At 42.2% G+C, this 72,089-nt stretch overlaps 2 protein-coding genes across 3 annotated transcripts; both read right to left on the bottom strand.

Moving 5' to 3' along the window:
• Positions 1-4,104: 4,104 nt before the first annotated feature.
• On the bottom strand, positions 4,105-8,446 carry lum (lumican). 2 transcript variants are annotated; one of them, XM_080420748.1, is made up of 3 exons: positions 8,294-8,446; positions 6,354-7,232; positions 4,105-5,718 (listed from the first exon to the last, which is right to left on the bottom strand). In XM_080420748.1, the coding sequence occupies exons 2-3, from the start codon at positions 7,228-7,230 to the stop codon at positions 5,564-5,566; spliced, it is 1,032 nt and encodes a 343-aa protein (XP_080276874.1). In that variant the 5' UTR covers positions 7,231-7,232; positions 8,294-8,446; the 3' UTR covers positions 4,105-5,563. The 2 variants fall into 2 exon arrangements, with proteins under 2 accessions (XP_080276874.1, XP_080276873.1); XM_080420747.1 differs by having other exon boundaries at positions 6,354-7,235; positions 8,294-8,435.
• Positions 8,447-25,812: 17,366 nt separating this feature from the next.
• Positions 25,813-57,146, bottom strand: dcn (decorin). Its single transcript, XM_080421713.1, has 8 exons — positions 56,950-57,146; positions 44,299-44,552; positions 36,219-36,331; positions 34,232-34,445; positions 31,878-31,991; positions 30,986-31,079; positions 28,496-28,634; positions 25,813-27,447 (listed from the first exon to the last, which is right to left on the bottom strand). Exons 2-8 carry the CDS (start codon positions 44,531-44,533, stop codon positions 27,247-27,249), a joined length of 1,110 nt encoding a protein of 369 aa, XP_080277839.1. The 5' UTR covers positions 44,534-44,552; positions 56,950-57,146; the 3' UTR covers positions 25,813-27,246.
• Positions 57,147-72,089: the final 14,943 nt, after the last annotated feature.

The raw sequence follows: 72,089 nt of genomic DNA, 5'->3' as shown, positions 1-72,089 counted from the left end.
GTTGATTTCTTAATTGTATCAGGCAGTACACATGAATGGAAGCATCTGCTGTCGTTATATTCCTCATCTCAGTTATTCAGTTTTTTTCCTTTAATTAACCCATCTATATTAGTACATGGAGCTGTTCAGACCTATCGACCCATACAGTGTACAGTTTCACCCAGGGAGTGGGACCCTGGCTCATTGAATCACAATAGTCTCTCTGACATACAGTACTGTAAAAAATGAATAGGGCCACGGCCCTGTTTAGGTTCCAACCCACAGTTCAAAAACGTTTGACCGTAGGTCGTGACCAAGAGAAGCAGTAGAGTCATATCGCTTGTAACTGATCTGAGTTCGTTACCCACAGGCATTACAACCTCACATACCAAATTATAGGCTATAGCTGAAACTCCTCAGCACAGCTCTAGGAGAAGGGTTAGAAGGTATTCGTTTTTGACACCGTGGAACTTGGAACTGTAGCATACATTAGAGCAGTGGTTCCCAAACTTTTTAGCTCGAGACCCAAAAGAGAAATTAGACCTTTTGCCCGGTACGCAATCGGCTTTGTGCCACATTTTGAGATTGTAGATCTGCTATTTTCACTACTTCTTAATTTATTTATTTTTTATTAATGGAAATTATTTGATTTTTATTTATGAAATGCCTTGGAAACATTTTGAAAATGTTTTTAATGTTTTTAAATCTTTTGAAATAAAATATATATATATTTTTAAGTATAGGAAACCCCCCAAAAAAGGGGATATTTACTCGCGACCCACAAAAATCGGTCCCACAAATAGGTCCCAACCCACTGTGTGGGAGACAGTGCATTAGAGAATGTAGGCTACTGTGTAAGTGTGGATCTGCATGGAAAACATATCCTAAAGCTATGGTATTAAGCCAAACCATACATCCCCTGCTTCCCTCCAGGACCAGCCGTCTCGTTCTGCAGACTATGGCTGTATGAAACAGAGGGACCTCATGAAGCTGTATGTCACAGAATAGAAAAACACAAAGGAAGAGAGGAACCGTGTACAGACTAGGCCTGTCCCCGACTAAGGATTTCTATAGTCGAATCTGATTGGCCAATAGTTGCCTATAGTCGACTAATGCAACACCCCAAAAAAAAAAATACAAATAAAAATAATTTACTTTTTTTTTTCATGATTCAACTGAGATTGGCAGTCGAATCAGTCTGATTCGACTGCCAATCTCTCAGTCAAATCATGCAAAAAATATGGTAGGCCTATGCAATATAGAGGAACATTCCATTTGGGCTGTAGGGTTGCTTAATGTCTGATTTAACATATACTTGCTTGGTTTCTCCCAATAAATCATGATGTATATCCTATTTTTGGCAAACTATTAGTTAATTAATATAACAAACTAGGCCAATCTCACAGTCAAATAATAAATAAGAAAAAATACACCCCTCGACTGATTAGTCGACTATTCGAATAATCGAGGTCAGGCCTAGTGCAGACACATGGGTAATGGTCTGACATTGCAAACACACAGACAGGCCTTATGGAATGGAGAATGAGAGCTACCCTCTGAAGATCAATGTAACACTCCGGTCGCTTGACGGCGTAGCTTGCCGAAAAAGCTCGTGTCTTGATGCGTTTTTACCAGTGGTGGAAAAAGTACTCAAATTCTTTACTTAAGTAAAAGCATCAATACTGCACTATAGAAATACTCTGTTACAAGTAAAAGTCCGGAATTCAAAATGTGCTTTAGTAAAAGTACAAGAGTATTGGCATCAAAATGTACTTAAAGTACCAAAAGTAAAAGTACTCATAATGCATTTGAAAACTATTTCAAGTTTTCAATTGTATAAAAATCTTTTTAAAATAGCAGATCTACAAGCTCACAATGCATCGCGATGCGAGGCATTGTGAGCTTGTAGATCGGCTATTTTCAAATGGCCGAAATGTATATAGGGTTGAAGTGGTTAATGTATGTTTTGTAAAAAATTATAGAAATCTACAAAGTAACTAGTAACTCAAGTTTTCAAATAATTATAGTGGAGTAAAAGTACAATATTTGCCTCTGAGATGTCACGCTGGGCAAGACCTGGGATGTTGGTTGTCTAGGAAGTTGACAACCGGAAATGGTTGAATTTGGCAGAAGTACCGCCCAAGGAAATGACGTTGATGCTTTACAAATCTGTTAACATTCTCCGTGAATGAAACTAGTGTTGTGATTGGTCGAAAAATATAGTTTCCAGGGGAAACGGAAATCCTGTCCACTCAGGACTTCCTAGACACTCGCTGCTTTAAGTCGTGACCAGGCTCTTCTCTTCGCAGATGAGTGAGGCCGGGACCGAGGCTACTGAGATGTATTGGAGTAGAAGTAAAAATACTGAAAATTGGAAATACTCCAGTAAAGTAAAAGTATATCTTATCTCTGGATTATAAATTGGCCATTGTTCCACCTCTCTTTTATTGTCTTCCAAATCAAAGCAAATTACTGTACTTGACCACTTAACCCCTACTGTATATACAACACACGTATGACGAATAGCAAAAACAGCCAATCTACAAGCTCACAACGTGTGCCGTTGCGATGTGGATGCCTGCAGTCTCCAGTCTCCAGTCCCCCAGAGCAGGGAGGAGACATGGTCATGGATTTGGTGTTTTCGAAACACCAACACACACTCCAGTGAGAGCCACATGCCACTGTGTGTAATCATAATAATATACTGAACCATGGTAAACAGTCTTAGTGGCTGGTTGAAGTAAAGGCTGATTAAACCCAGATAAACAGAGGATGGTTTCTGCAGACCAAAACATGGCAATAGGACACAGTCATTTGGTTGGCTAGCTCAGTGGTTCCCAAACAGTGGGTTGGGGACCCATTTGCGGCTTGTGTAGTCCCTGAAAATCCTTTTTTGTTTTTGTTATACCTTTCCTACAATTATTTTAAATGATTAGTTCAATAGATTTGTGGGGGTGCTGCTGAAAATGTGCAAAATACCTTTCTGCAGGGAGAGACATACCACTTAAAGGTAGGGTAAGTGATTTACTTTGGTTAAAATAAGTGTTAAATAGCTCCATATTCTGATAGTACTCATTGCTATAGAGTGTTTGTTCAGTAAGAGGAGTCTTCCATGTCTCTCCAGCTATTTATTAAACAGAAAATTCATTTTCAGTGCTCTCTCCTGATTGGCTGAAAATGTACTATTTTCTGTTTACTAAAGAGTTGGAGAGACCCCTGTGACCGAACAAACGCTCTGTAGCAATGATTACAATCAGAATATAGTACTTTAAGTACTTTTAAAAAATATATCACAAACCCTACCTTTAACTTACGGATTGTAGCTTTAAGAAGTTTACAAAACATTATGATGGAATCCTGGGGGCATCAGGTAGCTATTAAACCAGTTTGATGCAGTTTTGATTCCGGAGACCTGTGTTGGATGTCGTTCTCTGCCCTCAGCTTCATCTCTTGCTACGCTCTCAACCACATATTTCATTGACCGGAGGTCTATACTAGGCCCCCACCTTTCATCCCTCTACAACAAATCTCTTCAAGCTCACAGCACGTCGCATTGTGACACATGGTGACTCATTGTGAGGTTGTAGATCTGCTATTTTGGCCTTGCGATGTTCATTCTAGAATAGGGACTCTAGGGCTCCTGTGGTTAAATAAATACATTAATTAAGTAAAATAAACCTGCCTTAAACCTGCCATGTAACGGTTGCCTGGTAACGATAAATGAAAACTAAAAGTTCTGAACTTCAAGGTATGCGTTTAAATAAAAGTATAAGATAGAGAGAGAGATGCCTGTGAAACAATTAAGCCAAATTTGTTGTTAATGTGATGAGTCCAATTTAAACAGATTTTATCTAACAAATTTCATTTTTAGAGTAGGCTTAAAAAGCGATGTCGCACAAGAATGTTGGAAATGTAGTTTATTCAACTGTATTTTATGTCCTCACAGTAAATTCACCAGCAATTACTGAGTCATAGGTGAAAAGAGAAATCACGATATACTGAAAAATGGAACCAAACATAATGTGATTTTGTAATAACAGCCTTAAAGCACGATGACAGAGTCTGTATTATTGTGGAAAAAGACATACATCAAATATGGCAAACAAGGTAACCATGAACGCACCATAACTGCAAAAGCTGTAGTTTATTATCATACATTGTTGCCATTGGATGCATGCAAGTAATGCAACTGTTGTATACAATTGAGCAGTGTGCATAACAGTGAATAGCTATATGTATTACATAATATACAAAAAACAATAACAAAACTCAATTCTGTTTTCAAATTATTCAGCTCAGCAGAGATATTCAGTGTGAGAAGCATTTAAATTGAAACGAGGAAAATACCAGTTTCTTTTCTTCTTTTTTTTTGCATGACTTTTTATTTTACATAATCCACAGCTTGTTTACCATTGCAGGCTTTTGTTTTGGTGATTTTTAGGTACCTACTGATCAGCCAAGTGGTCACAAAGCAACAACAGTACAAGAGTTTACAAACACTTTTTTTTTTTTTTAAACAGTAAGTGCAGTAAAACCATGTCTGTGTTGTACTAAAGCCTGAGTTACAAGCTCAGCGCATCACAGTGCAACAGGTTGTGAGCTTGTAGATCAGCTATTTTCAGTGCGTGACACGGCACACAACTAAGTATAAATCAGGCATCCACCATCAATGAGCACTAAACTGGATGGGATCATCTAAGCAATAGACATTGGTGTGAATTGAGTGACATGAGAAAAACTCAAAGAATTACTGGTATTTTCCTTTAAAACATCGTTAAAGAGTTCAAAACATGATTGTTCTATATTGTTGTATAAAATATTTCCATTGATGGCTTGATCCAAAAAGTACTAAAGTTATAATTCCTCCCATTGAAATCTATACATCGAAAGCAGAGGACAGCTTCTCCTTACCTGCAGGTCTTTTGCACAGCAACTGAAGTTTTAGTGTAAACTCATTAAAAAAGATGCAAAACATTGGAACATAAAACAAAGACAGCTATAGCTTAAACACAAGTAGATGATACCTTTACTGTATACTCTATTTGGTCAATATTCAACATGATTTAAAGCAAATCATTTTGGAATGTTTAAAGTGTGTGTTTACTTTTTACTAAAAAAGCATTTGAGTATTTTTCATATTTTGTGGTTTTCGTCTGACTAAAAACAGCCCTTATGTTTCTCAAACACTACTTGAAATATACTGTATGGGTATCGTACACATAAAATTAACTAAAATTGTAACATTTGATGAGTTTAACACAGGTTGGAAATTCTTGAAAATATTTATAAATATATTTTCCATGTGCCTTTTAATTATTGGTTAGCTTGATGATTGTCAAGCAGTTTATTATTTATGCCTCTGATCAGGTATATTAATGTGACAATGTGGGCTTCAAATTCTCACAGGCCCTCACAATACCGGCAACAAATACCCTAACATTTCATACTACTTTGCATGCCAACAAATAAGGACATGAAAGTAATATGGAATAAAGTGTATTGGGGCATTTAAAGTCCCCAGCGTTGGACTGTGCTATGTGACAGAAGACTGAGGACCATGTTGACGTAGGGCTGAAGGATGTCCTCATTCAAACATGATGTCCGAAGCTTGGCGCAGGCAGTTGGCTGTGTCAGAAGGCATGTTGCTCGCTGTGACGTTGTTAGCATCCAGACGTAAGTGCTTGAGACGGGAATAGTTGACAGGTCCGCTGAACTTGCAGAAACTGGTCAGGTCAAACTCTGCAATGAGCAAAAAATAGTTATTGGCAAGGAGTTTGATTCAACAATAGAAGCAAATCTGTTACTTATCAGCACTTATCAGCACATTTGTTTTCTTTCCATTTCCATTTCTTCCCCAATTTATTCATTGCCAATTCCATCCATGAATGGTATATACCTAGTCCCTGGCACTTCCAACCCTTACAGTTGCTCATGGGGGAGACAATCACGTGTCTCCTCCGATACACATGGAGTCACCAGCTACTTTTCACCTGACAGGATGGAGTTTCACCAGGAGGGCATGCAGAGGAACATGCTATTCCTCCCAGGCGATCAACCTGTTGGAGTCAGTAGTGTAGCGACACAGAACGCCCTTCCCTGCTGGCTTCCCATAACCAAACTGTGTTCATTAGAGCTTCCGGCCAATAAGCCAGAAGCACCGTGGAGTCTCCAGTCTCCACATTAGCAGTTAAGTGTCTTGCTAGGGACATTCAACACATTGCCGGGGCTCGAACCTGTGGCAGCCTCTCTACCTACTCATGTATTATACATTGTACAGAAAATATGAACAAAGAAATGCATTTGGTCATAGCAGGCTCTTGATCGATTCATCTGCAGGTATTGTGTAAACAAAGATGGACACAATGGCTGCTTACTGTTGATCTCGTTGGCCTGGAGGTAGTACTGCTCCAACTGCTCGTTGATCTCAGGGATGGTCTGCAGCTTGTTGAAGCTCAGGTCCAGTTCAATCAGCGTCGACACGTTGAAGACACCGGCAGGGATGCCTCCGTCCGTCAACTTGTTATGGGAGACCCTCAGGTACAGCAGGGCAGGCAGTTTGTTCAGGTAACCCGCTCCGATGCTGTCGATGTCATTGTAGTCGGCGTAGAGGATCTCCAGTGAACTGGGAACGCCGGCGGGAAGCTTCTTCAGCTTGTTATGGCTCACGTCCAAAGACAGAAGCTTCTTGAGCCCCTTGAATGCCCCCCCGATGGCGTCTGACGTCAGCTCGTTGAACTGGAGGTTAACAGCGGTCAGGTTCTCTTTGTCACTCAGGAGACCAGAGGGGAATTTTTTTAGCTGGTTGTGCATAATCTTCAGCTCATCGAGGGCCTTCGAGGGAGGGATGACCGGCTCTGTGAGCTTGTTGTTGCTGAAGAACAGCTTCTCCAGGCCGCTTAGCTTGTCAATGGTGCCCTTGGCAATTTTCGCGTTGGTGATCTGGTTGTTGTCCAGCACCAACCAGCGGAGGTCGGCGGTGACGTTGTCGAACACTCCTGCTTTGATCTCTTCGATCAGGTTGTTCTGCAGGTAGAGGTACTTGATCCCCGTAGGAACAATGGGAACGAACGTGAGCTTACGGCTGTCACAGTACATGGCAGTGGGGAAGTTGTATGGACAGTCACACTCCGGATTACAATTGGGACTCGAGGGCACTTGTTGCGAGGCCGGTTGGTAGTCGTAGCCGTAATCATACTGGCACAACGCCAGGCCGACTAATGCAGCCAGCAAGGAGACACGGAGGGGATACATGTCTGCTGGGAAGAAAGGAGACAGACAGTGATCAAGGGTTCTTTTTTAAATTCAACAGAAATTAGACGGTATCAAATATTTCAGATGGAAGTATTGAATCTTTTTTGTGTCAGTCACGTAGCCAAACCCACAGGAATGTACTGCACAATGTTGATGTTAAGAGCATGTTGCACGTCTGCCAATAATTCAGACACTTTATGCACAACTCCTTCCCACCTCTGCATGTTTAAGAAAAAGTTGAGAAGTAAAGTTATGCATAAGGCTGAGAGTCATCAGTGAGTTCATGTCAGGTAACAGGCGACCTGCTGGCAAACTCTTGTGTGTAGTTCGACAGCATCTATCCACACACTTAAAAACAACATGCACACTGAATACTGTAGTCCCTCACAGCGCAACTATATTGTCTCATAAACTCTCTGCACATGAAGCTGTATAGATGAACAGTAATCCATTGCAGATGTTTAAACCGTATGCATAATATGCACCCCAGTCTCAACTGATCATTCCTTGGTTCAGTGTCTTAAAAATGCAGCCAAGTCAAAGTGATACAAAAAGTTTAACTGTTTAACACCATACAGTGTGCAGGATAAACGCTGTAGACAATGCATATATACCAATATGAAATAACTGTTTAACACCACAGAGTATGCAAGAAGATAAAATCTATAGACGATGTCACTAGACTCACTACAGTATGAAATAACTTACAATAATGACACAATTAAACACACTCAGACTTTTGAGCCACCTGGCATATCAGATCAGTGTATTCGATATCTTAAATTCCATGATGAGCAGAGTGAACTAGAGATAACTCAATGCAGACACAAGAAGTACATTTAATCTGCATTTCCCTACATCAGCATGCAAATCGTCAGACGTTTAAAGTAATGCAGCATCACTCTCTTTTGCTTCTATTTCCACTGAAAGCTCTCTCTAGCCCTGTCTCCCAGCCACTGCCCCGGAGCCTAGCGGTGCTAATCTCGACCGGAAAAAGCCAAAATAAAGCTGGGTGATCGTACAGGAAATTACAGATCCACTGCTGCATAATATGCAAACTTACCTGTGGCTCTCTCTCTTCAGGTGGAACACTGTGGTGCACAAAACCCAGTAGTCTCTGGAGAAAAAGAGGGAGAGGGAGAGAGAGGGAGTGGAAGTGAGAGAGAATAGGAAAAAGAAAAGGGGGGGGTGTGAGGAAGGGGTGGTGGTGGTGGTGGTGAGAGTAAACGGGTGGGAGGAGGTTACTTCAACAACAGCAGAAGTGAGGCAGGCCGTCGTATAAACAGTAGATGTCATCAAAACGAGCGACCGAGGAGCATCGTCCACAGACTTATGACGCAGGTGCAGTAGGGTGACAATGCATGCTGGGAACCTACTTTAACCCGTGGTTCAACACACGCATGCATACCTGTTGGTGGTACTCTCCCACAACCCCCTTCTCTCTTTTTTCACAAAGAATCCCCTTCCTTTATTTGACCCTTCTGCTCACGCTAACAGGTAAACATGGTGCATCCTACTAACATCCCCTGCCAACACAACCGAAGTTGTGCAGACGGTTGAAGTATTATGTCTGCTGAATGAATTCAGCAGCAGTAAACAAGGCCTCGGAAAATGTGACAGAAAGGTTATGAGATGGCCAGAAAATACTTACATAACACTTTGACGCAACCACTCAGCCACTCTTTCCCCTGTCCTCAAAGGCAGGCGAGAGTCTTCATCCACTGGCATCCATATTTTGGCCATGTCATAATTTTTTTTTTCATGAAATGTCAAAAAAGTAATAAATACCTTATAGATCCCCTATTTTGTCTATTCATCTTACACCATAGTATATAGGGTTGGGTGTAGAAAGGTAGGGCAAGACAGATGCATCCCGTATGTCTGGACGGTAAATCATCCGACTCCGGTTAGACTGTCTGTCTCCCTCATCATCTTCATCCCCTTTTTCTAATTCAGAGTTCGAAACCTTGCAGTCAGTCTCTGTACTGTATATCCACGCTGAACTGTGTTGTGTACACTAAGTGACTTGTGCAGTGTGTTTGTAATCTCGGAGGAGTGGGTGCAGCCAGGGGTTAGTCGACTGCCAAAATGGTTCTCCTATTTGTTTATGTGCGTCCATCACTTGTGTCGGAGCGTGTCGGGAATTGACGTCTGGATTCAATTGGTCGCAGTCCAGTCTGCTGCTCCGCTCACACATACCATTCTTAGAAGCCATCTTGGATGCACTTCTTAAGTGTGCAGAGCCTTTGTGCTTCGCATTCAAACTCCAGATGTCTTTTTCAAAATGGTCTAAAAAATGTCTGCACAATTTTTCTTCCCTCCCTCCGTCCGCTATTATGTATTTATCAAATATTGAGAAATCAGTGTATCCTTCGAACTGCTTTTTCAGAAAAGTTATGTCACCTTAAATTCCCCTGTATACAGTATAGAGGATCTTCCTAATTGTCTCCGCCAGGCCGAAGGCATGGCGAGAGAGTATGTTTTACCCCCTGTCCGTCCGTCCGTCCGTGTGTGTGTGCGTGTGTGTGTGTGTCCGTCTGTCACCAGCTAATCTCCGGCACCGTTGGCCCGGTCGCTCCGAAACTGTGAACACACACTCCCTGGATGCCAATTCAGAACTTCTGCCCCAAATCTTTCACATGGGCCTGTTATAGCGCCACCAGGAGGCCGATTTGTGCAAAACCCATTTTTTAATATTACTCCTACAAATCTTATCCAAACTTCATGCAAATCAGTACACAGTATCTCTATAGTCATGTGATCAACACGGATCTGTCCGATTTCCCATATTCCATCCTCATTGCCTAAGGTTGGCTTCCAAAGTTTGCAGGATTGGTCCGTTTTGAACAAAAAGCCTCAAAGTATACACACAGCTTGCGATTTCCGTGAAATTTCACACGCACATTTAGTCCGTGAGCCAGGGGGGTTGGTCATTACCATCTGAGGGGATTAATGCTCATAGTGATTTTTGTCAAGGTATGCATGTCTAGAGTTAGAAAATATGTGATAGCCTTGCACCAATGGTAGCTTTATGGGTGCTATCATGCATTTTATGTTATAACACTAGGCGAAAATTACATGGGTCAATATATGAAAACATACTATTAACCCACCCCAAAAAAATATACAAAAGGTTTTTCAATTGGTTCTGGTACGTCTAGGCATGCTTAAGAACATACAAAAAAATCTAGGAAATTATATTTCTCGTAAAGCCATCATTTTCAAGATGGCGTCCAATATGACTGCCAGGAGCTTAAATGGCTTTATGATACTGTTCAACCTAGAAAGGTGGTTTTGGTGTCTAAAACTAGGTCTTAGGGTTCAAGAAATATGGCTGAATCAGTGAAATTACCATCAGTTAATTTTGTATTGCCAAATCAAAGATGGTGTCCATCCCATGGTGATGTTCCATTGTACTAAATTATGTTAAAAACAACAAAATATTGCAGTTGTGTGAGGGAATCTGTGAACTTCGTGAACGTGATTCATATGGGGACCTGGGGGGGGGGGCATTCATAGGTGTAGAATCTATTTCTAATGTTATATTTTGACTTGCTGGTCAGTCTTTGGCCTATGTGCTAAAGGTCAGGTCAAGGTCTCTCTCGCACCTTATCGTCCAACCAGGTGTCCAAGCAGGCAGCAGATATGGTCACTGGTTGACATGTACAGCAGGCCCTATTCACCTCACAATTGACATGGAGCCGTTTGTTGACACCTTGCAGGTATATAAGCATCTTATATTCTTCAGCTGCATTGCAAAACTGATGCAAGGTTCAGCACTGGAAGTGGAAATGCATGTGGTTGCAGAACATGACAGGCAAGTTCAGTGGTCAGTCCTGAGTGTATCAGCAGCACTCTGAAGTGGTTTCTATCAACTTGGCCAAAGACATTTGAACAGATACAGCAGTAGCCTACCTGGACACTGCACATCTCCATCCTACTGGCTGACAGTGGGTAGACAACTTCTTCCTACACTTCACATCCACCAGTTTGAATGCACAGGGAGACACATTGACATTAACTTCACCTTTTCTCTCATGAAGCACATGACTGAAGCACTTCTTCCATGCTGGCCATGTGCAGTGTGCTTGATATCTAACCCAGTGCCTGCTGAAGATGCATGTGCTCCATGCCATAGCATAGAGGCTAAGCTAGACCTTGTCTGTCGGCACCATGATGGATTCTGGATCACTGTCTCTGCTGACCAGTCTGGGGAGCAGACTGCCATAACGATCAGGAAAGATGCTGTCATGATGCATGTGAGTGGAGTGGACTGAAGCCTTCCCCAAAATGTGCAGAAACAGAGGGAGAGTTGAAGCACTGGTGTGTCTTGGTCATAAAATATTGGGGTGTAGGATTCCTCACACACAGGAAGATCATCTCTTCAATCCCATCCTTGGCTAATTTGCCCCCATGCTGTTGTGAATAGTAATGTCCTTTACCCACATGAGATGTCATCATGAAGAGTAAGAACATTAAGCAGAAGCCGTTGAGCATGTTGTACACCTTCAGTGCTGACGATAGATACTGCATTTAGTCATGATGAGGCAGACATCACCATGAGTTCCTATATCCCTGATGCAGCCATCTCTGGAAAGGGTGTGATACACATGCTCAGTGATTACACTGATGTTCTTGTCCTGTTGTATGCTGTGTATTGGGGTGTATCAGGTGGACCTACAGTGTAAAGTATAGATGGAGCATTGGGATGGGACAGTCTTATATGTATGACAAAGGCAAGATCAGAGCACACTACACTTTGCTGGCAGGGAACTTCCCAGGCTACCCTGATGTGCTGGGTGAGGTGGGTGCCACAAGTCAATGGCCCTTCCTCCAACACCGACCAACCTGTTGCACCACATGTGGGCTCATTTATTTACAAGTGATGTTGTGGAAAGTGGCAGACCACCAAGCCCCACCTGACAAGTCGTTTGATGTCACAAAATTTGGATAGGAGATCTAGGATATTCTTGTTCCTGTCATTGCTAAGGGTGACCCCACCGTCAGAGCTATGTGACATGGTGCAATATCAATTTAGGGCACAGAGAGTGAGAAGTACATCACTGATGTACTGTAACTGCTCTGGTGAAGATGGTTACTGATGATATGTTCAAGCTACAGATGAGGAGTGATGTTAATAAGGAGGATGCTTGTAAGGATGAGGTAGAACAGGATGTGGGTTGGAGAATACAGATGTAGTTGCAAAAGATACATATTTGACATTAGATTATATCATTTTACATTCATGTTATTATGAATACTAATTATTGTGACATGTTAATGACACTTTTCACAAAACAAAATCATGAATAGTGAACCATGAATGTTCATCAAGTTGTTTCCATTTGTTGTTCTCCCAGAGGTCAATTTTAACCTTGACCTGACCTTTGACATGATTGACCTGATATTAAAAAAATAACATCAGGAATGGATTCTACATATGAAAACCCTAAAAAAGAGGTATTAAACAGAGGTATTCTAAGACAAGCGGATTAAAAGTAAAAAATTGCCAGGCGTGTGTTTAGTGGCCATTTTGGATATTTTCTTACCCATTGCACTATATTCTGTTTATTGAATTTCATAATACATTTCCTTAGAATCTATGTATGTAAACATGGTTTTAAATCTATAGGTAATTTACAAAGGAACCCTTTGTGTTCCATCTTTCATTAAAACCAAAGTACATCTTATGTCACATATAGTCACTATGTTGTCACTGCCTGTAATAGAAAAATATTCTAGATATGCACATTTTAACAACATTTCTGGACAATATATAGTCTGAGCTTTATCCCAACCATTTTTCAGAGAGAGAGAGGGTCAATAATAAGAGAGAACCATCAGTTTGAAGTAGAATGCTTCATTCGGATTTTGAAAACTGTGTTTTGGCTTGTGGTTATAAAAGGAGTGATAACACACAGATAGCTACCACCGATGCAAGGCTATCACATTTTTCCTAGCTCTAGGGGTGTATACCTACCCAAAAATCACTATGAGAATTAATCCCCCCAGATGGTAATGATGACCCCATTTTTGGGGTCCTGGCTCACGGACTAATTCCCACTAGGCCGAGGAAGAAATGCCGACCTTCTCACATTGGCCTGTTATAGCGCCACCAGCAGGTCTAATTTAGCAAAACAAATTTTTGGAACAAAATGCCTCAAATCATGAATGCAGTGTCAATGCAAGAATAAATGGCACGGTTGGCACCCTTTTCACATTGGCCTATTATAGCACCACCAGGAGGCCAGAATAACGTACCTGACCTGGCGGAGACCTGTTCTCCGAGGAGCACTTTTTCTAGTTTAACTGTGCATTTCCCAGGTTCCCCTGTAGCTATTCTAAAGCTGCAACCCAGAACTTATTTTATTGAATACAGTTTATGTTAACAGAGATGTGTGTGTGTGTGTGTGTGTGTGTGTGTGTGTGTGTGTGTGTGCGTGTGCGTGCGCGTGCGTGCGTGCTCCGCGCAGGGTCCCACAGCAGACCAGTAGTCCAAATGTCTCCAAACTTTTTGCCAAAAATAAACGAATCATCCGGGCGTTTCTGTCAGGGGGGCGGCTCTGCATCGTTTATGATATTCATTCATATTTGAAGAGAACATTTGATCAATTCTGCCTTCAATTTCTTAAAAACTACACTTCCGTGTCTGAAATCACTGTATACAGCAGCCACGTTCATGGGAAATGTAGTCTTTTTTCTACCTTCAGTCGATGCTTCATATCCATATAAGTAAAATAGCGTGTTTATTTTTGGAACACAGTTCTTAGATGATGCGATCTAAGATTCCCCTATGGGGATTTCAACACAAAAAATAACTCTGTGACCCAGGGGGATAGCGCCTTCTAGCATCAATGACGTCAGGACAAAAACATTGTCTTTATTTTAGAAATAGTTCATCTTTTTTTTAGGGGAACAACAGCGGTCGCAAGTTGATGATGTCATTTGTCCATGTGTGGTCCAGCAATAAACAATCGTATTAAACCTAAACATAACTAAAGAGTACTTTCTAAGGTTAATATGAGCATCAAAACAATATTTTAAATATGTTTTTTATTAGTATATGCATTCCATACATTCCATAGGGCTGGGCCACACATGGACAAATGACATCAACTTGCGACCGGCATTGGCCCAGTTGAGTAAAAGATGAAAATAAAGAAAATATTTAAGGGTTTTTTCATTCTTAATTTTTGTTATTTGTTAGCCCTAATACCCTAACCCTAACCCTTAAAGGAGCACTTCACCCATTTTGAACCTTATATATATACTTGTGGACAGTTCAGACACCGACAGTACCTACCAGTGATATCAATGGGGATTCCAAGCTGATAGAAACTAATCTTTCTCTTTTTGAAAAGTTAGCAAGCTGAAATAGAAGCCATCGTTGTTGCCTTAATAAAAAGTAAAACAAGAAAAGAAGAAAGAACAAAAGTTTGAAATGTTGTTTAAAATCACCAACCCTGCCTACCGATGATTTGACTGAGCTGTCCTCAGCACCAAGTGCCACGCTTTGAGCTTGTGACACAATGACACAGAGTGAGTCTGCAGTTCTGACTGCAAAGAGGAGTTTATTCCACAGCTTTGGAAGCCAGGAGGGAGGAGAGTCTAGGATGTGTCGAGTGTTGGCCAGGGTGTTTTATATTCCTTTAACCTGATGTCTTTAATATGGTAGTTTTATTTAGATTTTATATACTTGCTGTATGTTTTTTGTGTTCCTTTTATGAAGTATATTGGGGACCTTGTCACAAGTGTTGATTCTACACTTTAAATACATGAAATGGACTGATTATATAGGTCAGAGGTAATCAGATCATTTACGAGCACCAAGGTTAAAAGGACAGTAGGTTACTTTTCAAGCTACACAATCTCTGTGGGAGATTGTAGACAATGTAGGAGATAAATATTAATTCACCAATGCTTAATGGGGAGAGAAAAGTTCAATTTATATTTGGCTTAGGGAACATAAACTTAATTATTAGTAAGGCAATGGTATAAAAACAATCTAAGAATACGTATGGTAAACACACCAGTATGTCTCAGTTACACAGGGGCAAATACTATGTATGATTTTGCATACTGTATCATCATATTCAAAAACAGTTTTTATTAGCTTCTAAGTATTTTTTGAAGGATTCTCTGAGGAAAATAATGCCAGACTGAAACACTGGCCCAGTCCTTGTTGGTGTACCTCATCGGCGATCTGTCCAAAATGTTTATTTCTTTGCGGTTGAAGTGTTTTCAAGTCTATTACTGGCAGTGTTTTCGTGTGAATCCAGAGCGTGCCTATTCAAAACTGTTCCTAGTCTGGAGGCTGGAAAACAGACATTTTGCTTAGTCACTGTTTCCTGTCTTATGCTGTCACATCCTTTCCATGAAACCAAACTGCAGACATTGGCTTTCAACATTGTTTTCCCCTTTTCCTCTTTTTTACTATTACTGTAACACCATTCAATACCTCATGAAACCGGAGCACTGGAACATTGTGTCATGAGTTGGGGCCCGCTAATAAAAGAGTACACACATTCTGTTTATGTCTTTGCCCCCATGAACTTGAAATGTAATTCTATTGTTTCAAAGTACACAATAACCAATTCATCCCTCTATACTTAGTATATATATAGTGTGTGTGTGTGTGTGTGTGTGTGTGTGTGTGTGTGTGTGTGTGTGTGTGTGTGTGTGTGTGTGTGTGTGTGTGTGTGTGTGTGTGTGTGTGTGTGTGTGTGTGTGTGTGTGTGTGTGGGGGGGGGTGTGTGGGGGGGTGTGTGTGTGTGTGGGGGGGGTGTGTGTGTGTGTGTGCTGTTTTTTTGGTTTGTTTTTTAGTTTTTCACTTAAGCCCTATTTTATACTTCTGTACAACATGTCACAAAGTGAAAATAGCTGATCTACAAGATCATAAGAAGCTTGTGAGCTTGTTAATATAATGACAAAATGGGAACGGCAGGTTGAAATAGCTTAAACCCCCCCCCCCCATTTGCCAATGGAATGGTCCCTGAAAATGATCCGCCAAACCATGCCCTGTTAATGAAATCATGTTTTTTTTGTTTGTTGTTGTTGTTCTTTTGGTTAAAGAAGCTTACATCAGGGGGGCACGGTGGCACAGTCGGTAGTGCTGTCGCCTCACAGCTAGAAGGTCCTGGGTTCGATTCCCGCAGGGGATGCTGTGGGCGCTGGGGGTGTGTTCTCTCCTCCGCGTCATCAGTGCCCATACCCTAGGTGGGGTTGGCGAAAGGGCCTTTCTGTGTGGAGTTTGCATGTTCTCCCCGTGTCTCCTAGGGTAGATACCCTCACAAAAACATGCAGTAATCCTGGTCACTATACTGCCTCCTCCTGGCCAGCCGGGGCGCCTGATGGAGGGGAAGGGAACTGGTTGGAATAACGTGTTCCTTCCACGCGCTACGTCCAACCAGGGAAACTCTCCCCTGTCAGGTGACAAGAAGCTCTCATGCATTGAAGGAGGCATGAGCTCGGCCCTGGCCTCCCTAGGTTGGCAGAGGGAAGGTAGTGCCCAGGATTACATAGACAATTGGCACTGGGTGTAAAAAATAGGGTTACAAAATTGTGGGATAAAAAAAAAAAAAAAAAAAAAGCTTACATCATCAGCTGATATTCACAGACATGGGATTCTGTGGGTTTCCTTGAGTGTCATGATATCAATATAATATTTGTATGGAATATTTGACCTGAGTTTGATTTGTTCAGTTCAAGTGAAATATTTTAAGTCTCACCTTTCAAAATATATGAATGACTGAATATATGGATATGGACTCTGTCTCTCTCGCACACAACACTGATGGTGTGTCCAAGTTTTTGCATCAGTTGATGTTTTATTAACTGAAAAATCTGGGAGTGGGAGTACCAGTGACAACCAGGAACAGACCGGGTGACGACCACGAAGAGTGTGGTGACATCTGGAGAGACAGGACGGCCGGAGAGACGGCGACCCGGGGTGGAGAGGGTTGGCAGCCCAAACCACTTCTTCCGTGAGGAAGAACCCAAAAGCTACAGACTTGCGGTCTGGGGACAAACATGCATATGCACACAATAATAAAAACACCATGCTCTGACTGGGGCAAAGGTGATGTTCACGTTGTAAGGGGGCTTGTATACTTCAAAATGGTCCCAACTACTTTACAAACTTTTTTCGGCTCGCCTATCCGAGGCAAGTTTGGAAAGGACGAAAGTAATAGTGGGCGGGGCCCACTCAGTAATCTGCGCATTGAACCTGCCTAGCAACACCGTGGCTCACTCCGTGGGTCGCTTGAGTCCCTGAAGCTTCAGGAAGCGATGGTTTTAACCCATTAAGACCTGAGGCTGATTCTACAAATGCCTTCTGAATCAGTAGTTCTCACACTTTCAAGATTTTCTTTTTTTTCTCAAAAATAGCAGATGTGCAAGCTCGCACCGCGGCACAAAGTGACGCGCTGTGAGTTTGTATATCTGATTTTTGTATATCTTTTTGTATATCTTCTTTGTATATATTTTGTATATCTATTTTCGAATAGCCAACGCTAAAATCTAAAATGGCACAGATGCTTTCCTGGTTTTTAATTGGTTAACCCCCGTATCACCCTCTGACACACTGTGGGAAATCTGTCATGGAGGTACGGAGGTTTTGCAATTTCCTTGCAACAGGTTGGGTTTATGCATGGTCACTAGAGAGGGATTTTTCAGAGGTGTTTGTATCTCCTGGAGGCTGGCTCGTGAGACTACTACCTCTCCTATCAGCCAAAACCTCTCTTTAAAACTATCACTGCTTTCACTGTAGGCAGAATGAAGCCTTGGGCTGAATGAGGAAACAAAAATAAATATATCACACCCACCGTGAATGTCGACTGACCAACTTCTGACCAATCACACCAGCCGAACTTTCTTTTTAACGATTAGAACATCTCATTTTGTAGTTATTGCCTCCCCAGCAAAACAAAGTCTGAATGTTCAGACGGAGTATGTACCGGGCTTTAACCACTAAAACCTTACAGTATAGTATATTTAGTTCACCTGGGGGGCTCTATACTAGGTCCTATTACCAGTGGTGGAAAGTAACTAAGTACATTTACTTAAGTAGCCTACTGTACTTAAGTAACATTTTGAGGTATTTGTACTTTACTTGAGTATTTCCAATACTTTTACTTCTACTCCACTACATCTCAGAAGCAAAAATTGTACTTTTACTCAACTACAATTATTTGACAACTTTGGTTACTAGTTACTTTGCAGATATACATTATTATGTTCACAACGCTCACAACGCGTCGCGATGCGACACGTTGTGAGCTTGTAGATCTGATTTTCAAACATTTTAGTACTTTTACTTTTGGTACTTAAGTATATTTTGATGCCGATACTTTCGTACTTTTACTCAAGTAACATTTTTAACACAGGCCTTTTACTTGTAACAGAGTATTTCTATATTGTGGTATTGCTGCTTTTACTGAAGTAAAATATCTGAGTACTTCTTCCACCATTGCCTACTACTCCTTTAGTGTCCTATACACTAAATCGCTTCACCGAAAATAGCCGATCTACAAGCTCACAATGCAACGCGTTGTGAGCTTGTAGATCGGCTATTTTCGTTTGTTGATTGGCTATTTTGGCCCTGGAATAGTAAAGTGTTAAGAATCAAATGAACTGTTGCAGAACCACATTTAATCAGAATGGTTAGATGACATTCTGTGGCATTTGGACTATAATGACATGTAGGTTTATTGAAAATGGGCGGATGCTCATTATTTCACTAACTCTGAGCTAATTAAAACTCAGCTTGTGAGTCATTATTTGGTTCAGGCTTGAATCTTGCTGACTTAGGGTTCCATTTCATTGGTACATGCGGAGCAACAGACATATTAGACGCATAAGAGATATTTTTGGCCTTGTTGGCACAGACACACAGAGACTTGTAATAAAACCTCAGACACACTACCTAACCCAAGACAGAACCTTCTGTTCTGACCATGTGGACATGTGCTAAGCACAGTGCTTAAAACACAGGCTCATCCTGGACCCTGTGCAGGCCAGCACTTTCCCTGCACACACACACACATACACACACACACACACACACACACACACACACACACACACCCACACACACACACACACACACACACACACACACACACACACACACACACACACACACACACACACACACACACACACACACACACACACAGAGGTACATATGCAAGCAGGTGTACAGCGCCCCGCCCCCACAGAGTACAGTAAAAAAAAAAGCAAATGTTAACATGTGAATGATAAACATTTTGAAGGGGAGTGTCTGTGGTTGATTGTTATTATTAATACAATTTATGAAGTTTACAGCATTATGATGATGTTGAATTTTAGCTTGATGCTGTCGGCAGAGCGCCATGTACCGCTCTGCCTTTACGACATGCCGAGAGCTCAGGTTACCATGGTTACATAAGTGCCACAAGAGCAGAAACTTCAAGCATATGCGACTAAACACAGCTCACATGCAGACACACAGAGCACATGTGCACGCGCACATGTACATACGCACGCACGCACGCACGCACGCAGCACGCACGCACGCACGCACGCACGCACGCACGCATGCACGCACGCACACATACACACACACACGCACACGCACACGCACACATACCACACAACTATTGGCTATAAGCCTATAGCAAAATAAGGTTAATGTCCAAAGGATGGACTGATTTTCAGGGGATCAACTTGCAACTTGCAGAGAGAGAGAGAGAGAGAGAGAGGGAGAGAGGGGGGGAGAGGGAGCGCTGGAGAAGGTCTGTACTGTAGTTGGATGTTAGTTGGAGAGAGAAAGGTGCCCTTCCATTAACGACCACATGGGGGCAATACATGTAAGTAGACTGGTCTTCTCATTGCAGAGCTGAGGTGGGTAGAGACGCTGGGATGTGTGCCAGTGCTCAAACACTGATGTGCTTCATTCTGCACCCCCCCCCCCCCCTTACACACCAGACCCCAATCACATTAGAGGGTCTGGACTTCAAGCCAAAAAAAAAAATCATAATCATAACTTCGCTCAGGTTAACCATTTGCGTCACTTACAGTATATCCAATGCTGAAAATAGGTTGATCAACTGAGAACTATACTTTATCAGTGCAGCAAAGTACATTTGCTCAAGTACTGTACTGTACTGTACTACAATTTTGACGGAGGCACGTTTACTTTACCTGAGCATTTCCTTTTTGATACATCTCAGAGACAAATATTGTACTTTTTACTCCACAAATAGTTTTTGCCCTGAAATCGGGAAGTCGGGGTTCAATTTCCCGGCCGTGGAAATGGTATAAGAAGTACTCTTATACCACTGTACTTTCTAATGAGTGGAAGGTGTGATCCCTATCTCTGTGTACCTTAAAGGGGGACTTTGCCTATTTTGCACCCAAATCCTGTTTTAGTGAAGTTGAGGACATAATAAAGCTGATGTTGGAGTGTGTTTTGTGTTTTTTTTCCCCGTGTTTTTTGATTAACATCAGCCGGAGGGGCCAGTCTGACTGGAACTACAGGAAACATGGGCTGTAGTCCATTGCAGTGGAAGAATGGACCATGGTCCAGGAAGTGATGTCCAAGGGGAACGTCATGGCAGAAATAATGTTCCAAATAACGTAATAAACATAACCATGTTTATTATGTCCTCAACTTCATTAAAACGGGATTTGGGTGCAAAATCGTCAAAGTGCCCCCTTACGAACTGATGCTGGACCAACAGTATAAGTATCTTGTACTGTACCTCTGTTTATCTCCGAAACTGATTCTGGACCAGCAGTAGACTTGTCTCATACCGCTTGTGTATCTTCAGAGCTGATTCTGGACCGGCAGGGGTCCCTTCTCTATGAGATCTCAGTTTCTCTCTTCCAGCCAAATGTTCCCATGACAACTCATATAAATAAATGAGAAAACTATAAATCAGTGGTGACTCAGGTGCCAAAATGGTCCATATGTTTTTTTTCCCTCCCTCTCCAATATCCTTCCATATGAATGAAACGTGAACTGCATTCCAAATGAGTGATTTATTATCTTACCCCAGAACCCATGCTCCTTCAGTTACAGTATATCACCACCTGAGAACCCTTGAGATACAGTCGTGACTACATTTTTATGCTAAAGGTAATTAAAAAAAAAAAAAGATTCCAACTGAAAGGTGATAATGAATTAATGGACACCCCTAGCGTCTTAGTATTCCAGTATGACACCCACTCATTTGAGCAGTTTGTAGTCTCTAAAGGTGTTTCAGAAAAGACCATTTAAGCACTTTTCGTTTATAACGTCTGTCTGTTGATTGATATCAGATGTAAGAAACCTTTACTCTGTTCAAAGAGGTGTCCGAACTCTGAAGTAACTGACATTGATCCAAAGAAATCACTTCATATGTTAGCCCATACATACAGTATGTTGTGAAATATGTGACATATGTTTTAAAACATACTTTTATATAGTATGCTCATTCTAATGTGAACACATGCTGTGCAACATGACCTCATATGAAATGGCTAACAGAAATTGTAGATTTGTAATGGCTGCAGGAAATAGTGTGATCTTTGAAAATGTTTAAATTTTTATTTAAATGACAGATTTTTACAAGATTAAGTCTGCCTCTTTCTCTCTCTCTCTCTCTCTCTCTCTCTCTCTCTTTTGGAAACTGAGAACTAAACCTAGGACTAGGAAATGATGACTTTTTTACTACACAAATAGTTCCGATTTAATTATGTTTTTGGCATTGAACATTGGAACATGGTAATGCAATTATATTTCTTTTTGGTTTTTAGGCATTGTAAACAAAGGTTGCACAGGGCAGATATGACAATAAATCAGGCGATTATGTAATAATTGTGACCGGCCTAGCACCCGCTCGGGTAGCACCTTGCTCGGGGGCTCCTCACAGGGCCTCACGTGAAATGTATGGAAAATTATTTGAAAATTATAACAAAATCAAATCAAATCTGTTTTGATTTTGTTATAATTTTCAATAAATGTCACCATTAAATGGTCAAATTGATTGAAAATGTATTGAAAATCTAATTTAAACCCTACTTCGTTGACCGGTGTCCCCTAAGGGTCTATACTGTAGATCTGCTGTTTTCGCCAAATGTTTGCCCCAGAATAGGGACGCTAGGGTTCAGGTGGTTAATGGTGTTGACTACCACTACCCTGAATGTTGAAAAGCGATGTTAGGGGGTACCCAGTGCGCTGACCCCATGAAGAAATGGGGTCCTTCTGACCAAGTATCAGTATGTGACCAGTTGGGAGTGAGAATATAAGCACTTGAAGATTCTAAATCAGCACAATTTTTGATCAAAATCTGATCAGACAAAGTTTGTGAACTCTCTGAAATGCACGGCCCTGTGGTGACCCCTTTATTTTTCCCACTAGTGGGTCACATATACATAAAAAGTAACCAAATCAGTGGTCTTATTTTACCACAAAAACCAAGCCATAGACTTGAAGAGCTGTAAACTTCCATCCTATCCAGTGACTGTGTGCTGTAATTAAGAAAGGGATTATGGTCAGCTTGATAGCCTCATAAAAAAACTACTTAATTGCAAGTTACAGTAACTTTCAAAATGTGATCCTAGCAACACTCTCCAAAGACACATAACACTGTGACCTCGAACAAAAACTAATTTGGCACCCACACAGTAAATTCCTATGTTTTAATTTATCCATTTACCCTAACGGGTCCATGTGGTTACATGTGTACACTCTCTAAATTAACACAGAGTATTTAACTGTTTAGATTGTATGAGATTCTCTGCTGTTCCTGCCCCCTACTTGTCATGTATCCTGAAGACGACAGTTCATCTTTTCACCAGTGTATGTATTTATTAACCTGAAACCATCATAACCCATACAGTTATAATAGAGAGGTAACCGGAAATCCCCGCCCATTCACTTGTATGGAGTTGCTCACCCAGCGCATACTCCCTTTTCCCCTTCTTCCGGGTTGGGAAAGTTTGACGGGCGGGGACTATCTGAGGCCTCTGCACGTCGTCTTGCATGCGCAGTAGTGTCACCTCCGTGCGCAACTCTGTGCGCAACTCTGTGCGCAACTCTGTGCGCAACTCTGTGCGCAACTTTGTGCGCAAGCTCGTGAGTCGAGCCCATTGGTCGAAACAGTTTTCGCTCGTTCATGTGTCTTCACTTCTCCCTCTCGGTTCTGGGGACTTGTCATAAGCCCAGCAGGTGGTTGTCTCTGTGGGCGCACTGTGATGATGTCGTCTCGCCCATAGCCAATAGTTTATATCGTTATGTCTGGCAGAAACCAGCAACCAACTCAATTTTTCCGCTTTTGCATTTTTTCCATAAATCAGTGCTATGGAACACCCTTTACTGTCTGTTTTGTTGATTAAAAAAATATTGTGCCAATGAAAAGTATCAAAAAGCGCTTCTGACAAAACCAGCTAACTCCATTGGATCCTCAAACTTTCTGCTAAACCAGCTAAGTCCACCAAAGGAGGGTGGAGTTAGCTGGTTTTGCTGACTCCAGGCTCCACCCCCTTTTGACCTCCAACCTCATTGTGAGCTTAGAGGTCCATTCAGCTGTTCTTATCAATGATGAACAAAACCTCCTAACTTTTTTTTTGTCATTTCCTGAAAAATGAACATTTTGGAGTTAGCTGGTTTCTGCCGGACAGCAGATACATTGAACCTGCAATAGCCCTGGCCACTATAGGCGCGCTGGTGGTTTATGATGCTAGAATTGTTTATTACAAAAGAGCTAAAATATTCCCACATGAATTAGAATCCATTATTAATTGGCATCCACCTAATTTAAACTATAACTGCCTCGTGTGAACGTGACTTCAAATGTGACAGCAGTAGTATAACATTTAATTGATTGCATTACATAACATTTAACTGATGCTGTCTTCCTTACAACCTACCCGACTGACCATTGCGCCACCATCCCATGGCCGGTCCATATGGGCTATATGGGCTCTCCACTCTATCTCCGTCAACTTCAATAAATATGCCGGCTGGAGACCACAAACAATAGAACAGCAATTATTTATATGAATTATAATAAAAATCACTCCCAGTATGAAGTGGGCGGTGTGGTCATCACAGTGGTCATCATAGTGATGGAAGCTCACTTCCAAAAAATGGACTTTTTGGAAGTGCATAATCCTATTTATAGGTTATTAATGTCATCATGTGTCTCGCTAGACAATCACAGTGCTGAGTAGAGTCAGCCAATAGAGTCAGCCAATCACAGTACAGCTAGGGGTGTACTAATGAGCCAATCACAATACAGCTAATGAGGTGTCCCAACCCCACTTATAGGGGCGGCTACACCGCCCAAAAAAACTAGCCTATTCTTTCCAGTGTAAATGGATGTTTTGGAGGTTATTCTCCATAGAGTCCAAGTCATTATGCTCAGCTGGACAAGTCATTTGCCTTCTCTATAGAAGTGCCTTGGTATATCTCACCTGTTCCTCCTCTTGACCTTGTTGGCCTGTAATAGACCAGACCGGCAACACGTCACCCCCAACGCCGTGCCCAACGCCGTGCCCCTTCTCCGGGGCAACGCCGTGCCCCTTCCCCCTTCTCCCCCCAACGCCGTGCCCCTGCACGTCTTGTTGACATCTATTCCTCTGGATTTATTGATTGATAGACAAACACACACACAGTAATCAGACATGATGCCAGCAAGTCAAAGCATATACCCTACCCTGTAGATAACACTTTAAAATGATCCAATTACAAAAAATACGTACAAAATATTGTCGGCTTGTCGGAAATACAAGTATAGGTTACTAACGTAACCCCAGGTATAATCGACACAAATATCGGATAGCATCGTCAAATTATATGAGCTAATTAAGGTCAAATAGCATGTACGGTTACAGTGGAGAGCATGCCCCCGAGAAGGGGCACAGCTTTGGTGGTGAAGCATTTTCCGGTCTGGTCTATCCCCCCGTTCCTTACATTGTGCTGTGACTCTTACAGAACCAGCTCTAGTGACTAGAGCAGGGGTGGGCAACTTTGATGATGGAGAGGGCCACTCTATTTCCACACTCACTCCAGAGGGCCACGTTGCATATACCGACGTGCCATTCTATGTCACACAAAAGTAGAAAAAATAGCAGAACTACAAGCTCAAGCTACAAGCTCAAAACGCGTGCGACGCGTTTTGAGCTTGTAGATCTGCTATTTTTGAATTAGAAATCCTGACATTTGTTTTGCTATTTTTGAATTGGAATCCTGAAAAGTAAAATTTATATTTAATTTCAAATGCATTTAGTTATACTTATGTTAACTTTGTGAACTTAAATACAAATACATTGGACATAATAAAGACAATAGAATGTTAATACTAGTCATTAAGCTACTAATATAGACTGTATAAGTAATTAAAGCGGGTCATGTTTGCAATTGTAACAGCTGAAATCAATTATATATCAGTATTCCGATATTAACCTGCGGGCCGCATTAAGTGAAGGTGGGGGCCGCATGTGGCCCCCAGGCCGCCAGTTGCCCATGTATGGACTATTAGGAGCACGTAACTCTCCACACACACCGTGGGTAGAATGTGAGTTGTGGTTGTTGTTACATCCACCAGAAACGGCTCCTCTTTTTCATTAGTATTTTTATTTTGTTCAGGACACCATAGTGGGAGCCCCTGCTCCAGGAAAAAAAAAGAGAGGAACACCTTTATTGCTGATATATTAAGTCTGAGCTGTGGTAAGTGCTTGTGCTTTTAAGCAATTGAGAAGGTTTTATACAGCGTTTTATATACAGCGTCTATACATACAAACATTCACACTAACATGGGTGGGTGCTGCGGGCATGCCAGTCCGCATTCACTCTGAAATTCTTTTCAGACTCTTAAAAAAAAAAAAAATTAATCAAAAAGTAAGGAAACAAAAGGATGGATACAAACACTCGTTAACAAGAAAGTCCAGAAACCACCTGCTTCAAGTTGAAAAGTAAAAAAACTAACAAATCAAAAAGCATGCATACTTATAGATCTTTGGGAATGGCTTCTGTTCAAAACATATATGGTTTATTCTACATCTTGATAAGCTATTTTCTTGTTTTTCTTTATTTTTTCTGTTTTTCTTTTGTTTTTAGCAATATTACATACCACAGGGAGCAGGGGATGGAATGTGATGAAGAAAATCACTGTTGTGCCATTGAACTATTATAGAAATACCCAAACTAAGTCAACACTGAAGCAAGCAGAAGACGTCAAAATGTGACAGAAGATACAGTTGCTTTTCTTTTCTTTTGTTTTCTTTTCTTTATCTGTACTTGAGTTGAGTACAATGCAAATAGAAATTCAGAATTCTTTCAAAGAGCACTGCATGACAATCGTAGACTCTGAATGCTATTCCTACTACACAGGTAAATATCTAGTACATTCTAATATACCAATGGTTGTTAAAAGGTATAGTAAAACACAAGTTTAAACCCCTCGCTGCCTGCTCTACAGGACAGCCCTCTCATAGTTCATGTGATGGCTTGAGGTTCAAAAAGCCTACAATTAATCCAACTGGGATTTCCTAAGATGTCCTACCGACTGAATTTAAAAACCCTTCAGAGTGGTTATCGTTTACAATTTTATCTGGTCCTCTGAACGAACGGCAGTGATGTTATGAAGGTGTAGAGATTATTTGCAGTGTTCCTGATGCATAGTATGGCGATATGATGGTGATTGGTATTGATATGATAATGACAGCCTTTAATAACCTGGTGTAAGTGAGAGCGTTTGCCATAGCGTTAATGCTGGTGATTTCTGTTAAGCCGGAGGCGCTATCAATGCGTTCTGCGAGAATACAATGTACAGTATCTGAGGTCAATGTCCACTGTCAGAGTTTTCTAACATTTCCGAGTCATTGGAATGGTGGTGAAATTAGATGACATCATTTAAGGGGAGGCCGGGCGGGGGGGGATGGGGTTACAGATCAGTGTTGTTGGGGCCGTGGTTCAAACACACACTCTTACAAATCTCTCGCGCGCACATTCACAATTCATTCTTTCTCTTAGAAGGGTCTGGGGACTCTCTACTTCTTCCTGTAGTTGCCGAGCTGGATGGCAGAGCGGTCAAAGACACAGCGGAACGTGATTGGCTGAACCTCCCAGTAAGGGACGGGGTTGCTGAACAGGCTGATGCCAGAGTACATGGCCTTCTTGGTGTTGAAACCAGGGGGGCAGAAGTCCTCTGTTCCCACCACGGAGATCTTGTTGGCATGGAGATAGACCACCTGGAAGAGTGGTATTAAAAAAAAAAAAGATTCAACACCAGGGTCTAAATGTCTCACTGGAAGAGTAACGAGACGACCTCCAACCACTGCTGATGTACTTTTCTATTTCATCTCATTGTATAAACATGTATTCATTATTCATCCAAATAAGTCCCGAATTGTAGCTATAAGGCAAAATGCAAAGAAAAGAATGACTCCAAAATAAATTAGATGTGAATCGGTGAATAAAATAAGTTAGATAATGCACAGTGGAACTCAGCCATTAACCATATATTTACATATAAATATATGTTGGGACCAAAATAGTTGGAACAACCACCTGTCTGCAATAATGAAATGTATTCAAACCCTTAATTACCTACCCTAACCCAATGACACTGAAAGTCAGATACTGTATAACGACACCCTGCATAGTAAACCTTACTTTACTCAATAGGATTTAATTAGATACCCACCTGTTAGTCTCGCCATGCCAGATAATCAGAGACCTCCACCTACTGATCATTAGCAGACGTCTAAAGGTAGTTGATAGAACAGAGGCGAGAATGGGCGCTAACTTATGCCTACTGCTTTGAAAACCAATCCTGTCACCGCCCCAATATGAAGGACCGCCCCCTAAAGACTTTGGATTGGTTACATTGAAGCCTGTTAGACCCAATCCTGTTTTAACCCATTCAATCCCGGAACGCATCTCGTAATGTCTTCTAAATCCTAACAGGTTTCTGAAAAAACATACGTTGCTATAATACCAGTGGTGCTCAAGCTTTTTCATGTCAAGGACCCCAAAATTATATGCGTTTGGCCACAGCCCCCCATCTCAACATTTAGTTCCCAGAAGCAAAGATTTGAGTTCAAAATGTTCGCTTTAAAAATATCTGCTATTTGTGAATAGTCAAAGTACAAAATAATGGTTATAGCTAAAATCAAAAAATACACAGATGCGTTCCCGGATTGAATGGGTTCAACTCTCAAATAGTCATCACCCGGTTTTAACAAGGAAAGCTGTGAGATTGTCCTTGAGCGAAGCGTTTTTAGAGAGTCTACTCACCTGTATGTACTTATGCTCAGGCAGACCGGGAGGTACGGTGGTCAAGGCGTTGTTGTCCATGTGCAGCTCTCTGAGGTGAGGAACGTTGGCCAGTGAGCTGTTGTCCACAGAGCTGATCTCATTGTAGCTCAGACCCAGCCTGCAGATGAGAAAATGAACAATACATGCAAAAGAAACTGTGAGCGTAGGTTGTGCTGTATGAGACAATAGGTGAGCAACCTTTTGTGCGTGAACATCTAACCCTAACCCTAGATCGAATGTTAATTTAACTCTGGCCTTATGGCCCTTTATGGGTCCATTTACCCTTAACTTACCCATTATGCCTACAAAGTTATCTGTATGGTCTGTAAGGGTCAAGGAACATGGACCCGTAAGAGTCGACTTTTAGCCGCAACCTCGTATAAAGACGGCGGCGTACTCCAGCCGAACATGAACTTTTTTCTGGCTTCGACAGGGCAATAAGAACAAAAATGACGTCATAAGAACTCTGGTAGTGCCTTGCTGATATTAATTTTGGTTTGGCAGTTCTTACACCTTCATACGCCGCTCGCCGACACTCAATGCTCTTATGATTTATATCGTTTTATTTCCACAATCTGCCGGCAACGTACCATGGATAGTTATACAAAATATTGTCTGACGAGGTTAGGAGGTATAGTAGGGACAAACCTCTATGAGTACACTGTAATACAGTTGGTTGGTCTGTTGGATCAAAGATGTCAAGCGCTTGCTGATAGCAGGTCGCAGTTTATCACAAATTACATGTTACCCTTTCAGTAACACTCGTGATTTTACTGTGTACTTCCAAGGCTAGATAGATCTTCAGCCTGATCTTATCATCACCAGCCAAGCACACAGTGAGAACCACAGCTGTCTTAGAATAAAGTGGAAATTAATTTAGACTGTTTCCTTGTTAATTCCATTTTCACGGCTGATTGCATTCAAAATGTTATACAAATCAAATGTCTCTATTCATGATAGAGTATGGCCTGTGCATGAATGAAACGAGTGAAATTGCGTAAATGGAGTGGGATAAATGCATATTACAGATGGAGAATTTGAAAACTATTCCACACCAGCTGTCAATGAGTAACTACAGTATGAGTAAATGGAAAATAAAAGAATCGCAGGCCTTCATCTTCTCCCTCTTCCTCTCCAACATAAACTATCTGTGCTGTACAACTGTGCTCTTTGTTCTCGTGTGGAATATCTTCCTCCCTCAGCCATCTGAGCGGTGATCTTATAAATATAGTGTATCCACTTTTATAAGGCAAACAGTTATTTTGATTATCCAGAAAATACTGTTTACGGCTGACTTTTGTTTGTAATCCAGATTATACCGGTAATGTGCTTTTGGTCCATGGGTAAAGCTAATGCTGTTAACGGTGTTGGGCAGTAGCTAAGAAAATAGCTTAACCATATTTCCCAATTGCTTGTGGGTAGCTTCACTACTTTCAGCTTTCAAGTAATTAAGCTATTGTTTTCAACATGTAGCAAGCGCTTTTCAGTTGGCACATCAACATAAAAGAGCACAACCGATGCGTTTTGAGTGTAGTTTGTCCATCACATCAAAGAGAGAATTCTCTATGTTCATCATTTTACACGTGTTCCTTTCAATCAGTGTATATGTATGTAATAACATGTCATCAGCCACATTACCAAACCCATTAAGTGCAAAGTATCTTCAATATTGCTCATTACTTAGCTATAGACACAATTGTTTTTAAAGTAGCTTGCCCAACACTGGCTGTGTTTTTTTTTTTTTTTTTTTGTATCCCTCGATTTTTTCACCCGGTGCCAATTCTCTAAGTGATCCTGGGCACTACACTCCCCCCACCAGCCTAGGGAGCCCAGGGCCGAGCTCATGCCTCCTTCAATGCATGAGAGCCAACTGACCTTCTTGTCACCCGACAGGGGGAAGTTTCCCTGGCTGGACGTAGCTAGCGCGTGGAAGGAACACGTTATTCCAACCAGTTCCTTTCCCCTCCATCAGGCGCCCCGGCTGACCAGAGGGAGGCAGTATAGTGACCAGGATTACTACATGTTTTTGTGAGGGTATTAACTACCCTGGGAGACACGGGGAGAACATGCAAACTCCACACAGAGTAGGCCCTATCGCCAACCCCACCTAGGGTATGGGCGCTGGTGACGCGGAGGAGAAGACACACCCCCAGCGTCCCCGGCGGGAATCTAACCCAGGACCTTATAGCTGTGTGGCGACAGCGCTACCGACTGCGCCACCGTGCCCCCTGTTTAAGTGAGGATTGAGTGAGGGAACATTTAAATGGCAGAAAAAGAGTGAGACATGCATCAAGGTGAGCTTAATGCAATCCAAGCTACTGTATACATTGCTGAGCAGGAGATGTACGGCATGGTAGAATGGCAGTGGATGGCTAAGATATGGAATGCAATCATCAGGGAAAGAATTTGATGGGTGCATGTACATAATGGGAAGAGCAAGTCAATCAGATACATCAGACGAATCATTACTTAGCCAGGTTCTTCAGGCCCTTGAGATTGTCAGCCGTGATCTTGGTGATCTTGTTTCCATCCAGGTGAAGCTCGGAGAGAGAGCTGGGCAGCCCTGGAGACCATCACAACAGGATTACTAGCTTGGCATGAGCAAAGGGGCAACTGGCGTTACAGTTTAACCACTTAAACCCTATATACTTCATTGACTCTACTTGGCCCTCTACTTTTTGCCCCTCTACACCAAATCTCTTTGTCGAAAATAGCTGATCTACAAGCTTTTGTGAGCTTGTAGATCTGCTATTTTCGACAAATGTTCGCTCCATAATCGAGACTGTAGGGTTCATGTAGTTACCAAACCAAGGAAAAACTGTAAGGCTAACTAAAACATATTTTTTTCTGGACTAGTTCATTATTGGAACATTAAAAACCAGCGGCCAACACATGGCTGGTTTTATAGATGACCTTTTAGAGTTTTCCTGCAGCTACTAAAGAGCACCTTCTGGTTCACTATTTGTCTGGTATATGGAAGTCTTTTGAAAATAAGCAAATATTCAACATAGATAAAGAAACATACAATGTTTTATATTGAAAGGACACAGCATACAGTAAGAGTATACTTTTTAATAGTAGTGGTGGTGTACTGGCTCCCAGCTATGCTGCAGAAATTCAAATTCTTTGTGCAAAAAGATCCAGGCTACAGTAGCCATGTGCCAACATTTCAGGATCTGGCAAAAAATGTTCCCATATTAAGAGAAGGCCGTTTTGAATTTCTTTGTGGTTAATTTTTCTCCGTACTTTCACAATCCAAGTCTGCATTCTTGTGAAGGGTGTTTTTGGATGACTGAAAAAAACTCTGATTAAATCCCTCCATTCCCTCCTCCAAGTATCCAACCATACATCAGAACTGTACCTTTGGGGATTTCGCTGATGTTCGTGTCTGCGATGCGAACGTAGGAGACCTTTTTCAGATCAGCAAAAGCGCTAGCGTCAATCCCGGCACCCTTAATAGGGTTGGACCCCAGTTCTGAACATGGGATAGAGTAAAAAGCCACAGAGTACAGAAAATAAGATGGTGGGAGAGACAGAAAAAGAAAACAGTCATGAATCAGAAACAGCTTCATGCTTCTTGCAGCGTGTTACAGGAACATACGTTTGAATCAGTGGTGTAAAGTAACTATGTACATTTATTCAAGTACTGTACTTAAGTACAATTTTAGGTACTTTTACTTCACTGGAGTATTTCCAATTGTCTACACTTTTACTTCTACTCCACTACATCTTAGAGGCAAATACTGTACTTTTATTCCACAAAAATTATTAGAAAACTTAAGTTACTAGTTACTTTGCAGATATAAATTATTACATTATAAAGCATAAATTAACCACTTCAGCCCGATTTTATACCTAGGCTATTTGAAAATAGCAGATCTACAAGCTCACAGCGTGTCGCATCGCGACGCGTTGTGAGCTTGTAGATCTGCTATTTTCAAGCATTTTAGTACTCTTACTTTTGGCACTTTAAGTACACTTTGATACCAATACTTTTGTACTTTTTGAATTCCGGACTTTAACTTGTAACAGAGTATTTCTACATTGCAGCATTGATACTTTTACTTAAGTAAAAAAAAAAATCCAGTACTTTTTCCACCACTGGTTTGAATCATACATAAACTGGTATATAAATACAGATCCATTCTACTACAGAGAGGGGAGCTGTGAAACAGACCAAAGAGGGAAATGGGCAGTTGCAGTGAGATTCCATTGTGAATGAACTACAGCACAGATGCTCTGGAACCAAAGTATGAAGGGATATGCATACTATCATCACTGTCGGGTGGAAACCTTGCCTTTTGCTCCAATGGATCCAATGTAGTTATTTAGTCACAAGCTTGTGTTAATAATTTTCTTTGGTTAAATATAAAATCCACAAACCTGGCGTCCCTATTTTTTGTCATTATTAGGCCAATATTTTTCAAAATGTCACATTGCGATGTGTTGAGATCTTGTAGACTCAGACTGGCTGTTTTCGCTACTTTTGCAAAACACTGTCTATTGTGATTAAGTATAAACTAGGGCATTTATGAGAAAATACATTTTAAAAAAACATAAAAAGATGAAATATGGAGATGCAAGGTTTCTAAGTCCAGCCGTGACACTGAAACAACATTATACAAACTTTCCTGACTCTGTAATTCTCTCCTGGCATATTAAACATTGACACTGCATGTCTTCAGTCCAACTCTCTCTAATTCTGAGTCTTAGAAATCCAAAGTAGGTCATTATTAGTAGCAAAGGTTTCCTTTCTTCTTTTGCATGGTTTTAAACTCCATGAACTCTGTCGTTCTAGAGACAATATAACCTATCCTCGGCTGTGGAAAAGGATTGAGGTATTTGCAGTAGCACAGAACCGGATTAAATCGGATTTGCAAACATGGGTGGGGTGTTCCAACGTAATACAATGAGTAGCAGAAAATGTAATTATGGGAACACATTCGAAAGCCAGTTTTGTACCGTTCTGTTATTCAGATTAACCTGACACTAAAACAATAGCAGCTTTGATTTAAAAACAAATAGTATTTGACTGATGTCTGCTAATGTCGGCTACCTTTTTGCTTGTCTGAAGTTAATATAGTTTCTGCAGCTTGATTTAATTTCCTGCAGAGAAATATCTATTTGAATAAGAGATCCAATGTGTAACAATCAGCCCTTCCATTCCAACCGTTATCAACACAAATCAAGCCTTTTATTCCAAGGCTCCAAATCTTTGTTTTACGAAATAAAATGTTACATTTTCATCTGTCAATATACAGTAAGTAGAGCAGCAGAGTAGCTCTGCCAGCTCATACATCTCCCCTGGCCAACAGGGGATTCCTCTTTGGCTGAGTAGTGGTACATGCTTGGTTTCCCATGTGGGAGACCATGGGTTCCAATTGCACTTCAGCAATTTCATCAACCAGGGAGGTAGTATTTATTATCACCAGACTGCATGTAGCCTACCACTCAGTTGTGTAAGAGTAATTGTGACTTTTCTGAAATGAATATCATTGTTTGAATAAAACCCTTTTAACCACTTAAACCCTATACTGTACATGTACTTTGGTTATCAGAGTATTTAGCCGATCTACAATCTCACACATGTCGCAATGCGATGCATTGTGAGCTTGTAGATTTCACTGAATGTTTGCCCCCAGAATAGGGTCGCTAGGGTTCATGTGGTTAATATAACAATCCTTAAAACAACCAGGAAGTATCTGATGTCCGTACCCATGACGATCATATTGACCATGCCCTGGAAGGAGGTCTTCTTGATCTTGGTAATCTCGTTCTCGTGGATGCGCAGCTCCTGTAGGCTCTTGGGCATGTTGGCAGGGATGTCCTTCAGCTGGTTCTTGGACAGGTAGAGACGCTGAAGCTTTGCCAAAGGAGTGAAGGCCTTGGCATGGATGGTGGTGATTTTGTTGTTGACCAGGATCAGGGCCTACATGGGAGAACAAGGAGACACACTTTACCTGTGATGCTAGCTCCAATAATGCTAATATTAATGATAATTTGTTTTTAAAAAAAAATATTTATATATTCTGATTAACCAATGTATTAGTGTTCGCTTTTAATTTTTTTCTGCAATGGCAGGTGAAGATTAGCCCTTGTTTTGGTTCACTGAACCTCCTGTGAATGGTTTTTCAACAAATGCATTACTTTTAAATTACTTTAACACAAGGGAGATATCGTTCAGAGTTTGCATAGCAACTTCCCTGTTTGTGAAGGCAGTCTGGGGCTACTTTCTTGTCAAAACTATTCTTGTAGTGAGATTTTGAAATTAAACAGGGTTTTAATTTCGATATGTGCAGACATATGTGTCTGTCCGTCCGTCCGTCTGTCCGTCTGTCTGTCTGTCTGTCTGTCTGTCTGTCTGTCTGTCTGTCTGTCTGTCTGTCTGTCTGTCTGTCTGTCTGTCTGTGACCAATGTGTTATTGCCAGAACGTTACTCTCTACATTCATGCACATTCATGCTTGTGGTGATCCCATCACCATTCTTCTAGGACCACCACAATGAACTGGGGGAGATGTTTTAGATCTTGGCGAAGGCCTGCGCTCCACTGAGTGCATTCTTGTTCAGATAAATTCTCATACTTGACCTCGGACTATCCATGTCAGAACCGTTGAAGCACTATTGAGTTATGCAAGTGTTTGTCATGTTAGTAAGGATAACATATTTTCCATGTGGCGCCTTGGCAGTCTAGATACAGGGCCAAGTTCAAGTTGACCCTGGCCTCAACTCTGGTGCAGTTTCAGAGGAAATTTCACTCCCGCTGCGTTCAGCTCTCACGTATACAGATGGGAGGAAATGTGAGGTATGTGGTCCGTCCCACGTGAGAGGCCAATTAGATTACACTGGAAGCAGCTTTGGCCGTTAGACAGAGGTATTTATTGCGAGCTATAGGAGTTCTGAGGCGTGAGGTTGTCAGGCCTAGGGGTGAATACTTTCCTTGCACCTGGGGTTTTGGGGAATGGTGGTGCTAGGATTCAGTTCCTCTGGCTAATGCATGGGAGCAGAGGTGCTTTGTGGGTGGCAAGCCTGAGGATGTGGAATCCCTGTATGTTTTAGGTTACAAGTTATGGCTCACACTGTTGGGGTTGAGGACAGTGAGGTTTGGCTATACAGTTAAACAAACATAAACATTAGAGTTCATATATTGTAAACTTCATGCATAAGAGAAGAATCAGCTGTTGTAGCAGCAGCAGCAGCTGCAGTAAGAGTGAAACACAAGAGAGGTACTGGTAAGTAGAGAGATGAGAATAAACTATAAAATAGAATAAAATAAATGTACTTAGAGTCTACCACTAGACATCTGCAGTTGGTCTGACTGAGTTAACATATTCTATCAATATATATTAGTATAAATGCATAATCTATGCAGAATATAATATATTCATTCACTTGTCTCATGCATATTATGAATGAATATGCAGGCAAACACACTCATACAGAAGTTAATTTTGATTCTATTCTACCGTCTCAGTCAAGCCAGCATTCTTCGCTGCTGTTTTCTATTAATTCTTCCTCATTATGCAACACTTTTTTTTTAATGACTGTACATCTACCCTGCCTCCTTGTCAAGATTCATTTCACGCTTGATTAAAATCATATTTTATGAAGCATATTATATCTGTTCAAGCCAAACTGATTGATGCAATATATTGATGTACAGTATAAATCACAACCGTACCGTTAGATCAACGGTTTACTTACATGGAGTCCCTTGAGGTGCTTGAAGTCGCCCTCCTTGATCTCGCTGATCTTGTTGTTCTGCAGGTCCAGCAGGGTGGTGTCTTCTGGGATGTCCTCAGGAACGTTCTTCAGACCTTAAATAAGGACATGATGACACAATACAGAGATCAATTCAACTCTCAGTTGCTGTGTGTGTGTGTGTGTGTGTGTGTGTGTGTGTGTGTGTGTGTGTGTGTGTGTGTGTGTGTGTGTGTGTGTGTGTGTGTGTGTGTGTGTGTGTGTGTGTGTGTGTGTGGTGGAAAGTAACTAAGTACATTTACTTAAGTACTGTACTTAAGTACAATATTGAGGTATTTGTACTTTACTTGAGTATTTCCAATTTCCAATACTTTTACTTCTACTCCACTACATCTCAAAGGCAAATATTTTACTTTTACTCCACTACAATTATTTGAAAACTTTAGTTACTTTTCAGATTAAATTATGATATTCTTAAACATACATGAACCACTTTAGCCCTATTTTATACATGGTATATTTAAAAATAACAGATCTACAAGCTCACAACGCGTCGCATTGCGACGCGTTGTGAGCTTGTAGATCTGCTATTTTCAAACATTTTAGTACTTTTACTTTTGGTACTTTAAGTACTTTTTGGCAAGTTTGTCCTGGCAAATGGACCACGTCCTTTTCTGTGCTTCGGCTGTAATGCACTGAGGCTGATGGGAGTTGGAGTTTGCGGTGGGTGGTGACTGACAGCCCTGGTTCTAGTGGCGAGAGCTTGAGGTCTCGCTGTGACCTCAAGAGGAAATGACAACAAAAGGGTTTACTTCAGTGGGCTCGAGCTTCCTATACGGACCACTGTTGAAATGTAAATCTTTCACGTTCAAGATTGTGTCCTTACAATTCTGTTTATTCGGTTCTTCAGAAATTAGATGACCTCAATTGCTTTACCTGAACGTGCAGGCACGTGAAATACAAGCACACACAATGTGTTATTGTTGAAAAGTTGAATCTGAAATGTCAGTAAGCAGGTTTATAAGAGCAGTGACCTTCAAACCAAGACTTTAAAACGTTCTACTGAACAGTCCCAGGGAACTGAAGCACAATGTATTTTATGGTGGCATTCCTAAGGGACCAAATGACTATGTTAAGTGCTCCAAGGTACACATGATGGAAATGGCCCTTGAAAGTAATTTCCTTTGGAGTGAGCCAGTCACTGCATACCTGGACCTTGAGCTCATGCTGAACCCAGTTTTGCTTGGACCAGAAAATGGCAACAGTATATAGTATAGGAACCCGTCTGGTCACCAAGCCTGTGTTTTGAAGGAACCGAACAAAGATGGCAGAGTTACGGCTCCGAGTAGCAACGTATGCTGGTTTGAATGTCGGGAGGATATGCCAAAAAAACAAACAAGTAATAGGCCGATTCACAGCAGGGCATTTCGTTTCCATCTCTGAGAAATGGGACATGTAAAATAAACTGTTTGGTCGTGAGAGGCTTACGCGTAGCTGTCTTCCCAAGGTGGAAGCACTCATACGCAGACACATTTTGGCTCAAGAGGCTTTGGCTGTGTTTTGCGCACACAAACATTGTTTTCAACTCAAAAGTCCTTTTCTGCCTCGTTGTCAGCTTTTCCAACTGTACTGAGGAAGACCTACAGTCAGACAGCATTCGTGGTCAGCGACCTCACGACTGTAAACCTCCGCTCTTCTCACACTCATTGTGTCTTTCTTGACCCTTGCTCATCCATTTCTCCTCTTTCACTGTATTTTACACCTCTCAACCACTCTTTCACTGTATTTTACAGCTCTCAACCACATGAACCATAGCGTCCTGATTCTAGGGGGAACATTTGGCAAAAATAGCAGATCTACAAGCTCACAACCTTGTACGCAGCAAACAACAAAGTATTATCAAGCTTTTTTTCACAGACTATGCTTATTACTTAAAATAATTCTTAAATGTGATGGAAATATTATTTAAACATATTTTGATATATTTATCAAATATTTTTTAAACATTATAAAACATTTTCCCATGGACCACTAGTGGTCAAGAAACAGTGGTGTAGAACTTAAAACGTAGGGTAAGTGATATTTTTTGGTTAAAATAATTGATTAATAATTGATTAATAGCTCTATATTCTGATAGTACTCATTGCTATAGAGTGTTTGTTCAGTAACTGGAGTCTCCATGTCTCTCCAGCTCTTTAGTAAATGCTATTTCAGGTCGGGATACCAATTTTATCCAATCAGGAGAGAGAACTCACACTGGATACAGATTAAACGAGTGAAATTGGATGTCATGACACAAATAAGTGAGCAGACAAAATTGGAACTGGAACACTATAGAATTGAAGCGGATAAATGGGTACTCTTTCCTGATTGGCCGAACATTGTCAACCCACCTGAAAATGTATTTTCTGTTAATTAAAGAGCTGGAGAGACATGGAGACTCCTGTGACTGAACAAACACTCTAGAGCAATGATACTATCACAATGTAGTTTTTTAACCTTTTAATGACATACTTTTTGTTTTAACAAAAAAATATCACTTACCCTATACTTTAAATATGGAGCCCTGGAGGCCCCACATGGGGTTTAAACGCTTAAACCCTATAGCTTTGTTGTCAAATAGCGGAACTAGACAATCTACAAGCTGACAACGCATCATGTTGCTATGTGTTGTGAGCTTAGATCACCAATTTCGCTGAATGTTTGCCTATTTTCACAGAATGTTCTTCTATTCTAGCCAAATCAACTTTATTGGCTCTCCCGTTTTTTTTAAATTTTTCTGCAAGATCCATCGTTTTTTGTTATTTCCGTAAGGGAAGAAGCTGAAGGGGGGACAAGGGGGAGAGACATCAATACAAGCAAACACATTAGTTACATATTTAAACATAGTACCGTTTATCTGTACTTAAGTACAATATTGAGGTATTTGTACTTTACTTGAGTATTTCCAATTTCCAATACTCCGGTGCGGTAAGTACCTGAGGTGTTAGTCTGTTATGACATTCCCAGAAAGGGACGCTACGGTTCATGTGGTTACTGTCAATGTCATCACCTTCCTTCCTCTCCTGATCCCTCTGGCGAGGAAGAGCCGCGCGATCGAATGCATTCCGAGCTGCTGGGAGCTCGGGGAAGGGAAGCCACATGATACAATGGTTTCCTAGCTGTCATGGAAGGTCTTATGGGCTCCGGTAAACAGTTTAGAACAGGCCTGTCTGTGTGTATGCATGGGGGATTTTAAAAGAGGTGAGAGGTGTGTTATTCAGGTGCAGTCTCAGAATTGGCTCTCCCGAGTTGTTTAGTCTCAACAGCCTTTAACCATCTGACTAAAATGCTCTAACCCTTATGAAAACACAAAACATAATGGATTTGTTTTGTGTGTGAAGTCTAGTCTGAATGACGTCTAATTCCACACTGGACTGTAGCCACTTTGTTAGAGATCATTTACCATGACACACTGTTCCACCAAAGCACTGCGGGGTCATACAGTATCTGTCAACATAATCAGTGCTGTTGTAAACGTTTGGATGTATGATGGCAGCAATTTAACCAAGTTGGGCAGCCATAGCTGAATGGGCAGAAAGGCTGTGTGGGAAACAGAAGGTCCCCGGCTCACCCCCTGGCCCCTGTCTATGTGTGGAAGTGTCACTGAGCAAAAATAATTAACTCCTAAATGCTCCCTCGGCGCTGTATTAATGGCACTCACTGCTCCTCCTGATAGCAAAGATGAGTAAATGCAGGGGACAAATTTCATGTATGTGCAAATGTACTGTGACCAGTGGTGTAAAGTATCAAAGTACATGTACTCAAGTACTGTACTTGAGTACAATCTTTTGGTATTTTTTATTTTACTGGAGTATTTCCAGTTTTCAGTACTTTTACTTCTACTCTACTAGTTACTTTGCAGATATAAATCATTATATTATAAAATATATTATATACATTAACCACTTAATACATTAACCACTTCAGCCCTATTTTATACCTAGGCTATTTGAAAATAGCCGATCTACAAGCTCACAACTTTTACTATTGGTACTTTAAGTACATTTTGATACCACTACTTTAGTACTTTTACTCAAGTAAATTTTGAATTCTGGACTTTTACTTGTAACAGAGTACTTCTACATTGCAGTATTGATAATTTTACTTAAGTAAAACATTTTGAGTACTTTTTCCATCACTGTTAATTACCCTGTTGTTTGTTGGGTTCTCTGATCTTGCACTTTGTACATTGCCCTGGATAAGAGTGTCTATTTTCTGCTACATACAGTATATCTGATGCTAAATGTTGTCTGCACGTTTGCACTGCAGTGACTGTGACTGTGACTAACTACTACAACCTCTTTTTTAAGTTTACATTTTGACCATGCACCTAATGTGACACTTTGTCCTGTTATCTGACTTCATATCTGTCTCTATTGTATTCTCTATTCCTTTGACTAGTTCCTTTGACAAAGTTTAAAACATTGGGAGCTCGTACTAAAAATAATTCCACCCCCTTTTACAGCTGTGAATGGTGTGATGATTTGACAATAAACATCAAGTGAAGTTGAATAAGGCATCGTGGCTTTGTACTGACTGTGGTGTTTCTCTTCATGCTGTGTTATGTACTGTAGTAACGTTCACGCTTCAGCCTCTTGACGGGAGAGGAACAAGACGTTCAAACCCAATGCCTCTATTGTAGTCACTTTTAATCATTGTATTTGAAAGCTAAGTGAAGGGGATATGAAGCGAATGATTGCCTTGGGCCGAGGCCCTGCTGTCTTCAGCACATCCAACCATTAATGACCGTGTTTATGTCATTTCCTGCTCTGGGTGTGTAATTTTGGAGGAGAGTGAGGAGAGAACTATCCTCATGTGCCTGGATCATCAACGGCCTGATTACCCCACGGGATGTGAGTTGGCTCTGAGTTCCTATGTTAGTCATTCACAGACACACACACGCACTCACGCGCGCACACGCACTCGCACACAGCAAAAAGCCCAGTCCATGTTTATTGAAAGATAAACAGTTGCTAAGGTAAAACTGTGCAAACAGGGGAGAAGTCACTTGTTTGGAAATGAGCAGGTCCAGTACATGTGTAGCGGCACTTTCTTAACAGCTCTGGTGAATGTATTCACAACTATTTGCCATCAAGTGTTTTAGCTGGATCCATGCCAGCTGCAAACTTGCTGGGGGATAAAAAAAAGACTTTGAGACAAAACGTTCCACTTTTCCCCCAAAAAGTGAAGGGGAGAGTCAGGATGGCAGGCAGACGGCTTTCTCACCCAGGCCTCTGTGTGTGCGTGTGTACAGTATGAGTATTTGCTTGTGCGTGTGTCTCAGAGAGTGTGCGCGCGCGCGCGCGCGCGTGTGTGTGTGTGTGTGTGTGTACACACACGTGTGTGTGCGGTGTGCAAGTGAGCGCACGTTTGCATGTTTGCCAACGGGTCTGGGGAACAGATGCCGTCTTCAGGCCAGAAGGATCGAGACGCCGGAGATGAGAGTGGCGTTCTGCAAGCTCTCTCTCTCTCGCTCTCTCTCTCTCCAGGGAGATGCTGCTGTGAGCTGCTGGGCCCGGCCTGATGGTTACAGCAGTGAGGTAATGGAAGCAGCCCTTTCCTGAACATCACTCTCTCCAACTGTCTGTCTGTTTGTGCGTCTGTCTACCTATCTGTCTGTCTGTTGTCTGTGTGTCCTGCCACCTGTCTGTGTGCGTCTGTCTGCCTGCCTGGCGTGCCTGCATATTTTGTTCACCTCAAACACTCTCCGTGGCTATTGTCAGGGATCTAGAAATGACTGTTTCTTCACCCAAGACCGGAAACACATCTGTGTCATTTTAGATTCTTTGGCTTTTCAAGAATAGCAGATATACAAGCTCATAGCACGGCACCGAGTGCCGCGCTACGAGCTTGTAGATCTGCTATTTTTTTTAAATCGCTAAAATGTGTGCAAATCTCTCAATATATATATTTTTAAGCAAACATATTGTAACTCAAATCTTTGCGTCTGGGGGTCCCTGGAACAAAATATTTGAGATGGGGGTCCGCGGCCAAATACATTTCATTTTGGGGGTCCTTGACATGAAAAAGCTTGAGAACCGCTGATGTAGCAACATTTTTCATTAAAACTGTTGGAACACATATTGTAGAATAATGGGTTAATCTTCCCCCTTTCAGGCTATACTCTTTGTAATGTAACTACTGTACTGTACATGGACCAAATTGCTTTTGGTTTCTATTTCTCTGTCAGATCAGTCTATTGCACTTTTTAATTACTCCTGCTTTTGTCTGTTAAGCCCACACATCTCCCTCTCAGAACACATAAACACATGCATCATAAATCATAAGCTCAAGGTGATGAAATACTGGGTTGTATTCTATGCAGCAAGAGGTGGGGTTCAGGGACTTTCCGTGGCTTCAGGTGACGCACACCGCGGTATAGCGTAGGCAGCCAATTAGACAAACAAACTTGATAAAACTCTAAACAATGATGAAAACAATCAAGTAAACTGCTTTAATTATGCTGATGCAAGACGCAGACCAGTCATCTGCAGACTATTAACCTTCCAGTGTAAACTTTAAGGGTGGAAAACAACTTTCAGAACATGGCTTGTTAAAAAATGGGGACAAATTCCGGACTTTCCCCAGACTAACCTTGCTAACATCAACCCTGTCTGAGAAAACAATTAGGAAAATGAGAAAAGGGCCCCGATTGGGTCAAATAATGTCATGGTTTTGCAGGAAGCGAAGCACAGTTCACAGCATCTGTTAGTATTTAAGGAGTCTGCGCTGGGGCGATGTTCTGTGTGGGGGAATTAACAAGCTGATGATGGGCAGATCAAAGGCAAATGGCCTTTGAAGATCCCTCCATCTCTGGGCTGGAAGTAGGAGACACCTTCATGGGAATGAGGATGACCGACCTTGTAAAGTCTCTCTCTCTCTCTCTCTAAACTTGGGGATGTGACTTCAGTGCAGAGACTTTTGTACTGTACATGTAAACTATCACAGTGTGCCATCGGGCCCGCCGTGCTTGCTTCAGTTGTTTGATATCCAAACCAAGCAAAGATGATGCTTCAGGTGGAATACACTAATATGAGTTGGATACAGCACTGTTTCCCAAACAGTGGGTCGGGACCCATGTTTGGGTCGCGGACCAATTTTGTACTGGTCGCAAGTAAATATCCCCTATTTTGTGTCTTCCATTAAAAAAAAATATATTATTATTTCAAGAGGTTAAAAAAAAAGAATCACCGCTTTTCATCTATTAAATGAATTCCAACATATTTCAAAAGTATTTCATAAATAGAATTAGATAAATCAAATCATTTTCATAAAAAATTAAAAATAAAAAAACTTTTAAGAAGTAGTGAAAATAGCAGATCTACAAGCTCACAACGCAGCGCGATGCGATCTGCTTGAGGTTGCAGATCTGCTATTGTCACTAGTTTGGGTCCCGGGCAAATGTCTAATATCTCTTTTGGGTACTCTCGAGCTAAAATGTTTGGGAACCACTGGGATCATGTAACAATAGATATGATCACACCCACACATTAAAGTGGACGGTATTGCTATCAAGGCTGATTATGCTTAATCTTCAGAAGTCTTTTTTACATGCTTTTTTTGTTTTGTTTTAGTTTTTGCTTAACCCATTAAAACCGGGAACGGATCTGTGTAACCACTTTAACCATTATTTTATACTTTGGCCATTCAAAAATAGCACATATTCAAGCTCATAGCACGGCACGAGTGCCACGCTATGAGCTTGTAGATCTGCTATTTTTGAAAAATCGTGGGGGGGAAAAAAGTTGAGTTACAAATGTTCGCTTTTCAAAAAATAGCGGATCTCCAAGCTCATAGAGTGCCGCGCTATGAGCTTGTAGATCTGCTATTTTTGAATAGCCAAAGTGTAAGTTAATGGTTAAAGTGGTTAAAGTCTAAATAAATTGACAGATGCTTTCCCGGTCTTAATGGGTTAATTTAGATACAGGGCACTGTGACCAGCCGTAATTGAGACGGGTGATGGTGCAATTAATGTGGTTACCACGCTTAAGTTTCAGTTTTACTATCAAAATCACCCCATGAAAGCGAGATGTTGTCTCACCGAGGTCGGAGCACTGCACCACGCGGAGGTGACACTGGCAGCGGAACGGGCACTTGGGTCCTGCCGGCGCGCCGACGGGCACGTCAAAGTCCTTGTCTTCCGTCGCGGTCAGGTCGGGCAACCGGTCTCCAGACGCGCCCTCGTCCTCCAGCATGAAGTCCAGGAAACCGGACTGACGGAAGGGCAGCGCCCAACAGGCGGTGACCAGGAGCAGGGAGAGACAGGCCGACCTCATGGTGCTGCTGGCTGGGAGCCTGGGGGTGGGGGGGGGGGGAGATAGAGGTCACAGGTCAAGGGTCAGGGCATACATACAGGATACATTGTGAGTTGTGTTTGAAAGTTGAAGTGGAATGTCGTTAGTTAGTCCCACCTGGTGAGAGGCCACCGTAAATGATACCGTGTGGAGATTGATAACCCATCAAAACAAGGACAAAAGAACAAGCAGAAATAGACTTGAAATGGAGTGAACCTAAGGTGCATGGAGAAACAGACAGACAGACAGACAGACAGACAGACAGACAGACAGACAGACAGACAGACAGACAGACAGAGAGGAGTGATACTGTAGGTAGGGAGGGAGATAACAGTGGAAACCTATTATGGTCTGAACAGTCATACATTCTCTCATTGGCCTAATAACTTCTAGTTGGTAAAATAGTAGTGGAATTAAAGTTTAGCTGGGGACCCCCTGGAAACCCCCTCTCAAGGATACCAGGCGTTCCCCCGGACCGCCCTTTGAGAACTAGTGGACAGATAAAAGTCCAGGACAAAGGGTACAGGTGAGAGGTTGAAGGTTAAAGGGTTAACTACTTGGGCGTAGTCGTTTTGTGGAACTGGTCACATAATGATCTATTTAACTGAGCAGCTGGCGTCACAGGTGAGAGACTAGAAAGGTTATAGTTCAACACAAAACAAAACACAGCAAAACCATCCCTCTTCTTGAGCAGTGGTTCCCAAACCTTTTAGCTCAAGACCCAAAAGAGAAATTGACGTTTGCCCGGGACCAAAAAAAAAAAAAATTGGTCCACGACCAATGCTCTAGAGCACTGGTTCTAAATGTAGGGCGCGGGGGGGATCTTCACCTATCTTCAGTGATCTTCACCATTATTACATGTAGTAAACTAGACACCGTACACAAATGTTTATTTTGATTAGAGTTTCACTTTCAGCTGTTCCCAGTATCAATGTACAGTAGATAATCAGTAAAGGAATTCTGGAGGAAATGACAGACCAAATCATGGCCAACAGTAGAAATATTCGCAGATTGAGATGTAAAAATCGTTTAAAATGGGGGTCGGTGGACTAATGCTCATCAAATGAGAATCCTTGAAGTTAATCATTGCTCTAGAGGACACATTTTAAGGTATTAATTATAGTTTTAAGGAACAAAATTATAATATTAATATAATAATAATAATAATAACAACAACAACAACAATACTAGCTTGCTTTCCGACTTTATCTTCACATGTTTATTGGTAGGATCAACGACAAATAAAACGGTGCTACAGTAAGTCTGTCAACAGATTCTCCACAGATTGTCCACACAGACATCAGAAGCTACAGCAATTCTCCCCTCTGCCACTAGAGGCAGTGGCCCGGAGAACGGCTTGCCTGAGAACCAAAGTGATGTCTGAATATTGTAGGATCAGACCTCAGCACTCTGCTTCACTGTTGGAGATGGTTGTTCACAATGGAAAGAAATAGCTGTTATCTTTTTAGCCATAAGGCACACAATTTACTATTCAGGCACTGACTGAGCATGTCATTCATACAGCGACTTCAAAGTGCAAAATCAGAGTATGATCCCTATAGTCAAGAAACAACGGGGTAAAAGGTCACATACAGTAAGTTAAGCTCTATAAATTAACTAGGACACCAGGTAAACGTCAACCCTAGCATTTGTCCAAACACCAACCAGTGGAAGCCACTGTAAGTTTTATATTAGTCCATCTACTTAATTTGATCATATATTGGATAACAAAGAGGCCACGTTTGCAGGTGGCCATCCCAGTGCTAGACCTCAAACCCCAACTGTCTATCCTCTCTTAAGGTCTGCCTAGCCGACCTACAAAATTGGATGTCTGCAAATTTCCTGCAACTCAACACAGACAAGTCAGAAATTCTCCTGTCCGGCCCTCTCACCTCTAGATCCCACCTACACAACTGTCTTAACTCCATGTCAGCCAGTGTCACACCAATAGCAAAACATGTGGGTGTACTACTGGACTCTGACCTCTGTCTTGAGACTCAGGTAAAAACTGTGGTTCGTACCTGCTTCCACCTAAGAAACATCCACATAATTCGAGCAGTCCTTTCCACCCCTAACCTTCACAAAGTTATCAATGCCCTCATTTCATCATTGCCTGGAGTACTGTAACGCCCTCTAGTCAAATCTCAGCAAGGGATCTACTAGAAGTTCCTAAGTCTAAGCGGGTGTGTTGATTTTGACAGCTAATTTTGATTTCGTTTTAGTCATAGTTTAGTCATCTGAAATGTTTTAGTTTTAGTCTAGTTTTAGTCGGCTAAATATCATAAGATTTTAGTCGACTAAATCTACAGTTGATTTAGTCGACTAAAATGTATTTTGGCGGAGCTTTGATGGCGTCATAATGGCTGATTTTACACTTGGTTGCATGCTGAAAATAGCCGATCTACAAGCTCACAACGCGTCGCAGCGCGACGCGTTGTGAGCTTGTAGATCTGCTATTTTCAGAGTGCAACCAAACATTAAATGACTTGTCTTTTAGTTCTACTGGATCTCTTCTCCTCTAGTCCCTCCCTAACATTTTAGTCTAGTTTTTATTTGTTGACGAAATTGTCGATATATTTAGTCTTAGTTTTAGTCACCATAGCTTAGTTTTTATATAGTTTTTATTTAGTTTTCGTCAGTGGAAAAAGGTAGTCGACGAACATTTTTCGTCATAGATTTAGTCGACGAAATCAACACTACTAAGCGGGTGACCAAGGGACCTCAGGTTTGCTAGTTCCATAACCATTTTTATATCTAAATTAAAGACCCATTTCTAAAGAAAGGTCTTTTTAACCCCCTAACAGCAGAATTTGATGCATCTATTCTCACTGATACTGTTGTTGTTGTGTGTTGTTTTTGTTGTTGTAATTGTTTATGATTCACTGTTTGATTCTAAGTTGTTAAGCACTTTACTTCACGTAACATATATTATATATATTATTATTATTATAGAATGAAAGGTACAGATCATTACAGTATAATGTCAAAAGTACAGAGTCACGAGTACCACAGGGTGTAATAGAGTTGCTGTGGGAACCTTGTCTCCTTGTCCAACCATCCTTTTGTGACAACAGGCCCAACCTGGTACCCACACTGTCATTAAACACATATACAACTCAGTGACCTTTCGCTCTGTCTCTCTCTGTCTGTCTGTCTTTCCCTCTCTCTGTCTCTCTCTTTCACTTTCTCTCACACACACAGAGCGACCCAGCAATCTGCCTGTCACACGCCTAGCCAAGAGGTCCTTCTTTTTCCTTTCGTTGCTACAATAATTGAAAGGCCCCAATGAGCCACATTTGCTAACAAATGATCTTAGTGCAGTTGACCATACAGTCCACCATACAGTGGACCGTGACCTTAACATCATGACCTGCATGATGAAACCGACCCCAAAAACCAGCTGGCAAGAACTGAAAGTAACTGCAGCCTGGCTTGAATTGAGCTCAACGACATGCGTGCGTGCGTGCGTGCGTGCGTGCGTGCGTGCGTGCGTGCGTGCGTGCGTGCGTGCGTGCGTGCGTGCGTGCGTGCGTGCGTGCGTGCGTGCGTGCGTGCGTGCGTGCGTGCGTGCGTGCGTGCGTGCGTGCGTGCGTGCGTGCGTGCGTGCGTGCGTGCGTGCGTGCGGGAGACAACGACTGCATCCGATTTGCACGTATACAGTAAGCTCTGTAGACATAAAGACAGATGGATGACCGACAGACAGACAGAGACACAGACAGACAGACAGACATATAATATGAATAAATAAACAGATAGTCTGATTATTTAACTCTATAAAGTGCTTTGAGTGCTAAGAGAAAGTGTTAAGCCAATATAATGTTTTACTATCATACTAGATAGTACAGTAGATGAATAAATACACTCACAAGTAAATAAATGCATACGTAGGTCAAGTCAGCTGAGTGTGTGTGTGTGTGTGTGTGTGTGTGTGTGTGTGTGTGTGTGTGTGTGTGTGTGTGTGTGTGTGTGTGTGTGTGTGTGTGTGTGTGTGTGTGTGTGTGTGTGTGTGTGTGTGTGTGTGCGTGCATGACGGGTCCAGATCCCAGGGTTGAGTCGGGTCAAGAGACTCATGGTTCATGGGAGCTCCCTCTGAACATGAGACATAATTACAGGACTACTAACCCACAAGACAACCGCCACTGAGACTCACTGTATAGTACTGTAACCCTGCAGAGCTTCAGCTGCTTGCCTCTTTGCACGTTCTGTGCAGGCTTTTTTATCAATTTGAATCATGTTTTATCATATACAGCAGTGGTTTTCAACCCTTTTCATATCAAGGGCCATTATTTATTTGGCTTTGAGCCATTTGATGAGATTTAGCCTCTCAGACACAAAAAAAAATATTTCGTAATCATTGGATACGATTTTGTCCACAATTTTGTCCACAATTCCGTCCACAATTCCATGCTGTATTGATGTTGGTACCATAGGAGAGATAACAGGCAAACGTTGATCAAAATAACAATTCTTTAAGTAAAGTAATGCAATTTAACTCATGAGAGCGTAAAATGAAACCAAATGGACCATACTGGTCCATTTGGTTTCATTTTACGCTCTCAAGAGTTAAAGATCTATAAGGGTCCATTTGGTTACCAACGCTCCATCATTTAGCTGGGGACCACCTGGAACCCCCTCAAGGACCACTGGTGGTCCCCGGACCACTGGTTGAGAACCTCTGATATATATATACAGGTTTATTTGCTCTGTCTGAATAGAGCATAACCGCGCCACACGGTAGAATAATCATGAAAATGGATATTGTCTTTGCAAACGCAAGTAATATGACCCGAGGGAAGCGTGTACATTGAACACAATAAAGTGCCCAAAGTTTATCCCTGGGGGACACCACAGGAAAAGGGGGTCAGAGAGGAGGACGCCCGCCCCATTACCACAGTGGTTGATTTTCATTATTGTTGTTGACATTTCCTTGACCGACAAGTGAAGAGGTCATGTATGGAATTGCTTTTTGAGGTCAGTCACAAAGCTAGCTCACTGTTATTTGAGCATATAATCCTCTATGACACAGTCCATATTTGGCCTGAACATAAACAATATCCAAGTGGGAATAAGTTGGGACTACCCGATTGGTTAGGACACGTAGGGAGTCCCCGGTTCGTTTCCCGGCTGGAGGATTTGCTGCATGTCCTTCCCCTACTCTCTCCACATGTCTTGTCTCTAGCACTGTCTGAGAAAGGCTTAACCCCACACCCCCCCCCCCCCCCCCAAAAAAAGAAATAATAAATGAGTTTTGACATTTATGTTTCATCATAGCGTGTAATAGCATGCGTGTAGTTTTCCATGCTGACCATTTGACATGTCGGAGCGTTGGAAGCGTGGAGTATATGGTCGGTGAGGGATGAAGAAGTAATCTCCAGTCCAGATCCAGAGAGAACATGCTGTTCCACTCTTTTCAGCTCACTGAGTAATGTTGGCTGTTGTAAGAAATCTCTTATCGAAGCTCGAACCTCAGTCCAATGAAAGCCATGTCTGCACACTTGGCTCTGCATTCGATGATGCAAAGGAAAGTCTGCTTCAAACTGTATTTGTGTTGTAAATACTTTCATGGTTTGATTTAGCTGACCTTGGGGCGAGATGGAGTTTGTCACAAAGGACATTTTTTATGATTAGTTTTTGTATTGATTAGTTGGATTAACTGTTGCAGGCCTAAATGAGACTGATCTCAGTAAGATGAAGCCTACCTGTATTAACATAATGCATGTTCAGGAATTCACTTTGTCCCAATAGCAGATACTGTAACCCTTCAATTGTCATCGTTGAACCTTATCTCCTTGGATTCGACCCATGACCACGGGTAGATGTAGATGCATGCACTCTCACACACACACACACACACACACACACACACACACACACACACACACACACACACACACACACACACACACACACACACACACACACACACACACACACACACACACACACACACACACACACACACAGGAAGCCATATAAAAGCCAACCTCCTGTGTATCCTCCCATTTATCTTAGTCCATAAACATTTCAGCAGTTTCTAATGTGAACCAGACAGGCAGAGAGCGACCAAGCTCAAAGCTCTGACAACACAATGCTGTGAGCATTAAACAACTCCCGCTCCATTCCACACACAAGAACATGTAATTGCTGCCGACTGCCTAGTGAGTCATAATCAGTCACAGTAGATTTCCCTGGACATAAAGTAACAATTTGAAAATAAAACCACAGAAAGGAAAAACAAAGACGAATTTCCAGGACAGTTTGTTTATTTATTTATTTGTTCTCTCTTTTTGTGTGTGTGTGTGTGTGTGTGTGTGTGGGGGGGGTCTTCTACTAACAAACTTCAGCTGCAAGACAAACAAGAATGTGGTCATCCCAATATCCATGAGATAGCGGTGGTCATTGTCAGTTTGTGCGACAGGTGGTGTGCGTAAATGGTTGCATTCGCAGTTAAGCATGTAGGCTAATGGTATTTTGTCTTGTTGACATGAAAGAATGTCATCAAGACCATGTCACCTTTCATTCGCCAAGAATGAAAGGTGACATGAAAGTCACTTCTGTTGAAGTACAGTGTCGGTTGCTGATAAATATCGTTAACTACGTGACTTTTTGACGAGATCAGTGTCTGCAAATTACGCAGCCGACGTGTCCCGACAAGTGTGACCACTTTCAACCTTGCATCCCTATTTTGAGCTTGTCATTATGTGTAAGCATAACATTTTCAAAAGGCCTCTGAAATGTTCAATAATAGGTGACCCTACGCGCTTACAACGCGTCATGTTGTGGCGTGTTCTGAGCTTGTGGATCAGCTATTTCAGATTGTAATATTTTTTTGGAAACTTCATTCAAAGTTGTTCCAATTGATTAGAATTGATTTAGCACTATGACAAAATATCGGTCAAAACAATCAGTGATCGGTGGATTGTCCAAAATTGCAATCGGTATCGGACCCAAAACTCTGCTGTTGGTCAGGTCAGTTGATCTTTTAGACAGATCGTGCAGCCTCCATAATCATTAGAAACCTATATATTTCATTGATGGGGATCCCTTAGGGGTCTATACTATGTCTTCTCTTTTTTTCCCCTCTACACGAAAATGGCTGATCTACAATCTCAGAGTAGGCACAAATAGAGATGAATGTGGTTAACTAACATAGTTCAAGCATGTCTATGTTAATGCATGAGAATATAGTACATTACTTTGTGCGTGCATGCCTGTATGTACAGTATGTATGTTGTTATGCGTGCGTGCATGCGTGCGTGCATGTGTGTCTGTGTGTGTGTGTGTGTGTGTGTGTGTGTGTGTGTGTGTGTGTGTGTGTGTGTGTGTGTTGTGTGAGAGAGCTGAACCTAGAGGGCTATCTCAGCAGCATGCTGGAACATGACATGAGTGAGTCCAAATCGTACCCATGTCGGCATTTTTTATTCTGTACACTTTTCAGAAATATCTGCACACACCTCCAGAACTGAAACGTTTTCCATTTTCCTTTCAATCAAAGCCCTTCGTCGTCACCATCTCTTTCTTAGACACTGGGAAACTATTAATGCTGAATGTTGGCAAACACTGTGCTTTCAGCTTTCTGTTTTATGATCCCTGTCCTTCAACATTTTGTTCAGGATTAACCTTGAAAATTCAATGTGCAGTTAAAATGAATTGTCATCAGCAAACATAATATGTTTGCTGATGATAACTGCACAAGAAAGGCTTTGACAACTCCAAGGATCATTGCTGAAAGAAAACCAAACCAAAATGTTTGCACACTTATAATTGCCATTACTTACTTAAAGAGCATAAACAATGCAGGTAACATATTAACACCCTATTGACAGACTGACAAATTGATCCACTCATAGTCACCCTGATTCGCAGAAGACATCTGGTGTAGATTAACAAACTATTTTAGTTAACATGACACTAAATCAATCTGGAAGATACCAGAATCAATGATGGCTGGCTCTCTGACATTAAAGCTTCAAACTTTATTTTGTAAACAGCACAGTATTTCCAAAAAACGGAAAACAAACAAGCTAGCTGAACCACAGAGGAACTGAAGTTAAACTTCATGATACAGTACAGTAGCTAATATTGAACAGTCAACCAGTCTTCCCATCAATAAAAATTGGAAATGCTTGGGGGATCTTTATTATTTATGCTGAATGTAAACTTTATTTATTTATTTATTTTTTGGAAGAGCAGTAGAATGAGTGGTGCAATGAATGTGGCATCATATATCATGAGCCAAACGTCAGTAGTGTGCAACTTGAAACGCTTTACTCTGATCAGTGGGGAGTCTGACGACAATTTAAGCTGTGTGAACTTTACTGCATTGGGATCGGCACTCTTTCAGGCCTTCAAAGAGCTTGAGGAATCTGCCAGGAGTCATGAGGGGCTTATCAAAGTTCTGCATGTGTGCACGTGTGCGTTAGACAGATGTGAAAAAAAACAAAAAAAACAACCTGGCACAGGGAGGCAGAGAGAGAGAGAACGTCTGTGTTTTCAATCAATGGAAAACGGATATGGTGGAGATAAAGAAGTAGCTACAAGCCCAGGCTTTAAACATTTAAGCAGCCCGTGCATCTTCTATGCTCCTGCCTCTGCATGAAGCCTGAGGCCTGTGATTTGTCATTCCTTGTCTGATCTCTCTTTCTCTGAGCGGAGGGGTGGAGGTTGACTCTTAACCCCTTAGGCGGCATCATCTCCCTTCACCCTCCATAAGTCCTATAGTAGTGTTCCTAATAAATCTAGGACAGGAAGCAGACTCCAGACTCACTCCCCGTTTTCCAGCCTCAGTCTGAAAACTCACCTCTTCAGACTTTACCTCACCCCCTAACTCTCCTCATTCCATCACTCATGTTGCTTCTTCAGGATAGATGCTATATGCTATACTATTTGCTTGTCCCAAAGGGTAAGAATGTTATTTGGATACAGTCGCATATTGTTTGGATAGATGCTGCTAGGTTTGATGTTTACCCGGTATCCTAGTTTCTTTGCAGCTCTAAATTGTTTTATTTGCACACTATGTGACTACGCTCCCTCTTGTTTTACTCTGATCTCCTTTTTTGTAAGTTGCTCTGGATAACAACATCTGATAAATGCCCAAATTTTAAGCACAGACTCTTGAGTTTTCATCTCTTGAGTTTCCCGTCATTACTCCCTCTCTCATCTTTCTTTGCCTGTTCTCTGAAATATGAGACATGTAAAAAATTATGAGTCATCCTTCGCCTGTTTCCATTTTGTTATATGTGTAGTCGATCTCTCCATTCAACAACATTCACTCGCACCTCTGCACTGCAGAAATGGAAGACAAAATACAAACAAATCATAGTAGCCTATACAGGAAATGCATAACAGACATAAGGTAGCCATTGGCTGTCTGCAAGCATCTTTGGTCCATTGTCTGCAGACCTCAACCTCCCCCCCCCCCTCCCCAACTCGCCACAGGTCTGTGTACTGCCCCTCCGGAACCTCTGACAGCAATGAATCATGGGAAGGTATTTACAAGGCTACGGGACATTTAAAACACGTGTGCCCGCTTTAAAACACATCAACAAGTGGTGAATGTTCTGTCCTTTTGTGTGCTTGCACATGCACATGCACATGCACATGCACATGCACATGCACATGCACATGCACATGCACGCACACGCGCACGTGCACACGCACACGCACACGCACACGCACACACACACACACACACACACACACACACACACACACACACACAGCCCGCCCCTGCAACCGGTCAACCCATCGTCTAGAGAGGGTCAGAACATTGCTTCAAGCGAAGTCCCCGAGACCAGGACAAATTAGAGGCCATTTGACGTATCTGGTTGAGGTTTTGAGATAATAAAGAAGAAAAATAATAATTTCAGCCCCATAACCGCCACGAACAGATCAATTTGAGGTCCCTAAGGCATGCCTGGAGTCCTTGTACAGTATGAGCCAGCCAGCAAGTGGTTTGAACCACATTTCAGCTGCTCCACAAGGAGAACCTCAGAACCATTATCAAACAGACATGGATGAGCTGTCTAAACCTATTCTCCCTTTATTCTCTTTCCATCACCTCCTCCCTTTTTAGGTCCTTCCTTTTCTCTCCTCCTCCCTTCCATAGCTTACGATATATATTTTTTTCTTCCTCTAACCCTGGCTTCTACAGTAAAAAAAGAAAAAAAATGAAAAGAATTGGCCAGGAGAATACACATGTGGAACTTTCTGCTGTTCCAGAGAATGAAAAAAAAAGAAAGTATTTTCATGGCCGAGGTCCATTCATCTCCATTGTTCCTTTGCTCTTTCGCCCCAGACAGTTAAGGTCCAGATGGAAAAATGCAGCCCCTGGGTGCAGCTCATGGACCCGGTGTCCTCCAACCCTCCCCCTTAACTAATTTCTGCTGCTAATATTAAACATCTGTACAGCTCAACACACAAGAGTGAATCCAGTCAAAGTACTCCAGTACAGTCCACATACAGTTTCTATTCTATTCTATTCTATTCTATTCTATTCTATTCTATTCTTCTAGTTCCTCCATTGCTCTCCATTCCTTTCCATTCTGGCTCATTCAGTACCCTGCAGATCAGTGCTATCAGAGATGTAATGAGTTAGCAGGGAATTCAACCAGACCTCTCTTGATAGAGGAAGCTGTTAATAATAATAATAACTCTTATCAAAAAAGGTTACAAAGTTCTTTAACCCGAAGAAAATAAATAAATAAAATAATAACATAAAATCAGCAAAAGAAAAGAAAAGAGAGAGAAAAAAAACAGGGGAGAAAAAAAAACATTTCAGGATTAATAGGTATGTTGCCTAGGTAGTGCTGTGGTTTTGCTTTTTCATCTCCTCTTCAAAGCCTCTCACTTTTAGTTGCCCCTAGCAATCACCAGACCCTGCTCAGCTCCTACCAAAACACAGCACTGAAGGCGGGCCGAGGAAGGGTTCACATTGATGAGAAACAGAGCTCCAAGCAGATAGATAAGAGATTGGGGGTTGTGGAGTTGAAATGGTCTGTGTGTTGTTTGCACTCCTACACGAACCGCTGAGATGGAAAGTCTGAGAAACACAGAGCTTTTCCAATGAAGGGCTTGACAAACGGTAATGGGCTGAATCAACACAAAGAAATCGTTCTTGTTATTTCAGCCTCTTTTCTTCTCCTCTCTTGTGCTTCTAGAATGCTCAAACACCCGAAAAAGGCGAGGGAGAAGGAGAGAGAGAGGCAGAGAGATAGAGAGAGAATGACAGACAATTCAAAAAGACAAGAAAGGAATTGAATAAAATCAACAACCGAGAAGAAAGGGACTTTCTACCTAAAAGCTTTCCCACTGGAGCAGTGAGTGTAAAGAAAAGGCAAGGCAGAAAAGGAATGTATTCAGGAATGTAGACACAACAGCATTTGGCCACTTCGTACACGTCAAGTGATAAACTAACACACCCACGGATATAGCATAGCATATGAGGAACATCCAAACAGCCTGCAGGCCATGTCAAAACACTTCACTTGGTCAATTGCCACAAGAGGCAACAAACTCCAAACCGCGACCCCGAAGAGGTAAACGCAGAAACCACAGAAGAGACAACATGGTGTCCGGTGGAGGATGCAATGGAAAGGAGGATGGGTGAAAAACAGACCAACATGTGGATGCTGGTACCCTATTATCTTTCACCCAATCCTAAGTGCAATTCTATTTCAACCTGGTGTCCCTGTTTTTATTTATTTTTACAAATCTTCTTAAATGGCCGATCTACAAGCTCACATTGCATTGCTATGCAATGTACTGTGAGCTTGTAGATCGTCTGTTTTCGCTGCGCAACACCTCCATATGACGTAGTTTGGTGCATATATAGGTATAGGAAATCCTGTATGCATGGACTGGGAATAATTACTTATATGATCCAGACCCAAAGACTATGTAGGGATGAGGGCTGACAACCTGGCACACAGATAAACAAACACGTGATTGAGAAACAACACATGTGCGTACACACACACACACATACACATGCACACGCATGCATGCATGCGCACACGCAGCCATCACTACTTCTTGATCTCTCTGAATTTGTGAAAGTGCATCATCACCTTGTAAACACATGCATCACTTTGGTCACAGGTGGATCATGTAAAACTCACTGTCACAGTGTGACCATTGTATCTTATCTAGCAGACATTCAATCTCTAAACAAGTATAAGAGACACATTGCAAACACAATGATACCAAATGTAGTTGCTACAGAGAAAAGACTGCAAAAGGTTCAACAGCAATCAAATCATCCATCCTCTAATATTTCCCCTTTTCTTTTCCATCCTCACATCACTCGTTCATACACTTTTGCATTTGCCACACATATGTACATCCCTTCCACCCTTCCCCTGCATGTATTTCCCCAGAGTTATAGCCTTAAAGCCTACCTGTGCTCAGTAAAGGTGAGAGAGACAGTGGAGGGTGCAGAGATCGAGATGAGCTTGACTCCCAAAAATCCAGCCGAGTTGCAGCGGTGTGACAGTGTGAAACGCCTGTCGAGGGCCTACGGAGTAATTGGACTCAGAGCGCGTGCAGCCAAGACCAAACAGGTGTGCTCTGTCACGATAAGGGGAGGAGAGAGAGAGGGAAAGTCAGACAGACAGAGATAGAGAGAGAGAGAGAGAGAGAGAGAGAAAGAGGGAGGGAGGGAGGGAGGGAGAGAGAGAGAGAGGTGCGAGAGAGAGGCAGAAGGAGGGAGGGGTCGACCGCCACGCTGCCTCTCAGAACTGAAACAATTGGTGGAGGACTTCCCCCTGGCGTGCCTTGCTCTACAAAAAACAGCTGGAAGGAGTGAGGAGGGGTTGGGGGAGGGGGAGGGGGGAGGAGGAAGAGAGAGAGTACAGAGCAGGAATAAGAGAAAGAGAGGAGAGACAGACTTGAGGCAGTAAGCGGTGAGTCGGCTGACAGCCACACTCACTGTGTCATCTGGTAATGATAGGTCGCATGGACCTTGGAGTGAAATGCTGCACACACACACACACACACACACACACACACACACACACACACACACACACACACACACACACACACACACACACACACACACACACACACACACACACACACACACACACACACACACACTCTCTCTCTCTCTCTCTCTCTCTCTCTCTCATTTATTCATTCCTGATGGCAGTTTGTGTTGCATCCATTCTGAACCCCCTCCCCCCTTTAGTGTGTAATCCTTCATCAAGTATGCAGTACTGATGCCAACTTCTATCGCCCCTCCCTCTCACTGCAACCACCCCCCCCCCCCCACACACCACCACCATTGCCCCAATACTTATTGAGGGTATTTTTGTTGGGGGTGGGGGGGGTGGGGGGGTGTTAATGGAGAGCGGTCCATTGGAGTTCATTAGTGGAAATAGAGGAGGCAGTCTGTCATTGTGAAGTGTGGAGTTTGGAACGGTGTGCATGTTGCTCTAAGAGCAGTGCTGTTGTTCTACCCTGAGCTCTGTCCTTGATGAAGAGAATCAAGAATACTCCGGGCTGTTGAGATTACTGGCAGGGCTTTCAGAACTTTGCCCTGCTTGGAATGGGTTTTGCTTTGGAGGCTGGGCTTAATCTGTTTAACTGCAAATAAATAAATAAAACACAGCTTATTTCTCTTTTTTCTTTCAACCATACATGATCCAGATTACATCTTTGACTAAGACGTGCAGCTAGAGGAGACTGGCTTGAAGCTTGGAGTAACTGTCCAGTAACCCAAAGGGTTAGCAATTCATCCTCCAGAACCACAGTGTATCCATCAGTAGTCATGTGCCCTGTCAGAACGTCCTTGAGAAAAGATACGGGAAGTATTAAAGGTCTGCTGCCCGGATGTATTGCTTGTTCTGAATGGGAGTGAATGACTAAACGTGGAAAACCCATTGAATCATCAAGGTTAAAAGTCACAATCTTCTTGTTCTTGCGTAAATCCAGTTTGTCTGTTTTCACCACAATCCGCTCACTTGGCTTTGAGTCACATATGACACATACAATGTTGATGTTATACTTGTGTCCGTTGGCAAGTCCAGTTTCCTCTTTAAACAATGTCATTGATTTCATAATCATTAACCTCTTGAAAAATTGCATAAATACACGATCTACAAGCATACAATACAATCAAATGTTTGGTATTTGTTTGAAAATCTGCCTATTTTCAAAAGAGCTGATAAAAATAGCGACGCAAGCTTGTAGTTCTGCTATTTAAAATCTTGAACGTGAGTGAGATGTGGAATATAATGATTTAAAAAATATATATATTTTTAAACACATCTTATATGGTGTTCTCAGGCACAAACTATTTTCATATGGGGTCCTTGACATGAAAAGGTTAAAGGACCACTGCTGTAGATAAATGACTGTTACACTGTAGTAGGTCAATATTTACACTCTCAGAGTTAAACTAACACGCCATGATGTCTCAGTGATTGATTCTGTTTGCTGCAGTCAAGACGTTCTTTTGAAGGGATTGTAAGCAACACAGGGAAGTTTAATCGAACACAGAGCAGATCAAAAGAATGATGAGCCCCAGACGTCTGCTGCAGCAGGTCTGCTGCATCCTTCCTTTCCATCCATCCTTGTGTCCTCTCCTCGTCTCCTTTCCATCAGGCCGTTACTGGACTCTTGATATCAGTCTCATTCTCATGCACTGCTTACATCATCGGGATGAGAGAGGGGACCAGTTTTAGCATGGAAGACATGCACACACACACACACACACACGCACGCACACACACGCACGCACACGCACACACTCGTTTGTATTACTATACATGTACTGTGAGGACATCAACAATTGTATGTTTGTACAACACTTTTTACCCTAACCCTTACGCCTGACATAAGACTACTAGGCCTAATTCATTTTCAGGGTTGCTCCCCGTAGTATAAAAGACTTTTATGCTTCCAGTTGTCGTGTGACACTGGCGCACAACTAAGTATAAATCAGACATAACTCCAACCCCAACGACTAAACCTAACTGCTACGTACTGTACCTAGTCCTAACCCTAATCCCAACCTGAATCTTTGCCTAATTATAAGCCTCACTCTAAAAAACTATTGTTCAAAATGGTCCTCAGTTTCCTATTTCTCAGATTAGGAGGAGGGGGACAGACCACACACATGCACGGTGACCCCTATGTGTGACTAAAACGCTCCCAGCCTATCCTGGACAACCAGGTTTTTGGACATCTTTCTGATGAATGAATGTCAAACATTGACATTTTTCTCGTCACTCAGGGTGAAATAAATATAATTGGTGTGGAAGGTGTCTGTGGTTGTGCAGGGTTTTGGTTGTGGAATGTGTGTGACGTTAACTTGTGACTACGCACAAAAACGTGATTTGGCCAGCATTCTTAGGCTACTAATTGCATCTCTAGGCCTAAATAGGAATGTGTTAGGCTATAGCCTAATATGTTATGCATTTCATGAGCTTTCCATCTACAGATCTGGTTCCCAAACCTTTTAGCTCAAGACCCAAAAGAGAAATTAGACGTTTGTCCGGGACCCAAACTAGTGAAAATAGCAGATCTACAAGTAGATCTGCAATTTTCACTACTTCTTAAAAAAATATATATATATATTTATGGAAGTTATTCGATTTTTTAATTTTATTTATTGAAATACTTTAGAAATTGTTTTTAATTGATGAAAAGTTGTGATTTTTGCTGTTTATGTATTATACATATATATATATATATATATATTTAAACATAGGAAATGAAAAATAGGGGATATTTACTCGCAACCCAGACACGGGTCCCAACCCACTGTTAACGGTGGTCTACAGTGTCCAAGCATACAATATCCTTTTAGTGTGGCCGTGGTACGCCGTGTGCTCGACGGCGGAGCGAGTGTGTGCATGCCGCTGTTAATATGGTTAGAATCAGAAGACTGACATCTTACAAATCTACTGAAACAGCTGCTTTTGTTTGTTGTTAATACGTATGAGGTTTGGCACTACTGCTATTGAAAGGAATAGGACAGTTCCAAGTAGAAGCCACGATCAGCGTAATACCTTCACCCGTGTTTCCAAACAGAAACATACCAAAGAATAATTTCAGACACGGAAAAAAAAAGAACGCCTTTAGGTTCGTGGAAATGTCCATAAGTGCAATTTAAGATCAAATTTGTGCACACGATAGGTGAATAAGGTACATTGTCTTTTGAGCTCTACAGTGCCAAATGATGTGCTTATACATCTTATATTATATTATTAGAGTCCTCCCTGTTAGGACAGAAATCCTGAACCACTCCACTAAATTACCCTACAGAATATTGTTATCAAGGCAATCATGGTTTCCTTTTACTTCACACTGATTAGTATAGACATATAGCTCTATTATAATGTTGCTTTAACTAATGAATGTAAATAAGCGTATAATAATACAAGGAATAATACGAGGAAATGCTTATGTTGTGGTTGTAGCCGTGGCCGTGCTGCGGTTGTATATGCACGGGCCGAACAGGCCGAGAGCCATGCATCGCACATCTGTTACTATAGTTACTTTACAGGATTCCAGTTTAAAGGAGGAAAACATGGGAAGGACAGAACAGTGGAAAGAACGGAATGAGGTGAGGGGATCAGGGGATTAAAGGCCATTTACGATTTAAGGAAGCCTTCAGGACACAAACACTGAGGTCACAATGTGGCACGATGCGCGACAAGGGACAGAGGGAGCGTGAAGTGAATGTCAGAAAGAGAGAATGAATCCATACAGTATATATCGTTCCATCTTTGGGATATATGAGCCACATTGTATTTCAGGCATTTAGTTGACGGTCCTCAAAACATCCAAGGCCACCTTGTCCAACCAGGCTTCCTGCAATGTAGTATTTGTTGCTGTCCGGCAGAAACCAGCTAACTCCATCCATAAATCAGGGCCATTGAATACCCTTTACATCTGTGTGTTGGTAAAACAAATATTGATCCAATGAAAAGCATTAAAAGGCACTTCTGACAAAACCAGCTAACGCCATTGGATCCTCAAACTTTCTGCTAAACCAACAACAATTTAGGGTTACACAGGCATTAGAAAGTGAAATGCGTTCAGACTACCGGTGAAAAAGTTGGCCAAGCCAGCTACAGTACAGTGTCGCCCATTCACAGTTGAAGTGTTGATATGCATTAGATTACAGACTCCCATTTGACATTTATCTGGGACCCCAATCTACATTGTAAAATCCTCATTGTCAATTTAATTCTGAGTGTACAAATGGAACCTTTAAGGGTCCATTTGTTAAAAGTTGTGTATCCTAGACCTGTACCAGGTCAAAAGGGAAGGGGCCCGTTTTGAACGACATGCTTCAAGCACTGCTGGACCGTTTGGAGGGCAAATTTGCATTATTTGGCTTTATTTATTTATTTACTCTGGCAGTGGAAGAGTTAAAAAGAGCATCATGATACAATTTTCTTTCCAGTAACGTTAACCAGCTAATAGAGTGTCACTTACCATTCGAAAGTTTAGCTTTTGTTAGAACCTGGTGAATTATTACAATTTTTAAAATTAAAAAAAACGGAAGCACAACAGGCCCTTTGAAGTGACAAGCATTCTTGTGCCTGGCTGCATAGTCTAAGCTAACGGCACTGTGCACAAGGTCCTTTATTTCCCACAGAAATGCCTGGAAGGCGGCCGTCATGCACTGGACATAATATATCCAATGTGGACTTTTAGACAGCGACTACATTCCAGGCATCATTTAGGATAAAACCAGTACCTTGTGCTCATTTGAATTTCACTGTAGTTCTTCAATGGAATCAGAACAGACAGAGAAATATCCAAAAATGTGTTTACATAAGTCTGCCTCCTGGTGGCGCTATAAAAGGCAGATGTGAAAAATGCAGGGCAAAGGTTTTTCCTTGGCTTCTAGGGATTGCGCAGACAAAGTTTTATGCAGATCGGTGCAGATATAGGTAAAAACGCGAATCGGCCTGTTATAGCGCCACCATGAGGCTGATTTGAACATTTTCAAGTGGCATTTCTTCCTCAGCCTAGTGGGAATGTGTGTGCAAAATTTCATGGAAATCGCACGCTGTGTTTGAGGCCTTTTGTTCAAAACGGAGAACTCCTGCAAACTTTGGAAGCCAATCTTAGCCAATTAGAAAAATCTGAAAGATCCGTTTTGTTTAATGACATATAGATACAGTGTGCCATTTTCGTGATGTTTGGACAAAATCTGTAGGAGTACTGTAAAAAAATGTGTTTCACAAACATCGGTGGCGCTATAACAGGCCCATGTGAAACATTTGGGTCAGGGGTTCTGCTCTGGCATCCAGGGAGTGTGTGTGCACAGTTTCGCTGCCATCATGCCAACGGTGCCGGAGATTAGCTGTTCACAGACAGAACCACACACACACACGGACGGACAGACGGACAGGGTGCAAATCATAGTCTCAGCCATGCCTTTCGGCCTGGCTGAGACAATGACAGATTCCAATACTTTGAAGCTCCTTTAAAATTGAGACAAAAGCTATGTAAGTGATCAGTTCTGTCCATGGGTTTTGGTGAGATATATACGCAGATATAAAGGGACCAAAGGGACCAAACCGAGCACAGCTTTAAAGCACAACCAGTGAGGGACAGCGAGTGCATTTTCCGGCAGCGGCTGCTGCTGGTGGCGGCGGCGGCGGCGGCTGGAGCTGCCGGTGGCGTCAGCTTTGGGAGTGTGCTGCGTTTGTGTAACGCAGTCCCCACCAATATTATTTACGATTCTGTGCCTATCGGTACATAACTCGGACGGCGCTTAGTCGAATAGCAGACCATCGGCCGGTCGTCGCGGGCACTCGCGCCTGGAGGCGCTCGGGCGCGACTCCTTGGCCTCAAGGTCTGCTGATTCGGCGCGCCTCCGTCATGGTCCAAAACTATACTTTATCGGCGGAAAAAATAAGTTGACTGCCGCTCCTCCACCGGCAGTTCCGCGACTGCCGCTCCTCCACCGGCAGTTTCCGCGGCAGTTCCGCTGCTCCACCGGCAGCTGCCGCTCCTCCACCGGCAGTTCCGCGGAAGTTCCGCGGCTGTTGCCGCTGCCGGAGAATGCACTCGCTCCTTCTGCAACCAGTGGATACACGGATGGTCAATCTGCTTTTTCATACAGAATGCAATGATGTGACAACCACTGACAAGACTTTTTCTTAATGCACAATGATAGACAGAATACAATGACTGCAGACATTGAGCAGAAGCATTCATGTACAATAGTCAAGCAGAGGTAACAAGGTTGATGACACAAGGTTCCTGGCTCCACGAGTTAAAGCATGATTTATTCCTATAATAAAACAATGATTGGTAATTAATGGTTGATCTGAAAGCCCAGATACTTATAACTTGAGACGAGCTCAATAACTGTTCCTTATAATGTTAAAACCGGGAGATTTTATGGAAGCTCACGAGCCCTGGAAAAAAATAGCATGACCTTTGTTATTTCTGTGTTTGAACCAACATCAAGTTGTAATTGTAACCATTTTGGTGCTGTGTTAAACCAAATGCAGATCTGTCTTCAAGTGTTGCACTATTATTTCACAAACACACATTATAGAGATGGCTATAGGTTCGTATTCATGTACCGACATGTCCATTATCCTTCCATCCTACACACACACACACACACACACACACACACACACACACACACACACACACACACACACACACACACACACACACACACACACACACACACACACACACACACACACACAGAAATGTGCACATCTTTGGAAAAGAGCTGGGGATTTAATGTACACACTGTTCTGGCTTTCTCTCCACCTTTGTTTCCATTACTCATCCAGTGTTTCATACTTCTACCTACAGCTTGCTCCATCCTCCCTCTCTCTCGCTCTCCCTTCTCTCTCTCTCTCTCTCTCTCTCTCTCTCTCTCTCTCTCTCTCTCCCCTTCTTTCTTTCTCTGAAATCATACTTCTGGAGCCAGCTTACCATGGCACTATAACAGCCCATTGAACCCCCACACATACATACCTCACACTCAATCTTCCTCTCCACTCGTGTGTAATAGAACAGAATAGAGGCGTCAGCTCCATAATTTCAGCTAATGTCAGTCACTGATGCCCTGAAGTCAAAACATGTATTAGACGACTAATGATAAAACATTACGTTCGTATAAAGAGCTTTTATTCTAGTTTATTATTATGTTTTTTTCCGTTTTGGACATGTTGGATCAGCGTGAGGGAGAATGGAAGTCAGGTGTGGTTTGGATTTGTGGAGTAGCTTCAGGTCTAGATGAGCTAGACTTGCTGAAACACCCTGAACCCTCACTGGTTGTACTTTTCATACTTGCATTGTACTGCCCATCACTGCACTCATATACAGTATATACATTTTAAACACATGGGCCCTATAGCATCCCTATTCTGGGGAGAACATCCGGCAAAAATTGCAGATCTACAAGCTCACAACTTGAGCTTGTAGATCGGCTATTTTCAAATAGCCAATATTGGGTCAAAAGTGGTTAAAGGGATATTTCACTTTCAAAAAAACTTTTGGTATTTTAGTCGTCTACTCAGGCTTTTGTGAGCCCCCCAGACAGTTTTTAAGTTGCTCGATTCAGTATCTAGATATTTGATATTCATTTTATCAGACACGCCCCCTTCCTATACAAACCCATTGTAACTACAAACTCCATTTTAACCATGTTAGAATCATCGAAAACACCCGTCCTTGGTTCTGGTGACTCACCCTGCCCTCCTAATGCGTGAGGGGGCCGTGTTTTTCCGATAAAATATTTCATTTATTTTATTTTACTTTTTTATTGTATTTTTATTTTTATTTTTTTCCAAAAAAATATTACAAATAAATAAAAAAAGTAATTGAAAAAACACGGCCCCCTCGCGTATTAGGGTGGCGGTATGAGTCACCAGAACCAAGGACGGGTGTTTTTGATGAATCTAACATGGTTAAAATGGAGTTTGTAGTTACAATGGGTTTGTATAGGAAGGGGGCGTGTCTGATAAAATGAATATCAAATATCTAGATACTGAATCGAGCAACTTAAAAACTGTCTGGGGGGCTCACAAAGGCCTGAGCAGATGATACAATGACCAAAAGTTTTTTTGAAAGTGAAATATCCCTTTAAGCTGATTTTGATGCTATATTAACACATTTTGCTGAGGACCCCATAGAACCCGTTCACTGACCTCTGGGGTCCCCGGACCCCACTTTGAGAACCACTGTCTATCCACTGTCTTGGGAAAAAAGAGTATTGTATCATTCTGAGGGGGGGAAATACTTTTCTGCAGGTTTCAAGTGTCTTGCCGGTCCACTTCGACACTTAGATGGGCGAGCCGACAGTTAAACACAAGGTCTGTTCGTTACAACAAAAACAACAAAACAACATAACAAAAACTAGAAAAAGTGCTCCTCGGAGCGCAGGTCTCCGCCAGGTCAGGTAGGTTATTGTGGGCCAGCAATGTTTGGAATTCGCCAGTCAGGATGGAATATGAAAAATCGGACGGATACGCCTTGATCACTTGACTATAGAGATAATGTGTACCGATTTGCGTGATGTTTGGACAAGATTTGTGGGAAAACTATAAAAGAAAATGTTTCGCAAAAATCGGCCTCCTGGTGGCGCTATAATAGGGCAATGTCAAAAGGGTGGCATTTGTTCCGCAGCGTAGTGCGAATGTGCGTACACATTTTTACCGCAATCGGACGCTGCCTTCATGATTTGCGGCATTTAGTTCAAAAGGAGCCACTCCTGCAAACTTTAGATGCCAATCTTAGCCAATTAGGATTGAATATGAAAAATCAAACAGATCAGTCTTGATCACATGACTATAGAGATCATGTGTACCGATTTGCGTGAAATTTTGATAAAATATCCCCCCAAAAAATTACAAGTCACCCTCCTGGTGGCACTCTAAAAGGCAGATGTGAAAAATGCAGGGCAAAGGCTTTCCCTTGGCCTGGAGTGCACATTCAAAGTTTTACAAAGATCGTGCAGTTATAGGTAAAAACACAAATCGGCCTAATAGCGTGCGTGTTTGCGTGTGTATGTGCGTGCACGTGCAGTCACGCACACACTTGTATAACTATACTTGTGAGGATTGTTTTATGGTAAAAAAATGCATTTAGTGGTAGGATTACTATTAGGAAAACATTGGGGTTAGGATTAGACATTCAGAGGTTTGGGTTAGGGGCTGGACTCTGGAGTTTAGAGTTTTCTCTATACTTGTACTACGATGTCACACACTGAAAATAGCTGATCTACAAGCTCACAATAAGGATGCTGCATGGGGTTTTAACGTGTGGCCCTCAGGGGCCCCCTGGCCAGCAGTAAGCTGGGTTGTACATCGTGGCCCCTGGTGGTGACCGTTCTCATGGCAGATCCCTGAACAGTGTTTGTGGCAACGTTTGGTGCGGATCAGAGCAACAGTACGCCTCAGAAACCCTTCATTGGCTCCTGATTGCTGCCCACACAGAGTACACAACACTAGGGGTAGCAATGGCAGGGGGGTAGAGGGGCCGGTAGAGCGGCCGGATGGAACCACAAGGTTCCCAGTTCGATCCCGGGCTCCCCCAGAGTTCGTGTCAAAGTGTCCTTGAACAAGACACAGATGCCCTATGAGCAGGTTGGTGCCTTGCATGGTTTCCCCCGCAATCGGTGTGTGAATGTGTGTGTGTGAAGAATGTGTGTGAATGTGTGTGTGAATGTGTGTGTGAATGTGTGTGTGAATGGGTGAATGTAATGCACAATCTATGTAAAGCGCTTTGGATAAAAGCGCTATATAAATGCACCATTTACAACACTGATGTTGGTCTACAAGCAGTGGCGTAGATTGACTGTATTTGCCGTGAGTTTTTGTATCAAAAGGGCCCTGGATATGAATGTATTATGCAAGCAACTTCACTGGTTTGAACAACATTTACAGTATGTACTGTACCATCAGCTTCCAGTAGGCTAATTGCCTTGAAACAGTGCCTGGGATCGAACCCAGAACCATGTGATTCAAAGGCGAACGCTCTACTGACTTAGTTACCCGGGCACACATCTGTACAGCTATACATATAGATAGATTGATAGATGGATATTAATATGGATCATCACTCAGTGGCAGGACTCAAGCTGATAACTACACACACACAGAGAGAGAGAGAGAGAGAGAGAGAGAGAGAGAGAGAGAGAGAGAGAGAGAGAGAGAGAGAGAGAGAGAGAGAGAGAGAGAGAGAGAGAGAGAGAGAGAGAGAGAGAGAGAGAGAGAGGAGATATGCATGTGTCTGTATATGTTTATGAACAAAGTGTCAGTCACATTGCAATAGATTAAATGCATGTAATCAGTAAACTCATTTATGAGGTTCAACTGAAGCAGCATGACTAAAATATTCATAGTGCACAGACTGGATCTCATACAAGCTGCTGGAATGCACAATTCATATTTTGTTATTGAATGAATGTTAATAAGCATGGTCCTAATTACTGATGTCATAGTATTGACACAATTCAGATAGATTTATCTAAAATAGACATTCAGGTTGAGTAGCGTCATTAGCTATTCCATTTCCATATAATTATGTCATCACGCAATGATATCACAACATCATTATTACATCAGATGTAATTGTCCTTTTAAATGTCGTTATTGTATTTTCCAACACAACGCCATTCAGGAACTTCAGGAAACAACCTCTTCTGTAAGTTAGTCGCACTGATTCACAGTGGTGCTGGTGCGTGACATGTTTCACTGGACGATACATCTGAAAGGAGGACATAAGGATTACCACCCAGCTGCTGTGGTGGTCGGACACAAGGTGTACTCATTTGGAGGATACGGTAACAGTGATCAGATTGAGGTCCACATCTTCAACACAGTGTCTCTACGCTGGAGGAAGTTGCCCCCATGGACAAATGGAAGAGGAGAACATCACCTTGAGGTTCCCTGTGTGCGCAGGTTCCACACAGCTGTTCTGGTAGAGGATCTTGTCTACATCTGGGGGGGATATCCTTACTGTAACGTGCTTTATTCATTTCATGTTGACAACCACAGATGGTCCAAGCCCAATATTGCCGGTACTGTTCCAAAGCCGAGGGAGAACCACTCAGCCTGTGTCTTGAGGAAGTTCATGTATATTTATGGAGGAAACACCCAGCTGACTGGACGCACTAATGACATCTACAAGTTGGACACCGGCACAATGGTCTGGACTTTAATTAACACCAGAGGAACTCCACCACATGTTTCATCATTTCACTCTGCCACCATCATCGGAACAAAGATGTTTGTATTTTGGGGCCATGGGGGCCAGGGTGACAACATCACAGTGTTTGACACAGAGACCAACAGCTGGCTGAGCACACCTTCTGCACAGCTTCTTCCAGAAAGACGCGGTCATTCAGCCTTGGCCTACAATGGAGAGCTGTACATATTTGGTTTCAATGATCTGTGGAACTTCAATCCACAGACCTGCTCATGGAAGAAGGTTGAGCCCAAAGGGAAAGCCCCGTTTAGAATGTATTGCACTTGGATGAGTTGTTGCATGGTGGGAGATCGTATCATCATCTTTGGAGGATACAACACACCTGATGACCTGTGTATCTTAGATTTAAGTCCTAATCTGAAGATGTTATGCAAGCTAGCAGTTATTCAGTACGGTGTGGAGCAGTCTGAACTCCCACATGACATCAGGTGGGAACTGGCTGTCATGACAATAACTGAAAACAACATAGCCCTATAATAAAAAGAGAAAACAACTGTGATCACACTATAAACTAGAAAAAGTGCTCCTCGGAGCACAAGTCTCCGCCAGGTCAGGTAGGTTATTATGGCCTCCTGGTGGCGCTATAATAGGCCAATGTGAAAAGGGTGCCATTTCTTCTTAGCTCTTGCACAGCAATCGGGCACTGCATTCATGATTTGAGGTGTTTTGTTCCAAAAATGTGTTTTTTTAAATTGGCTATAACAGGCCAATGTGAAAATGGTGGCATTTCTTCCTCGGCCTAGTGGGAATGTGTGTGCAAAATTTTACGGAAATCGCACACTGCGTTCATGATTTGAGGAATTTTGTTCAAAACGGACCTATCCTGCAAACTTTGGAAGCCAATCTTAGCCAATCAGGATGGAATATGGAAAATCGGACAGATTCATGTTGATCACATGGCTATAGAGATACTGTGTACCGATTTGCGTGTTTTTTGGAGAAAATCTGTAGGAGTAATATCAAAAGATTTGTTTTGCAAAAGTCGGTCTCATGGTGGCGCTATGACAGGCTGATCTGAAAAAAGTGGGGCAGAGGTTCTGCTTTGGCATCCAGGGAGTGTGTGTGCGCAGTTTCACAGCGACCGGGCCAACGGTGGCAGAGATTATCTGCTCGCAGACAGAAGGACACACAGACACACGGACACACGGACACACAGACAGGGGGCAAAACATACTCTCTCGCCAGGCCGAAAGAGACAAAAACAACATATCACAAGGACAAAGACATGAGGTCCCCACTGTACACAGAAAACCCTCCTATGGACGGGGCAGTTGGTTTAATGCCGCGATGGCTGAGGGGACAAAACTCCTGCTGAAAATAACCTTTTTCCACTTTAAGGTTCTGTATCTCCGACCAGATGGCATGAGGTCAAAGTAGCGATACAGGGGATGATCAGTGTCATTGGTTATTGAAAGTGCTAAGCGTGTGATGGCCTTATTGTTCATATCAGCAAGTGTGGGTATGGGAAGTCCGATGATTTTGGAGGCAATACGGGTGATACTGTAAAGTTTGTTTCTGTTTGGCATGGACAGTATGGTGAAAAAACATGCGGAACAATACAACAAAACGGGTTGAATGATACTTTTGTACAGTAATAGCAGAAGATGAGGGGCAACAGATAATGATCTTAACTTGCGGATCACATAAAGTCTTTGCTGAAAACGTTTATGGATAGATGTAATGTGTTGATCAAATCTGAGTCTGTTGTCCAGTGTGAGTCCAAGATATGTGAAACTGTCAACCTGTTCTATTGTTTTACCATGAATGAGGAGTGGGTTGAGTCCAGTTTGGGTTGTGTTAATGACCAGTTCTTTTGTTTTGGCCACATTCAACTCTAAGTAGTTGTCAGTGCACCACTGTGTGAAATGAGAGATGGTGTTATGGAAGTCTGTGATAGAGTTATTGTCATTGAGCAGTCCAAGAATGGCAGTGTCATCAGAGTATCTAAAGTATGTGATGTTGGTGGGTGAGGGGCTGAAACAGTCATTTGTGTATAATGTGTAAAGGAAGGGACTTAGAACACAGCCCTGAGGGGCACCTGTGTTGGTAATGACAGTTGATGAAAATGATGAGCCTACTTTAACTGTTTGTGGTCTATTACTCAAAAAACTGTGAATCCAGTGGATGAGGAGTGGGGGGATGCTGAGGTGATGCAGTTTCTTGATCATGTGATGGCGTTGAATGGTGTTAAAGGCAGAACTAAAGTCAACAAAAAGAATAGAGGCAAAATTATCCTTTGATGAATCCAGGTGTTGTAGAAGGGGATGAAGGAGGCATGCCACAGCATCCTCTGTCCCCCTCTTGGCCCTATAGGCAAACTGATACGGGTCCAGCTGTGACCTGACAGCTGGCAGGATGATGTTCAGTATCAGTCTTTCCATGAGTTTCATCATTATTGATGTTAGTGCAACAGGTCTATAATGGTTAGGTTCTGAGGGGCGGGGTTTCTTGGGTACCGGTATGATGTTGGATGTTTTCCAGAGGGTGGGTACAGACACTGTCCTGTTTAGGATTCCCAGAAGATGGAGTGAAGGATGGGGGAGAGCTCCATGGCACAGAGCTTAAGCACCTTCGCCGAGATGCCATCCGGCCCTGGCGCCTTGCCAGGCTTACACCTGGCCAGCAGCTGTCGTACATCCTCCTGGGTGAATGGGGGATGTGAAGGCTCCTGGAAGGGGAGGGCTCCCAATAGTTCCTCACAGGCAGCAGAGTAGTCCTGACTGTCAAAACGTTTAAAAAGGTATTCAGTGTGTTTGCAAAGGTGGCAGGATCTGGAGTTGTACAGTTATTTTGTCTTGTCTCACCACCGGTTAGAATTTTGACTTCATTGAAAGCTTGTTTTGTGTTCATGTTACTAAACTCCTGTTCTAGACTGTTACAACCCCAAAATGTTTTAATTTGCCTCACGTATACTAAGCCTCGGTATACTAAGGCTGGCAAGGGTTATCACTTTGAACTCTAGTCATGTTCTGAATGGGAAATATAAATTGCTGCCTTCAAAAAGGAGATAAAGTGCTCATTATAATATCAGATAATATCTCCTTTGTTCATCAAGTCGATTTTGAGGCTAAATGAACAATGAAGGACATCACTGCTCTCATGTTCCTCATGTATGCATTAATTGTCTCCGCCAGGCCGAAAGGCATGGTCGAGACTATATTTTGCACCCCGTCCGTCCGTCCGTCTGTCCATCCGTGTGTGTGTCCGTCTGTCTGTGAGTAGCTAATCTCCGGCACTGTTGGCCCGGTCGCTGCGAAACTGTGCACACACATTCCCTGGATGCCAAAGCCGAACCTCTGCCCCAATTTTTCAGATTGGCCTGTTATAG

Source organism: Gymnoscopelus braueri (assembly GCF_963280865.1).
Source record: "Gymnoscopelus braueri genome assembly, chromosome: 23".
In the NCBI taxonomy this organism is placed as follows: Eukaryota; Metazoa; Chordata; class Actinopteri; order Myctophiformes; family Myctophidae; genus Gymnoscopelus; species Gymnoscopelus braueri.
Note: the sequence above shows the minus strand (reverse complement) of the source record. Positions and strands in the feature narration are given on the sequence as shown.

Bases quoted from the DNA above. Each gene is read 5' to 3' on its own strand.
- lum (XM_080420748.1), bottom strand. From the start codon at position 7,230: ATGTATCCCCTCCGTGTCTCCTTGCTGGCTGCATTAGTCGGCCTGGCG. The intron at 5,719-6,353 runs GTAAGCAGCCAT...TGCTCATTGCAG, and splicing joins CCAGGCCAACGAGATCAACA to AGTTTGACCTGACCAGTTTC.
- dcn (XM_080421713.1), bottom strand. From the start codon at position 44,533: ATGAGGTCGGCCTGTCTCTCCCTGCTCCTGGTCACCGCCTGTTGGGCG. The intron at 34,446-36,218 runs GTAAGTAAACCG...TCTCCCATGTAG, and splicing joins AGCACCTCAAGGGACTCCAT to GCCCTGATCCTGGTCAACAA. The intron at 27,448-28,495 runs GTGAGTAGACTC...CCACTCTTCCAG, and splicing joins CTGAGCATAAGTACATACAG to GTGGTCTATCTCCATGCCAA.